The sequence below is a fragment of the Lolium perenne genome, chromosome 7, assembly GCF_019359855.2.
Source record: "Lolium perenne isolate Kyuss_39 chromosome 7, Kyuss_2.0, whole genome shotgun sequence".
NCBI lineage: Eukaryota > Viridiplantae > Streptophyta > Magnoliopsida > Poales > Poaceae > Lolium > Lolium perenne.
The window spans coordinates 72,031,256-72,102,295 of record NC_067250.2 but is presented as its reverse complement, the minus strand read 5'-3'; the positions used below and the strand labels follow the sequence as shown (position 1 = coordinate 72,102,295).

The following is a 71,040-nucleotide window of genomic DNA, read 5'->3' as shown; positions in this document are numbered from 1 at the left end:
TTTACCGGATTTACTTCTATGCCCCGGCTTGATACAAGGAAGCCAAGCAATTTGCCGGCTGGAACACCGAAAGTGCATTTTGCCGGATTGAGTTTCATCCGGAATCTTCTTAGGTTATCAAATGTTTACTGGAGATCGTCGATTAAGGTTTCTTTTTTCTTAGTCTTTATCACGACGTCGTCCACGTATACCTGCACGTTTTTACCGATTTGATCATACAAGCATTTTTGCATACAGCGCTGGTACGTTGCACCAGCGTTGCGCAAACCAAAAGGCATGGTGACATAGCAATAAGCCCCGTGCGGGGTGATAAACGCAGTCTTTATTTGGTCTTCCTTTTTCAAGGGGATTTGGTGGAAACCGGAATAAGCATCCAGGAAAGATAACAACTCGCATCCTGCGGTGGAATCAATCACTTGATCGATCCGGGGTAGCGGGAAAGGATCTTTTGGGCAAGCCTTGTTCAGGTTGGTGTAGTCGATGCACATGCGCCATACCTTTGGAGCTTTTGCTTCAAGGTTTTCTTCTTTCTTCTTTTCGACCATCACCGGATTGGCTAGCCATTCGGTGTGTAGTACCTCCACAATGAAACCGGCAACCAGCAACTTTGTTACCTCTTCTCCAATGATCTTTCTTCTGTCTTCTGCAAACCGGCGCAGCGGCTGCCTTACCGGATTGGCATCTTTCCGGACATTAAGACAGTGCTCAGCCAACTCCCTCGGAACACCCACCAAGTCATCAGTAGACCAGGCAAAGATATTCCGATTCTCACGGAGGAAGTTGGTGAGCGCGCTTTCCTATGCGTTACTGAGGCCGGCACCGATACGGACGGTGCGCTCTGGGTGGGCCGGATCCAGCACGATGTCCTTTGTTTCATTGGTTGGCTTAAATGCCGGTGTGCCCAAGCTTCCGCTCATTGCCGCTAAGCTCAACTGCGAAGACTGAGCCAACGCAACAGCAGTTTGCATTCTTCTTTTTTCCTCTGCAATTACCAGTGATTCGGCTAGATTTGACCCGGCGGAAGCAGTTTCCAGCGAGACTTTGTAATTCCCTACCACAGTTAAGGGTCCGCAAGGCCCCGGCATCTTCATCTTGAGATAGGCTGTGTGGGTTGAGGCCATAAAGGCCGCCAGTGCTGGTCTCCCCAGCAGTGCGTGATAGGGACTGTCCAGGTCCACTACCTCGAAGAGAAGATTTTCCACCCGGCAATTATCACGTCCACCAAAGGACACATCCACCCGGACTTTTCCCATGGGCGAGCAAGACAAACCCGGAACGATTCCATGGAAAGTCGTGTGCATTGGCTGTAACATGTTTTCAGTTATCCCAAGTGTGCGCATAGTGTGCCGGTACATGATGTTGATGCTGCTCCCATTGTCTATCAGCACCTTGCTGAATTTTACTCGAGTGCTTGGCCCATGCATGATGGGGTCAACCACGAGAGCATAACCACCCGGATTAGGCATTAGCTTTGGGTGATCCCTGAACGACCAGCTGATCTCTTGATCAGACCACAGCATGTATTTTGGGACAGCCGGCATTACAGCGTTTACCTCCATGGAGCGACGGTGCAAACTTTGCCGGTCTGTTGGCTCAGTTACGAACACGACGCAGCACATGTCTGGATCATGGTAAATGTTCCGGCCTAAAGGTGCCGGCGGGGGTGGTTGGCCGTTGCCATTTCCCACCTGGTGAACTTGTTGTGGCGGGGGTCGGTTTTGCGGGTTCACCGGTACGGCGTTTGGTCCGGTAAGCGGAGGTGGCGGTGGTAGCCTTCCGGCATCTTTTGCCGCGTTCTGGCCCATTAACCTTTTGGTCCAGGTACAGTCTTTTGTCAAGTGGTTAGCCGGTCTTCCGGGGTTTGGCGTATGCCACCGGCATGGTTGATCCATAGCGGATTCCATGGTGTATCTTTCCTCATTACTTTGCCAGGGCTTCTTTTCAACCCACTGTTTCTTTGGACCTGCCCACGGCTGCGATCCGGTTTTTTGCCTTTGGCTTCCGCTGGCGCCGGAATTTTCCTGCACCGCGGCTACTTGTTGCGGACCATACCTTCGATCCGGAAACTCTTCTCTTCGTTTGTTTTGTCGGTTATCCCGGTATTGTTCTTGTCTTTGCTGAGGATGATTTTGTTCCGGATCAGCTTGTACCGCCGGTTGCATTGGGTCTCCCAATGCGTAGCTATCGGCTACACGTATCATCTCTGCCAACGTTGTCGGCATGCTCCGCTGTAGCTTTTGCCACAACGGCGATCCTCTTCTGCACCCGCTACTGAACCAAGCTATGGCTTGTGCCTCTATCACCCCTTCACAAGAGTTTCTTGTGGTGTTCCACCGAGCCAGGTACTCCCGGTCTGTTTCGTTCGCTCGCTGCACGCACAAGGCGAGCTGTTGCGGCCTATTTGGCCTTCGATAGGTACTGCTAAAATTGCTCACGAAAGCTTCCTCAAAGTCCAGCCAGCCGTTTATGCTCCCGGCTGGCAGGTTGTTCAGCCAGATTCTTGCCGGTCCCACTAGGTAAGTGGGCACGATTCTTACCGCCCAACGACGATTTCCTCCTCCGGCTACAGTTCCTCCGCCACCAGCGATGTAGACCGCAGTGACGTAATCGGCTAACCAGTCTTCCGGCTTGGTGGTGCCATCGTATGTCTTGGTGTCACGGGGCAACTGGAAGTTGCGAACCGGTGGTCCTTCTTTCATGATCCTTGGACCGAAGCACTTCGGGCCCGGAGGTCCTTCTGCCTCGATCATTTCAGACAGATACACTCTATCCAGACGGTGCCTTGCATCCCGGTCTGGTAGGCATCTTTCGCCTAACCGGCCTCCCAACGGGTTCCGGTAGACCACAACTCTCTCATCTCCTGAGTCCACCTCTTCATATCTTTCCGGTGCCGCGGCTCTTGCCTGCCGGTACCTTGGTGGAGGCATTTCTTCTTCCCCGTACGCTGCTTTTGCAGCGCGGAAGTTTTGCCCACTTCCTTCTCTGCCGGCATACTCCTTTGCGGCATTGCCGTTTCCGGCGGGGGCATTTATTTCCCCTTGATTTTTTCTACCGGCCTCATACCGCCCGGCTTGTTGTTTCCCGGCGCCGGCTTGCTACTTTCCGGCAAGAACCGGGTCGTACACCGTCATTTGGTGCGCATTCGTTTTTTCTTTTCTTTCGTCCGGATGGGGGGACGATGCCTGCCCATGGGACTTGCTACCGGCATTTCTTGCGGAACGCAGGGATTTCGATGCCACAGCTTTGTTTAGCTTAGCCTGCTGCTCTGCATTTTGTACCTCAATCATATCAAGCAACTCTTTTACACGATCTTGCTGCTTCGCCAACGCGTCACCGGTAAGCGACTCGCATAGCTCTACCGCAGCCCTAGCAGCTTTCAAGGTTTTATCCGGGCTACTGTACTTCGGCCTTTCTACAATGCTAACAGATGCGGAGGCACTCTTGCCGGTAAGAACCTCTTTGCGCAAATCTTGCTCTAGATTGCGACCCTTTAGCCGGTTTTCCGGCTGCCTAGCCGGATGAGCGCTAACGGAAGCAAAGCCATGGGCAGCATTGTACTCACGTAGGGTTAGGTTCAGCTCGTGCTGCGCCCGGATGATGTCCTTGCCGTTCTCGAGCAGCCTCTGGCGCTGCGCCTCCAGCTCCGCCTGAGCCGCTGCCGGGTCGATGTTCTGCGCGATGGGCGTGGCGAGGACGCTCATCGCTGCTTGGAGCGGAGTTTTTGGTGGTGCTGCGGAGGTACCGGCATCCACCTGGTCGCGCTCGGTTGGCGGCTTGGCCGTGCGCGTAGACTTTGTTGTTGCAGCCGCATCAGCCGCAGCTCCTTTGCCGGTGTCACCCGTGCCGACGACCAGCACCTCGACGCTGCCGGCGGCGCGGCCGTTAGAGAGCGCAGACCTTGGAGGGTCCGGGGCCACCAGCACCGGCGAGAGGCGCTGGCGCTCAGGAACGGTGCCGTAGTAGATGCGGAAGCTCCCGAGCTCGACGGTGTGCTTCTTCTTGGGGTACTTTCCGCCGCTGGCGAAGTAGCCGGTGTTGTCGTTGAGGTAGTCCATGCCGAGGACGCGGTCGACGAGGGCGGTGACGACGCGCTCGCCGTCGACGGTGAGGAGGCCCGCCCGAATGTGTACTCCAGCCAGCGCAGCTGCTGGCCCCACGGTGGGCGCCAACTGTCGTCATGGTGAACGAGCAGATGCCATGGGATGGCTTGAGTTGGGGCCGAATGTGCGCTAGAGGATTCGGGGGAGGGTTTGCGATGAGATTGGATGAACTTCCGGATGCTTTCCTCAAGAACACAACCTAGGGTAGTGAAGCAAGAAGAAGAACACAAGGATGAACTCCGCTCCAGATCTTTCTCTTTATTACTCTTAGCGAATTATAGGTTTGTGTTTTTGCGTAAGATATCGCGTATATCCGTAACGGGGCTACCCCCTCTCCTTATATGATAGAGAGGTGGCTTGCGGAACAAGAAACCCTAATGGCTTGCTGATCAAGAAACCCTAATGGCATCTAGACAGCATCCAAAGGAATATTCTAGCATCTAATGGCATCTTACAGCATCTTTGACTAGACAAACTACTTTTACAACGTCTCTGTAGTCAAAAAGGGCGGCGCCGACTTCTTTAACGACAGAGGCTGACGCCCCTGATCGCTTTTGGCGTCATCCTCCACTTTACATGTCAGGGCTCTGTTTAAAGTCACTTTTGCTTCGCTCATCCTTCGTCTTCTTGCTCCAGAGGAAAACTTTGACCAGCCGTGCTGATACGCTCTCCCTCCGGTATCTTCTGTACCCGGTTCCGGTATACCCCTCTTGGGGATCCCGGCTTAGGTTCACTTGGCCGAACCTCCGGCTCCTTCCTCCGGTATCAATATTAAACCGGTATCTTGAGGGTCCAAACCATCCGGTTTGGCATGCCTTTGGCATACCGGGGATCATCCCCCCAACAATACACCCATGATTCGTACGAGGTGCACGAATATATGGTGGTCCTGCTTGATCGAAATAAAGCTAAAACGATCTACTACGATTTAGGGTTTTCACCGCATAATCGGAACATCCTACTCGTGATTGAGCCTCGCGGCCACGCACGGTGATCGTAAGCCGACCCTAGACAAGGCCTAAAAACCAACACGAGGTTGATCCTCGGAACATCCTGTCTAGGGCTAGCAAACTACACCCTACGCGCCACTGGATCCTTCAACCCGTTTGTAAGGCCTAACGATACAGATATTAAACTAATCCTTGCAGAACAAGGAGCAAATCATGACGGATCGGATCTACTGAATAACGATCAAGCGGGGTGCCGCCCCTACACCTGAGATAGGTGTAAGGGCAGCTAGACGTCTCAGGGTTGCACGACGATAGCATATGATATGAAGAACAATGCTAACCCTAAACACGTCTAAGATAACTACGTTGCTCGCCATCAAAAAGGCTTCAGCACGAGCAACGCATGGATAACGAATAAACCTATACTGCCTAGATCGCAAGAAGCGATCTAGGCAGCATGATGCTTACCCGGAAGAAACCCTCGAGTTGGGGGAGTTGGCGATGCGCCGAGATTGGTTTGTGTTGAACGATGGTTGTTGTTTATTTCGTAAACCCTAGATACATATTTATAGTCCGTAGACTCTCTATCGTGGGAATAGTCCCAACCAGGCACGGGCCCAACTCTAACTAACCGACACGTATCCTACCATGTTACAAATACAAGGGCAAACTTAAGCCCAAACTCGTGTTCAAGGCCGATTCACATATTTCTTCCATGTATATTCTTTAAGTCCATCTTGATCGCGGCCCTCCTTCTGACTCGGTCAAATTCTGGTGATAACAAAGTCTGCCAGGGATTTAAAATGCTGGTTGGAAAAGAAATGAAAATTCCCCTCTCTGCATTGTTTTAACAGTTGACAGTAAGGGAAAGAATGCTACTGCATTGTTTGAACCTGTATGAGTAACACCTGTATTTCTAATGCACCTAGTTCATCTACAGAGGCAAGATACTAAAGATGGGTTGATGCAGTAGCTGATTTAGTTGGCAGTATGCTGGTTTTTTAAATGCTAAAGATGTTAAAGATGCCAATTTAGTTCATTTAGTTCATTTTTCATTTTTAAATGCTAAAGATGGGTTGATGCTAAAGTGTCAGGAATTCAGTATGCATATCAAAAGATTTTGTGTCTCTGGTTAAATGCATGCTACTGAATTTGTTCTCTGGTTTGAAAATGAAATGCATGCTACTGGCATGGTGCTGCTGATGTTAAGTGCATGCTGATGTATATGGTGATGTGCATGCTGATGTATATGGTGTTCTGCATGCTGATGCAATGGTGCTGCTCTCCACACTAAATGATCAAGAATGAAATGGTGCTAAAGTATATGGTCTTCTTTTTGCATTTCTGTACATTTGCAGGGATTGAGTTGCTATTGAGTGCCGGAATGTCGATTCATTTCCGTTCCGGCAATTCTAGCACTCAGCATGACCAATTTTTAGCAAAGGTCATGCTGAATTTTTCCGTGAATTCTAACTCTTTTTCATCTTCTATTAGTGCAAGCCACCATGGCGTCTCAAGAACAGTTAGAGGAGCACTACAATAGGCACTTCTTTAGGACGGAGGAGGATGCCGAGGCTGCTGGTGTTGGCGGCGACAAGGACCATGAGATGGAGGATGCCGCTGGGGGTAGTGCCGACGAGCCAAGCGGCAACGAGGCAAGCGGCGCCGCCGGGGGTAGTACCTACGAGCCTAGCGGCGATGAGGCAACCGGCGCCGCCGGGGGTGGCGGCGAGACAAGCGGCGATGATCCTAGCGGCGCCGCCGGGAGTACTGCCACCGGGACAAGTGGTTCGAAGAGGCCGCGGAAGGCAAGGCGCCAAAACACGGTCGCCACCGGCAGAGACACAGTCAAAGAGGTGGACCCCGCCAGTGGTTTGCCGGTGGAGCCTAAGGATGTTGCCAAGGGGTACGGCAACCAACTGGCATGTATCCTCCGAGAGGTCATCAATATCAACAAGACGGATCTCCGAGCTGAGAACAAAGCGCATTTGCGAGCCAGCTCATTGCCAGGTTGCACTCACGATACAAGTTCCTAGGCGACTACGCCTCCACTGATGAAACCAAGAACATTGTGAACTCACAAGCCCTCCTGAAGTTCACCAAACACCTCAGCAGCTATAAGTACATGGTGCGGAAGCTGATTGCTCAGGGCAAAGGTTTCGAAGAGGTCCACTCTGCCTTTCCGCATGTCTCCCAGGCGGACTTTGATGCTTTTGTGGCCAATGAAGAGCTACAAGCGACCAAGAATCGCAAGTTGTGGGGGAAGGAAATGCGGGAGCTTAACATCGGCAACCACAACCTTGGGAGCCGTGGGTACGAGGGAAAGGAGCCCTATTGGGCGAAGGAGGACGAGGCGTATGTAAATGCCGGCATTGAGAACCCCTGGCTCAAGTACAAGGACCCGCTTGAAAGAAGATTCATCAGGTCCCGGTACCATAAGAAGAAACTAACTGGGGAACTTGTCACGGACCCCAAGGTCGTAACCGACATAATTTGGTTCACGAACGACCAGAAGGTCCTGTCATTGGAGAAAAAACTGGTAAGCAATTTACCGGTTTAATTAGATCAAGTATCGTTCATATAATAGTAGCAACATTTCTAAATGGTTCACGTTTCTTCCGCAGGAAGAAGAAAGACAAAGACTTTCTCAAGGTGACGAAGGCTCCTCGTCCCAGGCGTCGACGGGCAGGGTAGCATGGGACAAGCCTCTCGTACGGGCGCTAAACATCGTCAATGAGCATTCACCTACGAGAAGGCCGCATAGAGGCCGTGTGGCTGGCGCCGGTACAGGCTACAAGCATGATCACTATGGCTTGTCGTCTGCGGCCGATAAAAATGCGCGCAATGAGAGGAAGCAGCGGGAGGCGGAGGAAATGAGAGAGTCAATCCTAGCCCAAGTCCAAGCTGGTTTGGTACCGCAACTGGTACTGCAACTCAAAGCTACACTCGTACCTGAAGTCAAAGCTGAAGTCGCCACTTCAGTCCAAGCAGATTTCAACGCTCTACACGCGTGGTATGAGGGTGGCAAACAAGCCCCCCCCCCCCCCTGAAAATGCAAGTGGTTAACTTCCAATGGGATATTCCTACGTCTTCACAAGTTGTCCATGAGGATGCGCCGGCCTCGAAATATGTGTGCTCCAAGAAGCTGTTCGATTCTCAAGAAACGGCCGAGGAGGAAAATCCTGAGGAGGTCGCCACCGCCGCCGTCAAAAATATGCTGAGCCCAAACACATTCCGTGCTACGGCCACTACGGCGATGGAGGGTCCAGTAGTACAACCCAAGAAGAGGAAGAGGCCAAATAAGAAGGATGCCCAAGACAAGGCGGCGGCCAAATCCAAGGACAAGGTCCCACTCCTTGACAAGTTGCCAAACAATTGGCGACCTCTGCATCACTTGGGTGAACCGATGCTGCCGGAGCATGTCGTGAAGAAACTCACCCCGGATATGAGGAGCTTGCATGAGACTGTCGTGCATGTGGAGAACCTTCTTCTCAAATCAAAAGATCCTGGTTACCCTCTCTTCGTGGCGAAGGTGCCAACTGGCATGAACTTCGTCGAGAAGTACCCCGCGGACTTGTGCTTCATCCGGTTCAACGACATCTTCAGCATCTATCGCATGCAACCGCTCCACTTTAGTGTGGTTAGCCTAGTTGATCTTAGCTTGTCTACCCAGATTCTTAAGGAGGAGACGCCGACCATCGCGATAATGGACCCCTTCTATATGCGGGAGAGCATCATCTGCAACGCTGGGGATCGGGCGATTGCCACCCAGCAGGTCGAGGATTTCATGCTGGCGAACATTAAAAAGGGCGCCATTCTCATCCCTTACTTCCCCGAGTAAGTAATCACTCGCTAGTCCCCCATTACCATTCTATCCTATATCTCCATTTGCATTTCCAAAGGTTAATCTGTGTGTTTTCCGCAGAGACAAGTTCTGCACCCTCATCGTCGTGCACCTGCAACACTCGCATGCAGTCTATCTCGACTCGGGTAGGGACCACAAGAAAGACTACACCCACATCAAGGCCCTTCTCAATGATGCTCTCACCGGCTTCGCCAACAAGGCGGGCCCCCTCAAAGTAGAGAGGAAATCCCGAGGAGGCTTGGTCTTAACCCACACAACCAACTTCCCCTGCCTGAGGCAGTCGACGCCCGACAATGGGATGGACGCGTGGTACGCCATCCTTCAGATGCAGGAGTACATAAAGTACGCAGATGACATGTTGCTGCCAGAGAATCTCTGAAACAGGTTTGCAAACATGGCGGATGTCCCTGATAGAGAGATTAGAAAGAACTGGGGTCGCATCCAACAGTTCATTTGCACGATAATCCTGCAGGATGTCAACAATAGGTCTGGCGAGTTCTTCTACGGCTACGGTCTACCACCTAATGACGAGATAGAACTCCGCTTGGAGATGTCGCGTGATGAGAGGCCGTTCAACTCGCTTGAGGGCTGCCGTCCATTCCCCCCTAGGCGTACAACCTGATCCTACGACGGGAACACTTGCTAAAGCTTGAACGATATGTCCTTGAACTTCCGTATTGTAATAATTGCTATATATTCCCATAGAATCGACTAGTTGCTTTTATTTAGTTGTATGAATGTGCATGTGAACATGTGTCTATAGTTTTATTTACTTTGCTATATATTTCAAGATTATGGCGTACATAGCTTAATAATTATTTGCATTTACTCGACCACTACTTGCCTCGTATTTGGAGTTCGCCGATGATTAGAATGTTCGGTCACTCGTACACTCGGGGGTGGAGCCAGTGAGCCTTGGTGCAACGGCCACAAGTATCAATCTATTGTGCATCCTACCTAGCCTCACTGACTCCATCCCTGGATGTTAATATTTGTTTCGACCGACAAAGTATGAGGCACGCTATTTAATTCGTACTACTTGTCTTTTATTTGAGTTCGCACTTCTTAATTGCATTGGCCGATGATTAAAATGTTTGGTCACTTGTACACTCCGGGGTGGGGCCAGTGAGGCTTGGTGTGATGGCCACAAATATCAATCTATTGTGCATCCTACCTAGCCTCGCTGACCCCATCCCTGTATGTTATTATTTATTTCGACCAACAAAGTATGAGGCACATGCTATTTAGTTCATACTACTTTTGTCTCTTATTTGAGTTGGCACTTGTTCATTGCATTGGTACTAGCGTTTTACTTGTCTTGTGAATGGAGATGCCGACGACATATGTCGTGTACAAGGGAAGGGTTCCTGGAGTCTACGACGACTGGGAGGACTGTCGGAGACAGGTGCACCGTTTCAGCGGCAACAGCTACAAGGGATACCCCACTAGGGTGGAGGCAGAAGGAAGATACGCCCGTTATCTAGCGGGAGAGATGAGGGACATGAGGAGGAACCGGATGAAGACCATGGCCTTCGTGATGATGGTCATCATGACCATGTTGGTCATGTTCTATGTGATTGTAGTTTAGGTTAGGACCTACATTGTGAGGTGTATGACGATACTTGTGACGACTATGTACCGAGACTTCTAACTTTGTGAAACTTCGTCGTTCGGTGTTGCATATGCACATGTGTTGTATGAATCAACACATTCCGAAACGAGACTTGCGTATTTGTGTATTGATACCGAAATGAAACTTGGCTCTCTATGTGCTTCTCATATTGCATGTACTGCTGTCTAAATATGAACTGTTATATACTGCTATATAAATATGCAAATATGAATTGTAATATGCTGGAAAAAGCGCCAAAATTGAATTTTCGAATATTACTGCCGGCGCACCTCAATGCCCTTCTGCCGGCGCACATCGCACGCGCCAGTGCTGGCAGCCCTACTGCCGGCACAGTGGCACGTGCGCCGGTGGAACAAGCCCTTTGCCGGCGAAGCAATGCTAGTGCGCCGGCAGTAGATGAACTTCCGCCGGCGCACAGGTTGGTGCGCCGGAGTAGCCACTTAGCACCGGCCCGTTCGCACCGGCGGGCTTTGGTGCCCCGGCAGTAGACCAAACAGGTGCGCCGGCAATAGGCCTTTTCCTTGTAGTTAGAAGGGGAGAGAAGATATAGAAATCCTAGCGAAAATGTACTTTGCTAGAATTGCTATATTAGACTGGCAATGGACACATGGGACCCATATGTCAGCAGATTACACATTTTCTTTCCTTTTCCTCTTCCTCCACCATCGCACAACTGGCCATTGCCCAAGCCTGTCATCCACACACCGGCCACGCATACCCTGCCAACCGCCCATGCCACCACCCATCGCCAGCCCATGCCGCCGCCCACCACCAGCCCATGCCGACCGAATCGAATGGCGATGCGGGCAGGGCGACCTCAATTTGGACGGCCGCTGTGGGGCAACAGAGCACGGGCACGATGGGGAGGAGGCGTGGAGAAGCACGAGGGGGTCGAGGTCACGTTGTGCATAGCCAAACTGAAACCAAAAACCGAACCGAAAAAAACAGAACTGCAACCGTATTTCAGTTATACAGTTAGGTTTAAGTTAGCGGTATTGGTTTGGCGCCGGAGGTCGTGGTTCGGCGCCGACGCGACAGGGTCACGGACGGAATAGTCCCTCGCATGTGATTGGTCCTCTGCCACGTAGGTTTTCAAAATATAGCAAGTGCCTCTAGACTTTATATATACTAGGACAAATGCCCGTGCGTTGCCACGGGTTTTCCAATTTCATATAACATCTGCACTTTACAGTAACATAGTAGAAGAAAAAATGAGCATGCCAATAGGTGAAGACAGTATGATGGGATCGAATATGGTGCACCACATCTTCGCATGTTCTCTATAATTCTTCGGTGTCTTGCTAGCGTAGTATCCATATCCATGCTTGGTTGCTTAGCATCCTTTTTCATACATGGTGTAGATCCTAACCCCTAAAAAGAAGAAGAGGCAAACAAACGTTAACAGATATGCTATAACACAAGTTAATTGCAGCAGACATTTCTCATTTCATGGAAATTTAATGTCTCTTATATTGCATACCATGTGGGAAAGAGAGAGAAGTGCCCATGCATTGCTACGGACTATCAAATTTCTTTTGGAATGAAATATTTTATGGTGTTGAAAATATTCAAAATAAAACACGGCGTTACTACGAAAATTTATCATCCATCGGAGCCAGAAACATCAACACGGAAATTATGTGCATACAATAGCCTTGTTTATTCATACACGAGCAGATAACATAAAAAACATGAAGTCATGGAGATCCAACAAGTGACAGTGTTTTTCATAAGGACGAGGATGTTTGCACTATGATTATCATAAGATAAGATGCCGAGGATGCCTACTCTACAGACCCTCAAGCTCGCAGAAACTCAAGCACCTCCAAAGAAACAATGGTCAAGCATATTCACTGAGTTTGAAAGTTAGTACTCCCTCCGATCCATATTAATTGACTTCAATATGGATGTATCTAGAACTAAAATGTGTCTAGATACATCCACATTGAAGTCAATTAATATGAACCGGAGGGAGTAGTTAATACCAACCAAACTAAAACATAGTCTGAGACCTTTGCTGTAGAAATCGAGGAATTTGTTCAAGAAAATTTCATGGAAGAGGCAAGGGTTACAGACGGCAATGTCAGATAGGTAAAGAAAATTGGACATGGTGTGAAATAGTGAATACAAACTTTTATAGTGTCAAATGAGGACTTGGATTTTGAAGTCCGGTCAAATAAGGAATTCTTTCAAAAATTTCCCTTCATGTTAATAATTGACAAGCACTAACGTATTTTTAGTGTAATTGGAATAAACATATGCACACCAAATTCTGACATAAATTGAGTGTGAGAAAAGAACATATAAAGGAAAAAAGTCTAGTAACACTGAAAGGTGAATTAAGTAGAAACTTACTTTATAACACCCCTCAAGCCCATAACCCAATTTGTTGAGGGTTCTCCATGTTCTAACAGACTGATAGTCCCAGCCATTTTTTTCACAATCAAGCTGAACAAGAATTCAGAAAATGTTCATTGTTCAATGCTAAGAGAATATATCTTGAGCCATAATAATGAAACACATGACAATCTTAGCCAATATCACTCAACGAAGCTTTACCTGTGGGAGGTCGAACTCTACAACCTCAAATATGTGCTCCTTCAGTAGTTCCGATCTCTAACATTACGGAATGCAGAATGACACACTAATAACCTACGGAACAAAACACAAGCAGAATCTTGAATCACCTCCATATCCGTGGAGGTATCTGATCTATCTAATATGGATCAGTTTACTTTCCCGTAGCATTCATATCTTTAAGGCTTTAACTGTGTTCAAGATGAGGTCAGTCGAGCAGGATAATGGGCATGCCATAGTTTGAATTTGTGTAGTAAGTACTCAATAAATGAGCAAGCAGTAACAACTCGCGTCCTGAGGAAAAGGCAAACAGATGGGTTATTCTGTGGGGTAGGAACAAACCTGAGGAAAAGGAAAAAGATAAGAAATTAAAAACCGGCACCAGTTTACATATGCTGATAAATTAAAAATGAGCTATCATCTGCATAGTACTCTCATGGTAACGACACAAGCAGATGAGTAAGAGAAAACAAGTAACCTCAGGTAGCAATCCATAATTGAAATTGCATCTATCTATGTACATGTAATATGGTAGAACAAAATTCATATTGGAATTTTTTGTGACAAAGACAAGAAAACTTCAAAGGATTATGGGATGCGATGTGGACATCACAACAAATAAGAAAAAATTAAAAATCATCAATCTATTTTATATAAGAACATGAAGAAACAAGACTGGTACTGAAGACAATTCAAACGATATGAGCTCACCTAACCACCATAAAAGCTGGCAATGATTCCTCTTGTAAAGAACAGCTTGCATACCTCCATTCAAATAATCAGCATACAAAGCTGAGTTAGGAAACATGATAAAGCCATATAGCTTAGTGTCTAAACGGTGTAAAGGCTGAAGCTCAAGCACAATATGTAGCATCAGATTTTAGCATCACAATGTTATTGGGCAAAACAAATCTGTGAGCAAATCAAAATTACACGTGCTTTATTCTACAATAATATATAGACCATTAAAATCATATTAACAATACTTATAAACATATACTACTATATTTCGTCAGAGAGCTTATTTTCCACACAAACATAGCAATTAGTAATGTTATTAAGATGGTAAGGCAATAGATGCATTTATATTTAATTATACATGCACCTATTCTAACCAAAAGTGCTATGGATGCAGTCTAGATGCAAATAGGAGTCTGCAAAAGAGAGGACAATGTTATCTCTAATGCCTTCCAGGATTGCAATAATATTGCATTCCATTGAATTGGCTCAACATTTTGGGTACTTGAGAACTGCAAGCTACCAATTTTGTATTCCATCAAAGTAGCTCAAACATGACATTTGTCCTTTCCTATTCAAAAAGCATGTTTACACATCTACTTACCTTCAGCCTGTAGGGGTATTTTGTCAGAAAACTCGCAGGTGTTTATATGGAGGAGGCAACACTGTTCTAGGTCATTTAGTCTAGACACAAAAAGAAGCATCATCCTTGACTCTTGATGCCCTCAGCTTGTACAGATATAAGAAGGGAATTTAGATGTTGCATGCTTGGTCTACAGACTGAATTCACTCAACATTCTGTAACAAGAACGCCGAAAAAAAAACATGAGAATGTTATGCTATTTAAAAAAAATATTCTGTAGTAAGAAAGCTCATTTCACAACTTGGAAACGAGGAAGAATTTCAAAGTCTAATATCAATCTAAGTGTCAAAGGGTGCTTATTTTTTGGCTGATGTTTCTTGCAAGCATAGGTTATGGGTTGGTGTGGGATGTTAAGGATACATACCTGTGTAATCCAGGATCTCTACAAAGTCATGGTCCATGCACCAATTAACCGTGCTATCGTATACATGTAAGTGTTAGTTACGTGTATTTGCTTATATAAACCTTGTCAATCAATGAGAAGTATCAAGTTCAGTTTGCATTCCTCGGAAGGCCCAAAATATTTGCAGTTCAGTCTAATACCCATGCAGCCACACAATTCTTTGCGGTGCAATTAAAAGGAACAACACAGGATGCCAGAGTACATGTAATTATTTTCACTAACAACCCTTTTCATATCTCTTGAAAGCCTCGGCAGAATTGCCATCTTAAATACTTAAAACATGCATTTCACTCTTCTTTCTTCCTGCCAGCTGATTCATTTCTCTCGGCGTTGCTTTTGAAATCCCAAGATTCTTTCTCCTTAGAAAGAGAAACACCCACTTCAACACATGATGAACAGGAGCAACTGAAAATAATAAAAAAACAAACACTTACAGTGAACTGAATGTACGGATGACATAGCACTACCAGTCTTGAACTGAAGAATAGCTTGTTGTTTTATTACCTAAGAAGCAGCTCTCTGGGTTCATGTCCATATGCCAAAAATTAAAACTGACACAGTTCATGGGTCCTTACCGAATGTCTGATACGGCACGGGTGCAAGCCATCGATCATGTCAACGAGGTGACCTCTGACACGTACATGTCGCTGCTGTTGAACAGTTTATTAGCTGAGGGTCTGGAGGTCCACGTAGAATGTGGGAGCCGTAGAGCGTGAAGGGGTGGTTCATCGAGCCTGATGCAGGGTGCAGGGTACTGGTGGGCTGTAGCGATGGCGGCGTGTAGGGATCCGGCGGCGGCGGGCTCCGGTAGCAGCGGCCGTGCAGGGCTCCGACTACAGCGGCATGCAGGGATCCGGCGGCGGCCGTGCAGGGCTCTGGCTGCAGCGGCGTGCAGGGATCCGGCGGCGGCCGTGCAGGGCTCCGGCTGCAACGGCGTGCAGGAATCCGGCGGCGGCCGTGCAGGGCTCCGGCTGCAGCGGGTAGGGCCCATAAGGGGAGACCTCCAGTTGCAACGCCCCGACCTTCTGATAAAGATTCAAGAGGAACCGCATGACGGGGGTTGCGTTCCTCCCGCCGGAGGAGGTATGCGCCGCTGGCCGCTGCCCGCCGGAGATCTACCGATTGAGTGGCGGCGGAGAAACCCAGAGGCTGTTGGAGATATGCCCAAGAGGCAATAATAAAATGGTTATTATAATATATCTTTGTGTTTATGATAATGTTTACATACCATGCTATAATTGTATTAACCGAAACATTGATACATGTGTGTTATGTGAACAACAAGGAGTCCCTAGTAAGCCTCTTGTATAACTAGCTTGTTGATTAATAGATGATCATGGTTTCGTGATCATGAACATTGGATGTTATTAATAACAAGGTTATGTCATTATATGAATGATGTAATGGACACACCCAATTAAGCGTAGCATAAGATCTCGTCATTAAATTATTTGCTATAAGCTTTCGATACATAGTTACCTAGTCCTTATGACCATGAGATCATGTAAATCACTTATACCGGAAAGGTACTTTGATTACATCAAACGCCACTGCGTAAATGGGTGGCTATAAAGGTGGGATTAAGTATCCGGAAAGTATGAGTTGAGGCATATGGATCAACAGTGGGATTTTTCCATCCCGATGACGGATAGATATACTCTGGGCCCTCTCGGTGGAATGTCGTCTAATGTCTTGCAAGCATATGAATGAGTTCATAAGAGACCACATACCACGGTACGAGTAAAGAGTACTTGTCAGGAGACGAGGTTGAACAAGGTATAGAGTGATACCGAAGATCAAACCTCGGACAAGTAAAATATCGCGTGACAAAGGGAATTGGTATTGTATGTGAATGGTTCATTCGATCACTAAAGTCATCGTTGAATATGTGGGAGCCATTATGGATCTCCAGATCCCGCTATTGGTTATTGGTCGGAGTGAGTACTCAACCATGTCCGCATAGTTCACGAACCGTAGGGTGACACACTTAAAGTTGGATGTTGAAATGGTAGAACTTGAATATGGAATGGAGTTCGAATATTTGTTCGGAGTCCCGGATGAGATCCCGGACATCACGAGGAGTTCCGGAATGGTCCGGAGAATAAGATTCATATATAGGATGTCATTTTATGTGAATTAAATTGACGCGGAAGGTTCTATGGAAGGTTCTAGAAGGTTCTAGAAAAGTCCGGAAGAAACCACCAAGGAAGGTGGAGTCCACATGGGACTCCACCTCCATGGCCGGCCAACCCTAGTGGGGGAGGAGTCCCAAGTGGACTCCCCCTTAGGGGGCCGGCCACCCCCATATGGGAGGTGGAACTCCCACCTCTAGTGGGAGTCCTAGCTTGGCTAGGTTTCCCCACCATATGGAAGGTTTTTGGTTCGGGTCTTATTCGAAGACTTGGAGACCAACTCTTGGGGCTTCCACCTATATAATGAGGGGCTAAGGGGAGGGGGCCGGCCACCCCAAGACCACAAGCTGGCCGCCCCCTTAGAGTGGCCGGCCACCCCCTCCCAAACCCTAGCCGCCCCGCTCCTCCAATTCCCGCACGCTTAGCGAAGCTCCGCCGGATTTCTCCACCACCACCAACACCACGCCGTCGTGCTGTCGGATTCAAGAGGAGCTACTACTTCCGCTGCCCGCTGGAACGGGGAGGTGGACGTTGTCTTCATCAACAACCGAACGTGTGACCGAGTACGGAGGTGCTGCCCGTTCGTGGCGCCGGAACCGATCGTGATCAAGATCTTCTACGCGCTTTTGCAAGCGGCAAGTGAACGTCTACCGCAGCAACAAGAGCCTCATCTTGTAGGCTTTGGAATCTCTTCAAGGGTGAGACTCGATACCCCCTCGTTGCTACCGTCTTCTAGATTGCATCTTGGCTTGGATTGCGTGTTCGCGGTAGGAAATTTTTTGTTTTCTATGCAACGTTATCCTACAGTGGTATCAGAGCCGTATCTATGCATAGATGGTTGCACGAGTAGAACACAATGGTTTTGTGGGCGTTGATGCTCTTGTTATCTTTAGTTTGAGTACTTTGCATCTTTGTGGCATAGTGGGATGAAGCGGCTCGGACTAACTTTACATGACCGCGTTCATGAGACTTGTTCCTCGTTCGACATGCAACTTGTATTGCATAAGAGGCTTTGCGGGTGTCTGTCTCTCCTACTATAGTGAAGATTCAATTTACTCTTCTATTGACAACATTAGTATCAACGTTGTGGTCCATGTTCGTAGGTATATTAGATCTCTCTCGAAAACCCTAAACCACGTAAAATATGCAAACCAAATTAGAGACGTCTAACTTATTTTTGCAGGGTTTGGTGATGTGATATGGCCATAATTTGATGATGAATATGTATGAGATGATCATTATTGTATTGTGGCAACCGGCAGGAGCCTTATGGTTGTCTTTAATTTTCATGTTGAGTAGTATTTCAAAGTAGTTGTAATAGTTGCTACATGAGGTGAACAACCATGAAGCCGGCGCCATGAACCTTGACGCTACGCCGACGATGATGGAGATCATGCCCGTTGATGATGGAGATCATGTCCGTGCTTTAGAGATGAAGATCGAAGGCGCAAAGACAAAAAAGGGCCATATCATATCACATATGAACTGCATGTGATGTTAATCCTTTTATGCATCTTATTTTGCTTAGATCGCGACGGTAGCATTATAAGATGATCCCTCACATTAATATCAAGATAATAAAGTGTTCTCCCCTCGTATGCACCGTTGTAACAGTTCGTCGTTTCGAAGCATCTCGTGATGATCGGATGTGATAGATTCAACGATTCACATACAACGGGTGTAAGCCATGTTGCACACGCGGAATACTTGGGTTTGCTTGACGAGCCTAGCATGTACAGACATGGCCTCGGGATAACGGAAACCGAAAGGTTGAACACGAGTCATATGGATGATATGATCAACATGTTGATGTTCACCATTGAAGCTACATCATCTCACGTGATGATCGGTTTTTGGTGTAGTGAATTTGGATCGTGTACCACTTAACAACTATGAGGGATGTTGTATTAAGTGGGAGTTCATTAGTAATTAGATTAAAACATGAACTAATTATCATAAACATAGTCTGAGTAGTATTTTGAATTAATTTTGTAGTATTGGCATCCGTTTACTACTATGCACTAGTCTTATAATTGAGATAGAAATACTGTTAAAATCTGACAAGAAACTTTACGGATTGGTACCGTATTGTTAAAGAATCAAGAATTGTTTAAGTCCTATTGCAAACTTTTAGTAAACCTCACATTGTTGATTCAAAGAGCTATGGTTTTAATTAGTACCTAAAGTTATCTTGTCTCCGTGAAACTTGAAGTTCAAATCTGTTTGAAAAGTAAGGAGCTGAAAATTTAGTTTTCAGAAATAATCAAGGTATGAGATATATGTGATATCTAAGACCTTATTGCAAGATGATAGAATATAATTTGGTGAGACTACATGAACTCATAAGTTTTATGGGAATGTACGAAGGTTGAAGACGCAAGGCGTCACAATCCTCCAACTATTGGAGCACTAACGATATTCGCATATCCATGAGGTGACCATCCTTAATATGCACCGTTACTAAAACTCGTCGTTTCGAAGCATCATGTGATGATCGGGTGTGATAGATTCTACGTGTGCATACAACGGGTGCAAGCTAGATTTGCACATGCAAATACCAAGGTTAAAACTTTACGAGCCTAGCATGTACAGACATGGTCTCGGAAAGTCGTCATGATATGATGGATAAAATTATGAGTGAAATTGTTCATCATATTACAAAGTTACTAATAGTGAAATCTGGAACACTTGTCATATGATGATCAACTTCAAAGTAAGAACCTCAAGGTTATTGGTATTTGACCAACAAACCTAGAAGTTATTAATGTTGAAGTGTTTTTTTTGAATAATGAGGAAAGCTAAAAGAGAAACTGCAAAAGATATTTTGGCAAAAAGAAAAGAAAAGACTAGAAAGTCTAGCTCAGGTGTATATAAATGATATACATGTTATGGTTATATTCCTGGTTAAGTCACACAATGAAATTCTTGGGTATTAGTACCATATTGGTTGGTATGAAGTGTCATACAAAACAACGCAATACAAGAATACAATGGCCTAAGTGACTGAAAGGAATATGATAGGAATGCACGTCAGAAACAAAAATAAAGTGTTATTATGTTCGTCGTTGGCATTCTATCTAGCCCTTAGAATTTATAATAAAGAGCTTAATAAATTGTTATTTTGCTCTGGTCAATCTAAAACAATGAGTTGTTCAAATTATGACATTACTCCATGTACGATGGATAAGTTATTATAAATCTTAATGGTGAAACACACATACATAACACTGACGCTAAAATGCCATAAGGCAAATGATTTGAATTCCACTTATTTGTGGAACCGCCATTTAGGTCATGTTTGAAAGGAACGCATGAAGGAACTCCATGCAAATGGATTTTTGGAGTCATTTGATTTTTGAATCATTTGGCGCTTGCAAATCTTTTCTAAAGAGAATGATTAAAATACCGTTCATAGGCCAAGAGTTGAACGGGCAACAAACTTAGTGAAAAATACATGATGATGTATGTGGTTCACTAGGCATAGTTGTGTGCGGGAGATTCTTCTACTTCATGAAAACTTCAAACAATGAATTGAGTATATATATGTGGATATATTCGATAAGGAAGAAGTTTGAAACATTTGAATAGATTCAAATAAATTCAGCATGAAGTGGAAATCATCGTAATAGAAAAGTCAAATATCTATGATTGGATCATGGTGGAAATATTTGAATTACGAGTTTTAGCGAACATCAAAGAGAGTCATGAAATTGTTCTACAACTCACATTTCTTGAAGTATCATAATGATGATATAGTATCCGAGAGATGTATCCAAATCTTGTTGGATTAATGATGAGATAAAATATTATGATGCCATTATATTTTTGTGTGGATTATGCTTTAGTGACTACCGCTTTTACACTGAATAGAGCATCATCATGATCCATTGAAATGACACCATACGAGTTATGGCATGGGTATAAACCCTAATAGTCCTTTCTTTAAATTTTGGTCTAAGTATACAACCAAAATCGGATGAATGTCTTTGTTGGTTATCCCAGAGATTTAATTGGGAATTCTTCCCACGAGACAAAGACAAAAGTGTTTGTCAATGTTTCTTATTTCCGAGAAATTGTTTCTAGTGAAGTATTTGAGTGGGAGGACAATATAATTTTATAAGGTTTATGAACCTGAGCATAATGATCAGAGTAGCGCAGCATCGGAATTGGTTTCGGAAGCGGCCACAACGATCATGGCTCCCATGACTACAAAGTGTTTTAGCCATAGAGATCGAAGTACATATTGAACCTTGTAGGTATGGTTTACTTTGTGATCAAATAAATGATTTGTGGACAAAGGACTGATTTTGAACAATGATAAACCAACTACAAACAAAGAAGTTATGATGGGCCCTGACTCCGTTAAAATGGCCATGCGCCATGAAATCCATAATAGATGAATACTTTTTGAAAGTAAATGGACTTGGATGAAATATCCTTGAAGAAGCTCGACTTGTCGAAAAATTGTTTACGACAAAGTTCAAAGAGTTGACTACGATAAGATTAGATCTTCCGTAGAAATGCTTATAGTCTATATGGATTATTCTAGTAGGATGGCAAAATACATTACTTATCAGAAGTATGTATTAAAGGTGTATACAAGATACAACCAAGAGTTTTGCTAGTCCGTGGAATATTAGATAGATATACAAACTTCAATTTGATGAAGTGAGTATCGCGGAGTTTGAATCTTCACCAGATGAAATAGTCAAAGAGTTTTTGATTTCATCAGAGACGATGAAGAGGCTTGCATTTGCAAGAAATTAAGTGGGAGCGCTAAGACATATTTATAATACTTTATGTAGGTGACATATAGTTGGTTATAAATAATGTAATTATATACTTGATTAAAAAGGTTTCATTGAGAAATTAACTTCAATGAAAAGATATGGACTGAAACAAATTTAGTGTCAAGATCTATGAAGATAGATTGAAACACAAAATAAGTTTAAGTCAAAGTACATAGAATGGATATTGAAATAGTTCAATATAGAAATATTAAGAAGATGTTCTTGTCATGTGAAGTTTTAACAAGACTTGAGTGTATCTGACACTCAATGAGTAAAAACACATGAGTGATTATAGATCACAAATAATATGTACACAATCAGATATCCTATGCTCTAAGAGTGTTATGAGCATGATTCATGTGATGATCACTGAAAAACAGTAAGAATATTCTTGAGTACTTAAGAAGAACCAAGTATATATATATATAGTTTTATATGGAGAAATGACAAAACAAATCGCTGTAAGGTATTGCACCGATACTAATTTTGTCACATATGAAAATAAAATTTCAAATCTCAAATTAGACTAAGTGTTGTTTAAAAGGTAGCACAATGAGCTAGAAGTTGTCTATGCTAGATTTAGAAGAGTTCTAAATATTGTGACGGATTCTACAAAAGAAGGCAGAGTATGTCATTGTTTTGACAATGACAAAGGATGTTAAGTCAAGAAGTTCTTTGAGAACTTGGTGTAGTTCCGATAGTGTCAGAACTTTGAAGCTATATTGTGTGTGACAATATTAGTGACATATTTCAGACAGCGAAATTAAGGTTCCACCAGAAGACCAAACATATTTAATGCCGACTCATTTGGAAATGAGTGATGCGTTGAGACGCAAATGAATTACAAAATACATACGTTTCTGAACGTGTCAGATCCGTTGACTAAAACCTCTCCCATGAGCAAAACATGATAAAGCACCGGAAGGCCAAGGTGTTATATCTTTACAAATGTAAACTAGATTATTGACTCTAGTGCAAGTGGGAGACTGTTGGAGATATGCCCAAGAGGCAATAATAAAATGGTTATTATAATATATCTTTGTGTTTATGATAATGTTTACATACCATGCTATAATTGTATTAACCGAAACATTGATACATGTGTGTTATGTGAACAACAAGGAGTCCCTAGTAAGCCTCTTGTATAACTAGCTTGTTGATTAATAGATGATCATGGTTTCGTGATCATGAACATTGGATGTTATTAATAACAAGGTTATGTCATTATATGAATGATGTAATGGACACACCCAATTAAGCGTAGCATAAGATCTCGTCATTAAGTTATTTGCTATAAGCTTTCGATACATAGTTACCTAGTCCTTATGACCATGAGATCATGTAAATCACTTATACCGGAAAGGTACTTTGATTACATCAAACGCCACTGCGTAAATGGGTGGCTATAAAGGTGGGATTAAGTATCCGGAAAGTATGAGTTGAGGCATATGGATCAACAGTGGGATTTGTCCATCCCGATGACGGATAGATATACTCTGGGCCCTCTCGGTGGAATGTCGTCTAATGTCTTGCAAGCATATGAATGAGTTCATAAGAGACCACATACCACGGTACGAGTAAAGAGTACTTGTCAGGAGACGAGGTTGAACAAGGTATAGAGTGATACCGAAGATCAAACCTCGGACAAGTAAAATATCGCGTGACAAAGGGAATTGGTATTGTATGTGAATGGTTCATTCGATCACTAAAGTCATCGTTGAATATGTGGGAGCCATTATGGATCTCCAGATCCCGCTATTGGTTATTGGTCGGAGTGAGTACTCAACCATGTCCGCATAGTTCACGAACCGTAGGGTGACACACTTAAAGTTGGATGTTGAAATGGTAGAACTTGAATATGGAATGGAGTTCGAATATTTGTTCGGAGTCCCGGATGAGATCCCGGACATCACGAGGAGTTCCGGAATGGTCCGGAGAATAAGATTCATATATAGGATGTCATTTTATGTGAATTAAATTGACGGGGAAGGTTCTATGGAAGGTTCTAGAAGGTTCTAGAAAAGTCCGGAAGAAACCACCAAGGAAGGTGGAGTCCACATGGGACTCCACCTCCATGGCCGGCCAACCCTAGTGGGGGAGGAGTCCCAAGTGGACTCCCCCTTAGGGGGTCGGCCACCCCCCATATGGGAGGTGGAACTCCCACCTCTAGTGGGAGTCCTAGCTTGGCTAGGTTTCCCCACCATATGGAAGGTTTTTGGTTCGGGTCTTATTCGAAGACTTGGAGACCAACTCTTGGGGCTTCCACCTATATAATGAGGGGCCAAGGGGAGGGGGCCGGCCACCCCAAGACCAAAAGCTGGCCGCCCCCCTTAGAGTGGCCGGCCACCCCCTCCCAAACCCTAGCCGCCCCACTCCTCCAATTCCCGCACGCTTAGCGAAGCTCCGCCGGATTTCTCCACCACCACCAACACCACGCCGTCGTGCTGTCGGATTCAAGAGGAGCTACTACTTCCGCTGCCCGCTGGAACGGGGAGGTGGACGTCGTCTTCATCAACAACCGAACGTGTGACCGAGTACGGAGGTGCTGCCCGTTCGTGGCGCCGGAACCGATCGTGATCAAGATCTTCTACGCGCTTTTGCAAGCGGCAAGTGAACGTCTACCGCAGCAACAAAAGCCTCATCTTGTAGGCTTTGGAATCTCTTCAAGGGTGAGACTCGATACCCCCTCGTTGCTACCGTCTTCTAGATTGCATCTTGGCTTGGATTGCGTGTTCGCGGTAGGAAATTTTTTGTTTTCTATGCAACATTATCCTACAGAGGCGACCTATTTGGTATTCTCTATCTGCATACATTGTTCTCTCACTGGGTGAGGGTGAGGGAGGACGGTACATGAAATTGGGCCAGGCAACAAACGAAGCGGTGGAGGAAGAGGACGACGAAACTTGAAACGTATTGAGAGGTTGGCAGAATAAGGAACATGTTCCTCCTTGTTAAGTAGTGTAGATACAAAGTGGAGGTGCAAGGATAGCAAGCTTGCTATAATTTTGTGTGGGGAGATCAAACTTATATAAATACTGTTGGAGCAACATTTTTGAAGCAAATTGTTATATTTCTAGTTTTTACCAATCCTAGCCAATTGTACAAAGACCGGTGGATATGCTCTAATAGTGTAAAATCTCAATACAAACTAATTCATATTCTAGACTACACAGAAAGTGATAAATTCAAATAAATTTTATAGTGAATAGTATGCATTTCAAATTTTCAATACTATAAAAAAACTCAGATTTTTCAATTTCGTGTAGCCTAGAATACAAACAGTTTCTATTGAGATTTTACACCATTGTAGCATTCACCATTGCTTACCTCCAGAATTTTATTTCGATTTTTTTAAAACTTTAAAATACAAATTTTGAGTGTTCAAAAATAAAGAGCTACATGTAGCTCGGTCACGCTGAGCATGGAAAACTTCAAACTATAAAATTTTGTTGCTTGCCACAATTTATTTGGCATGCCCTAATCAGTCATAAAATTTTGTTGATTGCCACCATTTATTTGACATGCCCTAATCAGTCATAAAATTTTGTTTTTTTAGGGCAGTCATAAAATTTTGTTGATTGCCACCATTTATTTGACATGCCCTAATTGGGCGTTTCTGGGCCGAGCGAAGGGCCGAAGGCCCAGATCCCGATCAGATTCCTGTGCGCGTAAGAGGCACGCGTGTCGAGGAAGAGGAAGGTAATAAAGTCGGCCGTGTCTCTCCCCAAATCAACCCCATCTCCAAGCAAGCTTCCATCGCCGCTACTCCAATCTCCAATCCAATCCAAGCCCAGGGCACGCGCGCGAGGCGGGGGAGATGACGGTGACCAAGGTGGACGCGGCCCTCGACAACTTCGACGACCTCTTCGCCAGCCACTTCGCCGCCGCCGCCGACGGCGGCGGTAGCAGCAGCAGCAACGCCGTGAAGCTGCTGCTCTTCCTCGCCGACCGCGAGCCCTCTTCCAACCTCACCTGGTGCCCCGGTAACTACCCAAAACATCTCCCTCTCCCTCCGATCTGCTGCTGGCTGCGAGCTAACCCCGCCCAAATCGAACCGCGCGCGCAGACTGCAATGTGGCGGAGCCGGTGATCTACCCGAAGCTGGACGCGCTGGAGGGCAGGGACGTGGTGCTCCTCCGCGCCTTCGTCGGCGACAAGCCCACCTGGAGGGACCCGGCCCACCCCTGGAGGCTCGACCCGCGTTTCCGCCTCACCGGCGTGCCCACGCTGCTCCGCTGGGACGCCTCCAAGGGCGAGGCCACGGCCAGGCTCGGGGACGACGAGGCTGGGGTCGCCGACAAGATCGACGCCCTCCTCCTGCTCGATTGAAGTTCTGATATCTCTTCCTGCGCTATCATCGCTGGATGAACAAACTATGTGTGATCCCGAGCGTTCGTTAAACCTGAACATGCCCGCTGCTGAAATAAATAGAAACATGGAATTCGGCGATAATCAGTTCCAGTTGCTCTTCTTCTCGTATATGTTCCCTCTGCTATTTTTGAGTACAGAGTATTCAAGGAGATGGAAGTTTTTTTTTTCCAATTTTCACTGACCGCGGGTTACAAAAATCCAATGGGAGAAAACAGAAATTAAATTTGATAAATGGGCCACATCGTCTTCAAAACTCGTTGCAACATTGGACACACACAACACTCATCCCTTGAACCTACTTCTCTCCTCTAAGTATGCATCAGATACCTTCTGGTGGATAAGTGTGGTCATGTCCTGCTCGTCGACAACTCGGTGTCCCATGATGCCAATGTCATTGCCTTCGAGGTGTATCTGGGCACACGTTGCCCTCGGACATCGCCACCACCACTCACTCGGAGGTGTCTATAAGCACTTGTTGCACTTGGACGTCACTGCATCGCTACCGTAGGTATCTTGTTGCTCCCGGATGTCATTGCCATCGCTCCTGTGGGTGTCGTTGGAGACTTGTTACCACTGGATGACGCTATTATAGGTGTATTCGATCACTTGTTGCCCCGTAGGTGTCTCTAGTCTTTGGAGACTCAGTGCCCCTAGACGCCGCCCCCGTAGGTGTCTCCGGAGACTCATTGCTCCTGGACACCGACCCCATATGTATCTTTGGGCACTTGTTGTCCCCAGATGCAACCCCCATAATTATCTCTGAGCAACCATTAGCCTTGGACACCTTAGTTGCCCTTGTAGTTGTCTTGGGACACTCCTTGCACTCAGACATCACCATCGTCGCCCTCATAGGTGTCTCTAGGCACTCGTTGCCAATAGATGTCACCATCGTCGCCCTTGTAAGTATCTCCATCCCTAGGCACTCCCTGCCTCCGGGTGTTGCAATCATCGTGCCCGTAGGTGGGGTTGCTCAAACGCCGATCCTAGATGTCGTTGAGCGGGTCCATAGAGCCAATCTAGGAGTGGTTGCGCACATGTTGCCCTTGGATGTCGTGGAATAAGGGGATCTAGGTATGGCAGATACAGTTGAACACATAGTTTCCCTGGACGGCATCAAGAAAGGTGACCTAGCCTTTCTAGGGGTGGTTGTGCACACCTTGCCACCTGACATCGCCATTGTGGAGCAAGGAGATGAATCCCTTATAGGTGTCATCACACCGAGTGATTCCTGGCTAGTGTTGACCACATCGCAAAGCCGACCAGGTGTGCCCTCATTGTTGCCCTTGTCGATCCTAGTCACTGATACATTCTTCTTGTCATCATCGTCCTCGTCGCTTGATATTGCACGCCTGCATCCTATGTGTATCAGAAAGGGTTTGTTCAGAGCCACTCTATAGTGCCTAAACCGGGAGAATAAATATGCCACGCGAAGGGTATATGAAAGAGAAATCAATAGGATAAATGAGAGATCATGGTCATAATAATCATATTGAGCTGAATAATAATTCTTGGTCTAATTTATTCTTCTCATTTATGGTAGTAATGACCATAATTACGGTCTAAAAAAATTCAATTGCATGATCATAATTACCATAATTACCAAGGATTACCATGACTAAAATAGAATAATTTCTGGATCTGCAGCAACTAATTTCGATTTGCAATGTAAATAAAACTTAAGCCTCCACTTGTCTATTCTTAGCTATCTCAATCCTTTGTAATTGTTTAATATCCATAATCTGTACATTTACTGTCTTGGTTTGGTTCAATAGGTATGCCAATACATATCGTCTAGCTGTAGTCGAATGACACCAATATTTGTACTGTATTATGAAATCGTATCGTCACGTTTCCATATAAATGCAAGAGCTAGTTTGCCCGGCCTCATATCGAAATACAAGAAAGTCTAGCTAGCAACCGCGTCATAACATGCTGACTGGGTCCGTCCCTCTCCAGTGGCGGAGCGTGAACAAAACATAAGAGGGGGACAATTTCATAAAAAGCACAGTACACATATAAAAGATGAGTGAGTCATAGAAACATCTGGCAGTGTCATGATGATGTATTTATCTTGATCACGCAAATACAACTGATAAAAATGGTTCAATTATACATTGTTCGATTATACCTGTGCTCATCTTGGTTACTAGGATTTTTTATTTTTTTTTGCTTATTTTCATCTTGCCTCTTATTTTCTATGTCCATGTTCATCACTTCATGTTGCTTCTGATTTACATATTCCACTAGTGCAAGAGCATCAGGAGCAGGATGTACGTTTAGCAGCTTCTTCATCTTGTTTTGTTTTGAAGAAAGACTGCTCTTCTGCTGTTTCCCATACCGAAATTTGCACTAACCTCGGCAGGGTTTTCAATACACCTCAATCCTTAATGAAATAAATAGAAAAAAGATACCTAACCTGCACGGGGGGATTGTGGTAGGGCGCTGCAGCCTGAACTGAAGGACTGGGGCACTGGCCGGCCGGTGGCTTGCAACAACCGTGCAGATAGCCATGAAGGGGTGAAACAGCAGCAGCACTCCGTGTGGCCGCGTCGGCTCGCCGATCGCATTGAGGAGGCTGGCCGTGGCCCGCCGGCAGAGGGGCGAGCATGAACAAGTCATGCATGATTGCATGAATCAATCGAGGAAGACAGACCTATCGATCAGCGCATCAGGTCGATATGCACTCGCGGACGCGTCGCGGAAGACTGGACGATGTGGTATGTCTTTTCGTCTTCCTTCAATTGATCGTTCTGTGGTTTGCTGACTGCCGATGGGATGGCCCACGAGCGCTAAGTATACGAAGTAGAAACAAAGTTGCATTTTCGAAGGGGGGGTCGTGGCCCAGTTTCGCCTCCACGACACTCCGCCCGTGCCTCTCCCATTGGCCAATGCGGCAACTTCTCGGGTAGCTTACTTTGGGTTACTTCTTTTGGGCTTCTGGGGCGGCTTCGAGGTCCCAGACAGCTGAAGCCCAAAAGAAGTGTCCAGTTTCTTGAGGTATTTCAACCGCGAAGCCAGCCCGCAATGCAATTTGCAGAAACTGCTCGAGACCAGATTCCCGAGCTTCTGGCTCAGCAACCCGAAACGGTGCATAGAATTGCCCCTCTTTTCCATCCAAATTACAGCCAAATGCCACTCCGCTTCACATACCGGTTCGGCACGTAATAAAAAGAAAAGGAAAAAATGAGTCAGCCACAACTCCCATCGTGCATCCAAAAAAAAAAAGCCTCTCGCATCGTGCCTTTCTCCTATCGCACGAACGAAGCCGCCGCCGCCGCAGCTCCACCGCCGCCGTCCCCGCAGCTCCACCCCCGCAGCTCCGCCCCCGCCGCCCCTGCAGCTCCACCACCAGGGACTGGCCCCTTCCTCTCCACCCGCGGCAGGGCCGGCCGACGACGAGCTCTCCACCCGCGTCTCCACATGCGGCAAGGACGACACCCGCCTCTCCACCTGCATACCAGCGCCGACGGTGAGCTCTCTGCTTCGCCCCCGCCAGCTGACCGTCGACCTCATCCTCCCCCAACGGTGACCTCCCTAGCGACGCCGACCTGGTCACCTGGAGCTCGTACTGCCATACCTGATGCTCTGTTAGTGATTTGATTTTGGTGATATATATTGTTCTGTGAAGATATCTTCGTTTATGACTTGTATGTGTATCACAAGACAAGAATTAATGTTCTGCTAGCATTTGTTACATGAACCAAGTTTCTGATTTGTATTGTCATGAGCCAATTTTTTGATTTTTATAGTCATGAACCAATGTTGCTGATTTGTATGACCGTATGACACTTATTTAGGGCAATATCAAATTTTTGGGCTTTATAGACATTTGTTGGTGTAGGTTGGAATAAAATATTTGTTAAAGGTTGTAAATGTAAAATGTACAAATTATATAAGGAAGAGATGAGAGATGGATCGGGTAAGATCCAGAAAATTCCCCTTTTTACCTCACTCTCTGTTCTTCTACTCAATCCTCAAAATCTTGATGATTTCCATGTGAGAATCAATATGGTATCAGAGCGGGACGGTTCCTGTGTGTTCTCCTCACAGATTTGAGCAAAGATCAGTCGCTGACTAAGTGCTGTGTCGCCGGAGTGCAGAAGCTGTGGCCGTTGCTGGCCTGTGTAGTTGTGTGGCTGCTCCAATCCTTGACTTCATCCCCGCTGCAGTCCGCCGCTGTTGGAGCTGGACACTGAGTGTCTGAGTTGCAAAGTATCCAAGATTCAGCTGTTAGCTGTTCGCAAGAGGTCAAACCATCGCCAATTCGTCTTCCAGTTAGCTGACACGCATAGCTCTAATTCAGTTTCAAGTTTTTCTTCTTGGCTGCTATTATTCCCTTGCGTGAGGACTCCACCAGAAATAATAGAGGAGGTGTGAGCTAATTGGCATCGTGTAGTACTACAGCTGATTTGAGAAGCTGTGTTTGTTGTGCCGAGTTAAGTTGTTGAGTGTGCTGCTAGCATTTTCTGAGGTAAACCTGAATCCATTTAGTGACTGTACCTGAGGTGGTTTTGTATTGAAAATGGCTGAACAATCCAAAGACAAATCAGGGGATTGTAGCATGGAAAAGATGTATGAAATTTTCAGTAAGCTGTTGGAGCAGCAGCAGCGTAACACAGTCCCAGAAACAGTCATGTATGCCCTGGAACCAAATCCAGTAAGGTTGGCAGGCCCAGGTAACTATGTTAGTTGGGCACGCCATGCTCAACTTATACTGAGTTCACATGGCTATGCAGACTTGCTTGTTGCTGATGAAGAAAAGCAGAAGACCGGCGATACTCGCACAAAGCAGACCAATGATAGAGTTTTAGTATGGATGTTGGGAAGCATGGAGCCAATAGTACGACAACAGGTAGAAATAATGTCAACTGTTTCTGAGGTGTGGATGGCCTTGGAGAAGCAATTCGCTGGGAAATCAAACAAAATGCAGGCAACCCGCATCGTGGAGGAATTAACCCACCTAAAGCAGGGCACAAAATCTGTGACAGAATATGCTGGTGAGTTGAAACGGCTGTACAGGGACCTGCATTACTATCATCCGTTTGAACCAGTTGACAAGAAAGACCTAGCCATTCATCACAAATGGTTTGAGTCAATTGTGGCCAAGCTGTTTCTGGATGGCCTAAGCCAGGAGCTTAACTTGCGGCGACAACTCATATTTTCTGAACCGGAATGGCCTAGTCTCGATGATATCATTTCTAGTATACTTGAGGAAGAAACTCGGTTGGGTCAACCTAAGGAGGATGATCTGAAGTGTGGAGATGATCGTGCGGCTTTGTCTATGCAATACCGTCGTACTCCCAGGCCCCTTGGCAAGATAGACAAAAGCAAGCTCTTCTGTGATCACTGTAAAAGAAATGGACACACAAAGGATGTATGTTTTGAGCTGCATGGATACCCCTCTTGGTGGGAAAAAGGAAAAACTCGGCCAGGGGGAGTTCAAAGTGTGAATAGAAGGCAAGCTAACCACATTGCATCTCTACGGGAGCCACCAGTGGTAGATGTACGAGCTCTTGAGGAGTTCAACTCCAAGCTTAAACTCTCAGAAAGCTTAGCTTCCTCACAGGGCAACTCTAAGGTTGATTCCGGTCTCATTTCGACTTCTCATCAAGGTATGAAACTTCATCAAGCCAATATCACCGCCAAATCAAAACCTTGGATTATTGATACTGGAGCCACAAACCATATGACAGGGGCTTCAGATCTGTTTATCTCTTATACACCTTGTTCAGGTAAAGACAAAGTCCGTGTAGCAGATGGATCCATGGTACCTATTGCGGGACGTGGATCCATCCAGTGCACCAAGTCATTGTCTTTATCTCATGTTCTACATGTACCCAAGTTCCCGGTTAACCTATTATCTGTTAGTTCTCTCAATAAATCTCGCAACTGTAGGAGTTGGTTTGATCCTACTTCTTGTGCTTTTCAGGAGCTAGGGACTGGGAAAATCTTGGGGACTGGGACCGAGCATGAAGGACTTTATCATCTTGATGATGGAAGTGATGAAGTGGCTCTTGCATCATGTTTGCCTTCCTGTCAAGAGTTATTGCTGCAACACCGCAGGCTTGGACATCCTTCTTTTGCTATTTTATCCCGTGTTTATCCCTCTTTATTTAAGTTATGTCCTAAAGAGGATTTGGTATGTGATGCTTGTGAACTAGCTAAACATACTAGGGGATCCTATCCTAGTATTGGCCTTAGAAGTAAAAAACCATTTGAAAGAATTCACTCTGATGTTTGGGGACCCTGTGAGGTTCACTCAGTTTCTGGACATCGCTGGTTTGTGACCTTTATTGATTGCTTTAGTCGATACACTTGGCTTTATCTTTTGAAGCATAAGAGCGATGTGTTGTCTGTTTTCAAAGACTTGTGTGCCCTTATTAAAAATCAGCATGCAACTACTATTAAAATTTTACGAACAGACAACGGTACTGAATATGTTAATCACGAGTTTAAATCGTTTCTTGTTTCGAATGGTATTGAACATCAAACGTCATGTGTTAATACACCAGAGCAAAATGGCGTTGCTGAACGTAAAAACAGGCATTTGCTTGAAGTTGCACGTTCATTGATGTTTACAATGAATGTTCCCAAATTCCTTTGGGGTGAGGCAATTAAAACTGCAACTTACTTGATAAATCGCATGCCTCTCCGTGTTCTAGACTACAAAACTCCTGCTGAGTGTCTTTTGAATTCTAATGAATTTGTGGTTCCTCCGAAGATCTTTGGGAGTGTTTGTTTTGTGCATGATTATAGAAATTCGGTTGGAAAATTAGATCCTCGTGCTCTTAAATGCGTGTTTATGGGTTATTCTCCCTCAAAAAAGGGCTATAGGTGTTGGTGCCCTTCGGAGCATCGGTTTTTTGTGAGCATGGATGTAACTTTCCGTGAAAATGAACCGTATTATGGGTCAAATGTTGGGTCTGGTATTTCCTTGTCTCCACTTGATGAGCAGCAAGAAAGGGGGAGTGAAGGTCCTGTCCTTGTTCTTGCTCCCACTTCAGCTAATTCCCAATCTACTAATAACTCTCAAAATCAGGGGGAGGAAAATGTTGGTGTTAGTGATGATAACTCTTGTTGTGGAGATGAGGGTGATGCTACAGGACACTCGTCACTTCCATCTCATGGTGAGGAGTCTGAAATGCATGAGGACCCAGGTACCAGTACTATCCCTTCTAACTCTGTAGCTCCTACTAGCATTTCTTGGCACAATGAAAATCAACTTTCTACCTCTGTAGATAGTTTACCTATTGCCTTGCGAAAATCATCTAGAACTCGAAACACACCAGGTTATCTTAAAGACTACAAATATGATATAGCCAATTATATCTCCTATGAATATTGTAGTCCATCTCTCCAAAGTTTTATTGCTTCTCTGGATTCTATTTACATACCAAATGACTGGAAAGTAGCCTTAGAAGACCCAAAATGGAAGGAAGCGATGTTAGATGAGATGAGAGCATTGGAGAAAAATAAAACTTGGGAGCTCGTTGATCTACTGCCAGGTAAGCAACCGGTAGGATGCAAATGGGTGTTTACTATTAAACATACACCAGAGGGTAAGATAGACAGATACAAAGCACGCCTTGTAGCCAAAGGGTACACACAGACCTATGGTATAGACTATGAGGAAACCTTTGCACCTGTGGCAAAGATGAGCTCTGTGAGGACTCTCATATCTTGTGCAGTTAATTTTGATTGGAGCATCTACCAGATGGATGTGAAAAATGCATTTCTTCATGGTGACCTTCACGAAGAGGTCTATATGCAAATTCCACCTGGCTTTGAGTCCAACCATAATACAGGAAAAGTACTACGCCTACATCGTTCCTTGTATGGGTTGAAACAATCACCGAGGGCGTGGTTTGATCGTTTCAGACAAGCAATGTTGAAAAGAGGCTATCGACAGAGCAACACGGACCATACATTATTCTATAAACATGCTAATAAAAAGGTTGCAATTTTGATAGTCTACGTTGATGATATTGTGATTACAGGCAATGCTATAGAGGAAATTTCTGGCTTGAAGCATCATCTCGCGCAAGAGTTTGAAGTGAAGGATCTGGGACACTTGAGGTATTTCCTTGGCATAGAAGTCTCTCGTGGTCCAAAAGGTATATTTTTAACACAAAGGAAATATACCTTAGACTTGCTCAAGGAAACTGGCATGTATGGTTCAAAACCAGCAGCTACTCCTATTGAACAAAATCATAGATTAAGTAGTGATGCAGGGAATCCAGTTAATAGAGAATGCTACCAAAGACTTGTGGGGAAGTTAATTTATCTTTCCCACACTCGTCCTGATATTGCGTTTGCTGTGAGCGTTGTGAGTCAATTCATGCATAATCCGAGAACGGCTCATATGGATGCTGTTAATAGAATCCTACGGTACCTTAAAGGGTGCCCAGGGAAAGGTCTTCTTTATACAAAGCAAGGTAATTTACAAATTGAATGCTATACAGATGCGGATTGGGCTGGTTCTCTAGATGATCGGCGATCCACTTCTGGCTATTGTGCATTTGTTGGGGGAAACTTAGTCTCTTGGCGAAGTAAAAAGCAAAATGTGGTAGCTAGGTCAACTGCTGAGGCTGAGTTCAGATCCATGGCACATGGTCTATGCGAGCTATTATGGTTGCATATTCTGCTATCGGAATTGAGGTTGTGTCAGAGTAAGCCTTTGATGCTTTACTGTGATAACAAAGCAGCAATTGATATTGCAAATAATCCAGTACAACACGATCGTACTAAACATGTTGAAGTTGATCGTCATTTCATCAAGGAAAAATTAGATAGAGGAGTAGTTTGTATGCCATATGTGACTTCAGCAAATCAGATAGCGGATGTTCTAACAAAAGGTTTGCCTGATAAATTGTTCTCTGTCTTTTGTAACAAGATGGGTCTATTTGATGTGTTTGCCCCATCTTGAGGGGGAGTGTTGGTGTAGGTTGGAATAAAATATTTGTTAAAGGTTGTAAATGTAAAATGTACAAATTATATAAGGAAGAGATGAGAGATGGATCGGGTAAGATCCAGAAAATTCCCCTTTTTACCTCACTCTCTGTTCTTCTACTCAATCCTCAAAATCTTGATGATTTCCATGTGAGAATCAATAACATTTTACAACTTAACACACAAATAAGCTATAATTTTAGAAGCCCAAAAGAATAGAAGAAACTAGCTTCTTTGAGCTTCTACCCACCACAGTTTCTCCCCACCGAAACCCATAAGCCGGCTTATGCATAAGCAGAAGCCCAAAAGAAGTCACCCTTTGACGTGTTCACTGCTAGTAATTTTTGTATTATATGACTATATTCTTGTTATGTTTCTGATAGGAAGGTATATAATTATTTAATTGTTAGTATGTTTGCACCAGTTGTTTCATATTGATTTTACATGTACTCCTCTAATAGAGGGGAAGTTAAAGAAGTGAGACTAACTCACTTGGTTCTCATAGCCCTGGCCGCCCGGAGGATCCCACCACCCGTCCACCTAGGCATGACCACCAGTGGCGGAGCCACACTTGAGTTGTGTAGTCAAATGACTACACAGTTTTTCAACAATACAAGCTAAATATGTGCAAATAATAAGATTTGTTGTCCTGGCTCCGCCACTGATGACCACCACCTCTCCGCCCGCCGCACGCTGCTACGAGCCGAGCTCGAGCACCTTCGCCATGGCTCTTGAGGCCAACTCCATGCCCTAGCCTGTCGGCGCGTTCCGCACCCGCGCTGGCCTAGCGAACTCGGCCAGATTTCGCCCTGCCACACCCCCAGACGTGGCAAGGGAGGTGAAGGGGGAAGGGTGGAGGGAGGTGTGGTGGCCCGATCTAGGGTTCACCTCGGAGCGGACATGACAAACCGTTTTGGAGAGGAAGCATATCAACATGCCATTATACCATATATACAGCCATCAAATGCTAAAAATTATAAATCAATACTAAACACAATGTAAACTAACAGGCGATGGATAAAGATTAATTTCCAAATCTCATATCAAAACAAATAAATACATGCCGCCTAAACTTCCATCGGTATACATACAGAATTATAGATTAATACACAAGGATGGGAAAGCAAAATGATGAAATGAATGGATCAATCAACATGGTCAAACAATCCAGATTTTTTTAAACAAAATCAACGGGTACTTGCATGTATAAGAAAAATCCAGCGCGCATCAGATTAATGAAAATGGCAGCATGAACAGTAGTCCTCTGTCCTCCTCCACGCGTACGCACGTCTCTTTCTCCCCTTACTGCAGGTAGTAAGCGAAGAAGGAGACAAGGGAGGCGCCGAGCACTGCGCCGACTGCCGGGAATGCACCGGTCGCCGCGGCTGTGACACCTGCGGGGGAGGGTGCTGGGGCATCGGCGGCGAGGGCCACGGTGGTCGCCGACGCGGCGATGAGGACGGCGCAAGCGATCTTCTTCATCTCCATGATCTCTAAGCCGGAACGCGGAGATGAGAGGAAGAGGAAGGGCTTGTTGGCAACCAACCAGGGATTGATTGCTTATTTGTTGCTTGCGTGGGGAAGGATGGTATGGCGAAAGGGGTTGTCTTATACTAGCTGAGATTAGAAGGTAGCTAATCTTGGGGCTTGATCTGAGGTTGAAGATGGGCATACGTGCGTGCGACTGCGTGATGTGAGTGGGCGGGAAGTCTGTTGCAGATGAACGCTTCTCTTGGCTGACTTTGAACACATCCTAGACGTTTGATTGGCGACCTTATTTTTAGCTAGGGAGATTCTAGTAGAGCAATCTGCTTGTGGTTTGAGCGGTTCAGAAGCCAGCTATATTATTGTCGGCCCAAACTGCATTTTTCCTGAAGATTGTAGCAAAAGGCGACGACCAAAGGGCAAAACATGCATAAGAAAATTGGTTTAATAATAAAGATTATTTGTAATCTAAGGCAGTACAAAATGAAGCATTTACCTGGTTTATGGAAAGAACACTAATCTTGTTAGGTGATTTTGGTTTATAACAGCTTATAAGTTCATGACTAGTTATTCAACCATCATGAATTTGACAAAGAGAAATATAAGATTAGGAAGTATCTAATAGCTACTCCCTTTGTCCGGGAATAAGTCACACAACTTTATCTAGATACATAGACACATTTTGCCGTATCTAGAGAAATTTGTGTCACCTATTCCCAAATGGAGGTTGTAGAAACCTTTGTCCTATAGAAACATGGAAACCGTATATGGACCATTGAATAAAAAACCTTTATCAATGTTTTGGGTGAGTTTTGAAAATAAAAAATCCCAAATTTCAAAATATTTCTCAACAACATGAAGATGATGGTGAAAACAAATTATATCAGACAATATATTTTCGCTTTTAGCTTGGGTACACGATACAATGCATGTTTCAATGGAGGGGGGGTGATGCACATCGATTTTGACAGAGTACATGGTTCTAAATGCAAAAAAAGCATGAAGAGAATGGTGTGAAGACTTGATCCAACTATTTTTAAATCTAACGGAGATGAAACTATGAAAGTTACCATACATCACAAGAAATGATGTCACTTAAGGCTAAGGCATACTATGTGTGATATGTACCAAGAGAGTAAGGCCATGTTTGGTGCATGCATCAAGGCCAATCTAGCCCACCGACACATGTTTTTGTTGTTTATTGTTGTTTGGTGCATATATTGGCCCGACAGATGCAGCCGTCCGTGGCTCGTTTGGGATTGCCCTGCACAAGGCCTCAGGTGAGGCCCAACATGAATCTTAAAAGCGCCCTTAGCCATGCTTTGGGGAGTGACAAATCCTAGGCCAGACGATGTCATCGAATTTGAGTTGCAACCCACTTTATAACTATGATTAGCATGAATCACGACAACCCAATGGTTTGTGCATCGTTTTCCACGCGCTTGGCGATGCTCCTAGATTGTACCACACATAGGTCCTAGAAATATCTTAAAGCCATATGTATTTCCCTTTCTCCTTTCTTAAGCCAATTCACTCTAGCTCTCTTCCTCCTCTTTCTTTTCCAACCTTCTAGTCGTGCAGATCAAGTTCTTTTTCATTAAAGAAGCAAATAAATGACTTCAGGGCGGCGTGGTTGTGTGTTGATTTTATTTGAACACATACAACATTTATGTTAATCACAGACTTACTTATTTCAGGATTCCACAACTTACATCCTTTAACACCTGATTTGTAACCAAGAAAGAACGAAATCACTCAAGTCTTTCTACTACTACTGCTCCTTCTTACTTATTTCGTTTTTTCATGATCTAAAGAAGAAGATGTTTTCTTAGAGGGCGTGAATCCGGTAGCTTTCTCGCTATCTTCTTCGTCTGGAGTAGCCAGCCTAGTCTAGTAGGTTGTTTGAGTTTCAGGAAAGGCTGAGGTGCTTTCTAAAACTACCGGCGCCGCTATGTTCTCGGTCCAAGATCAAATCCCAATCCATGGTTGGGGAGCTCGGTATGCCAATGCTTGCCCTAGCTGTGTTAATGGATCAACCCAGCAATCATTACCAACTGCAGCCCCTGCTTTAGAAAAGGCCAGCGCTGGGCGTCGGTCGGCTGATATTTGCGCCAGGATCGGTTGCTCCGGCTTCCATTGGATCAGGATCGTGCGGTCCAACTCTTTCCTCACGTCGCTCTCCTTTTCTGCACCGCATCAGGCAAGATACGTCCCATCGTCTCTTTCGTGGTGCTGCTTGCATGCAGACCTGTTGGCCAAAAAAGGTGGAGTCCCATCACGTGGTACTGTGGTAGCTCTATGCACACTCTGACTTTTCTAACTTCGTGCATAAAGGTACAACTGCTATTGTTAAACACACAAGCTACACATAAAGGGGTGATATCCTATTTAGATTTGCACATATGGATTGGGAAATACAAAATTAACATAAAATTCTCGATAAATTGCGCAGTAAAAAATCATTAAACATTTTTTCTTACAAATTGATTTACAACAAAAATCACCAGTAATCTTCACAATTTTGTTTAGCAATTACAACAAAAAACCATTCTTACAATTTGTCACAAATTAAAAAACACAAATTATTTGATCAAAACTTATAAGTGATTACAACAATACAAAATCATGTGTTGCACCATTTTTAAGAGCATGTAGACATGATCAAAAAATCTGAGAAAAACACAACTTGTAGCAAACACACAGAAAACATTACAACATCCCATGTCCACTTTTACAAAAAAAATTATACGAGTTTGGTACATTTTAAAATACTTACATAACATCGGAAAAGCCGAGAAAAAAACTTGTAACAAACGCTGATATAACAATGCAACATCTCGTGTGTATTTTCACAACAAAACACATAAGGGTTTATTACAATCTTAACACACATATGCAATATCAGAAAATTTTACGGACATGCTTACATGTAATGTCTGGCATCCAATTTCCCAACAAAACTCATATGAGTTTGTTACATTATTAAATAACTTATACAACATCGATTAACCTGGAAAAACAAACTTTTAAGGTAAGCGCTTAGATAAACATTACAACATCTTCTATGTGCTTCTGTCACAAAACTCGTAGAGCATTTGTTACAAAAATAACTAACTAAAAAGTAACTGTGTGTAAATCAACACGACATGCATCGAGTATATTGGTTCTACCGTACTATTGCATGCATGCTAGTACTAGCACCAACAGAAAACCCATCCATTAATCAGTTGTCGGGTCCACTACGCGAAGGCCATAGCTACTAACCTAGTGTTGCTTGCATGCTAGTAGTAGCAGCGAAAGAACTCAGCCATAAACAGCTATCAGGTCCACCACGTGAATGCCGAGTCTTGCATGCGGGATCCTTCCGGCAAAAAGACACCCAAACCATACTATTAGCAACAAAAAGGAATACAGGGCCCACTGCGGAAACAGTGCGTAGGGAAGGAAGTGCGCGGGCTCTCAGCGACCGATCTTTTTTGCTCGATCGGTCGGCTGATTATGAGCATTTTCCTTTAGAAAAATCCTTTTTAGCTAGTTTCGGTTAAGAAATAAGTTAAGTAAGTCAAAAGCCCTTCTAAGCGAAGAATAACATAGAAAATGGTAATGTATAAGGGAAAGTGAGCTTATGAACATTCCACGTGCATTTCTAGAGTAAGATTCATGTGCAGCCTTTCTCTTTCGTTTATTCTCTCGAATAGAAGAAGATAAGATGCATACCCCCTCCTCATTAACTATGTTACTTATTTCTTCATAGCCTCTTGATGAAAAAAATGGTATTCTTTTAAGGAAAAGACCTTTATAATTAAGTATAGTTTTTCACTGTGACCATTCTAGATTTCTAGTGTAGTTGGACTCAAGTAGTCACATGTAGCAACCACCCCTGCGATGTCCTGATGGGCGGCTCAATCCACTTCCTTGCCTGCACCGTATGACTAGTTCCATAAGGTTGCAAGAGATATCCGTCATAAGCCCGCTAAGCTATTTTAGTTTAAACTTGCCTAAGGGTATGTACAATGGTAGATAAGGCATGTCCTCCCTTATCCCGCCACATCATCTAGAGAAAATAATAGGTATAAGTCCTACAATACGTTATCTCTTATAGCCATCCCTAGCAACTAATAATAATTAATTAAATTTGGTAGAAAATTGTGTTGCTAAGGAAAGACATATCGTACAATGGAGAAAATAGCCTTCCCTTATTTTCTAAAAGATGATCACTTAGACAAGGAAAGACAACCTTCTCTTCCTTTATTTTCTCTCCTTCAACTAAGTAAAAATACAACGTGGCACCTCTAAGAAAAGGCTGACGTCCACCTATTGTACGTGCCCTAAGAACATCTCCACTCGCCTCCCCAAAGGCCCCCAAGAGCCGATTTGGGGGCGCCGGCGCGAAAACAGGCACCCAACCGCGGCCCCCAAATTTTTTTTTCCGCTGGCGCGACCCAACTCTTCACCCGGTGCGCCCAGGCCAAACCCAATCTACAGGGGGGCTAGCGGGGGCGTCGATGGGGCGAGAAAACGCCGTGGGCCAGCCCTGTCGGTGAGCAGAGCCAAAAAAAAAACCCAAACATTTTCCTCGTTCTCGCTCCACGACCACTGTCGCCGCTACAAACACCTCTCGCCGCGACAGACCATTGCCGCCGGTATTACCCACCCCGTCGGCGCGTACGCTCCGCCGCAAACCCCCGCCACCTTGCCAGCCCTTCCCACCTTCGCCCTTCACACGCACCCGCCACCGCTGCTACCTCCATCCCCACTGCGTTCCCACCCTGCACACGAGGTGTTCGGCCATTTGCCAAGGCGATGGACTCGGACGACGAGGACGTCATGGCCGCACTCATGGACGAGGAGCTCGCTGTCGCGGCTGCGACCAGGGATGCCGCTGGAGACGACGAGCATCTGGTGATCCTCGTCTCCCTCTTGGCCATGATCGCCGAGGAGGACAAGCCAGTCATTGGTGGCTCCGGGCCGGGGCGCCGCAAGAGCAAGCCAAGGCAGAGGATGGAAGGCTAATGCATGCTCTACGCCGACTACTTCGCCAACGATCCATTGCACGGTGATACCGTATTTCGTCGTTGTTTCCGGATGAGTATGAAACTCTTCCTGAAGATAGTTGAGAATTTGAGGGAGATCGACTACTTCAAATTGAAGAGAGATGTTGTCGGCGAGCTTGGTTTCTCGACAATTCGAAAGTGCACAATGGCTCTTCGGATGCTTGCCTATGATTACAGGTGATACACATGATGACTATCTGCGCATGGCAGAGTCCACGGCCATTTATTGCATGTATAGATTCTGTAGGGCAATTGTGGCGGTGTTTGGAGAGACCTATCTGCGCACACCCAATGCGGCAGATACAACTTAGATATTGGCACAAAATGCAGAGAGGGGTTTTCCTGGGATGCTTGGCAGCATCGATTGTATGCAATGGGCATGAAAGAACTGTCCATTTGCACACCAGGGCATGTATAAGGGACACCAGGGTGCATACAGTGTGGTGCTTGAGGCAGTGGCTGACTAGGACCTATGAATTTGGCATACATTCTTCGGCATGGCAGGATCACACAATGATATCAATGTGCTGCAGTACTCTGATGTGTTCCAGAAGCTTGTCGAAGGCAATGCCCCTCCGGTGCAATTTGAGATCAATGACCACCAGTATGACAAGGACTACTATCTTGCAGATGACATCTATCCAAGATGGTCAACATTTGTGAAGACAATCTCGAACTGGAGGGAAGAAAACTTGATTTGCTCAAATGCAGGAGGCTGCCAGAAAGAATGTGGAGAGGACATTTGGTGTGCTGCAAGCTCGCTTTACCATTGTCTGATACCTGCTTTTACATGGTCCAAGGAATAGATGTAGGAGGTCATGACATGTTGTGTCATACTGCACAACATGATCATCGAGAGCGAGAGGGAATTTCCACTGTTTGACACTGAACCATATGAACGAATGAGTCCTCTTGAAGATGTTAATCACAACGTGCCTCCCGCATTTGTTGCTTTTCTCGCCAAACGTCAAGAAGTCTAAGACTAACACTCATCACCAACCGCAAGATGATTTGATGGAGCATTTGTTAACTCTCAAAGGCGGCGATTGGTTTGTTTATTTGTTTGCAATTGTGATTTAAACTTATAAATTTGTGTGATTTGATAAACCTTAATTATTTATGTGCTATGTTGAACTTGATGAATTATCTCCAACATTTGTTTAAGTTGTAATAAATTATCACAATTTATTTGGTGTTTCAATCTAAAATATATATGAAACTGTATTAACTGCGCCGTTTGGGATGCACGGCTAGGCGCCGACGTGTCCCCAATTCTCCGGCGCCCCTCTATAACAGCTACGCTGGAACGCCGTAAGGGGAGGGCGAGCAGAGATGCTCTAACTTGTTGAAAAAGGTCACAACTAATCAAACTGATTTTGCCTACAAAGCAGGGCAGATCAGGCTGAGGCGTTCACCTACCCTCGTCCTGGACGAGGGGTTCTACATTTGGGGTAATTGCTGCATCGGCACGGATTGCACAACCTTCAGTAGAGAAAACACATGAGTCAGAATTTCAGAAATACAATCAGAAACAGTTGCAAAATTGACGGGGCTATATCTCGCAAACAGCGAAACACAACCGATCATAGTTTGCAGGTAGCAAAAAGGGCATCTGAACCTCAGCATATTTGCTCATTCTACACCATGCAGTATCAAAGAGTGATCTTGTTTCTTTTCCCCTTACTGGTTTCCTCCTCCGTACAAGTTATATAACCAAACCAAACAGTCTCACAGTTAACCAGTTGTTGGTCTGGGTGCCTTCCTCAACAGGGAAAGCAATATTTGTAAAATGACAACATTATACACCCATCCTTTCGCACGATGGCCAGGGAATGTTTGTTGTTCTACCGAATCACCAGCGGCGAACCAGGAAGCAACACAAAGCACATACAGCAAAATCTGGTTCAACAGGTGCAAATTTTGATTTTTTTTTTTCCCGATTTTCAGCAATACTTCTTTTAGATTGTTCCACAGGTCAACATTGCTTCTATTATATAAGGCCATCCAGGTGTCCCGCGATGAGCTTCATAATTCCTGCACCCAGAACAGGGTTAACGTTAGCCAACGGATAGTTATATGAAAAGAGTTTATGCATGGCAGGAGAAGGATATTCGCAGATTTTAGAGCATATGGATTGCCTTTGTATGACTGACGACAAATCAACCACGAAAATTGGAGTTAATAAAGCAACACTTTTCGAAGATGCCTCAGTTTAAACCAATGCCTTCAGAAGACTGCACATGTTTGGTAGATAGCAAAATCCCAGAATGCCTGGATACAAATTTTTCAGTTCACCAAGTCAAATAATGGTATGAATAGCTTGGTAGAACAAAAAAAAGAGAAGAATAGGTGCAATGATGTTGATGAAACTGGCACGGGATCAGTGGAACAGCACCATGACCATATCTACCATTACAGCAAATAAAGGACACAAACTTTGCAGGGACCAACCAAAACTAGTAAAATTTAGCTGGTTGCCTACCCCTCAAAAGATCTTACATTTGATAATATATACAGCTGCTGGTCCCTATAGATGCAATCGACTGAGGAAGTCTGACAATCTGCAACATAAACAGGATATCAATAAAGGAGAAAAATGAAGTATAGTATTCAGATTGCATAACAAAAAACAGAACACATACCTAATGTTCTTAGCAATAAGTGTACTTCCATCATCACAATCAAGATGTCGCAGTGTAACTTCTTCCAAGCGGCCATCTCTGTAAGCATGCTGCAAAAAGTACAAGCCCTAGGAATAAGCAAAACATAGAAGGGGAATGAGGATTGAGGACAAAGACCAGTTAGTTAACAACTTAACATTGCAATCTACAACAATCATTTCCATAGCTTCTATAAGCATATGTAGAAAAATAATCAGCAGGAAATCAAATAGCATGTCCCTGACAACCCAAAAAAGTACAATGGTCGCATGCACACTTGAAAAGTAACATGAGCTCCCAGTCTTTGTATATGCGAACTTTATCCACCAAATAACGAGCAAGGGGCTAATAGGTAGTGGGACTTACGGAACATATAATTGATGATAAAGTAGACAGATTACAAAACACTCTTGAAATCAAAACAAAGTATTGGGCTATACAGAACATTATACTTTTGAAATATAAAAAAAGTATGTTGGGATGTTTCTACTTTCCAGTAGACCAACTGACAAAGGAGAACGTTACTAATAGCCACCAGTGTTCTGTTTAAACCAGTTAGTGCTAATAGCTAGATGAGGTGGAGCTGTCTGGCAGAATACTATATGGATAGGGGCAGGCGGATACAATGCATTCACACGTTCATAGAATGTGAGAAGTATGTATACCTTGTAGAAACAGCTAGTCCCAAAGGGGCAAGTACCCGTTCCAAAATCAAAGTACTTGCAATCTATAGACCTGCAATGGTACACTTCAAGGTTAGACAGTAGAATGCTAATCAAGTACTAAGGTGCATAACAGACTTATCTTACATCACTTCTCCTGAAACATATCAGCTCATTTTTTTTAAAAAAAAGGAGAATGAAATGTAATACATGAGGGCAATATAATAAGAATGCCATCTGTAGTATATGGCTAACTCATTTCTTCCAGTAATGACAAGTTTAATGCCTAAATAAAATACATCAACTGAAATATATGTGACATTCTAATTTTACTTCTAAAAGTTAGGGCACAGATCACACAAGAGGAGCATGCCACAAAAAGCTTAAAGGATGGGTAATGCCAATCTTACTTGAGCTTTGCTTTGTAGTTTTCAGTTATCTCCAGCTTTTCCTCCTTCGAAAAGTACCAAAGAACACTTGGAATGACATAGTAGGATAGTTTGCGACATATTGGGCAAGCCCTCAGTGCTGAGTTCACATCCATACCAGATGAAGGAGAGTTGCCACGCCAATTTCTAATGCATGAAATACAGAAGGGATGATCACATTCAGATAACAGCCCAAATTTCCTTTCAGCGGCAGTAGGCTTTGAGAGCACACGGTCCAAGCAGACACTGCATTCTATTTCTTGGCTACGTTTCAAAGCCTCAAGACGCTTGTGGTTCTTTTCACATAGCTTGATATGCTCCTGCCTCTCATCGGGACGATAGGGATGCAAGCACATTTTCCCACAGACTGCGCACATATCTCCATGCATGTTAGGGCACTCTTCCGCATATGGGCAGTTACCAGCAGCAGCAAAAGAACAAATTGGCATATCAACAAGTTTGATGGAAGTTTGGTTTTGCTCAGTTTGATTGAACGACCAGTCAATCCCGTCCTCTACAAGTTGGACCTCATTCTTCCATGCAGGCTTACTTCCAGAAAGTGGCAGCAAATCTGTAGATACCTGTTGTCTTTGGTTGCTTGAATTTGTTTGGTGTCCCAAGTGAAGAGGACGTCCAGGACTTAAGAGTTGTAGAGAAGTAGATGCAACACGTGTTGCGGTATTTGATGATGGTGGCAGAGGCACTAGGGAATTACGTGCTGCAGTACTTGATGATGGTAGTGGAGGCACTGGGTTCTTACGAGAAACTTTGACATGATCATATCTGCAACGGCTACCATAGGAGCATGAGCCTTTCTGGTAAAAGGTGCAAACCTGAGGAAACAAGCATCACGGTAAGGAACACTACAATATTATGCATTGTGATGTCTGGCAAGTAGATCCACATCCAATGTTTACTTACATTATTTGATTGGTCACTCCAGTCATGGGAGAACTCACAGTAGTCTCCTTTCAAGCAAGCTCCATGCATGAAGAACTTACAAAGAACCCTGAAAGAATATCAGTAGAAGCACAAAAAAGACATGTAAGTGAACTACCATATTTGTTAATTTCATCTCAGGCAGGACATATTCTGGAAGTAAAAAAATAATGAGATTTATGGAGCTATTTCCTGCCACAATATTGCTTCTCAAATAAACAAAATGCAAACAAACTCAAAAAAATGTAGGAACATTTTATGCTTAGATAGATAGTCGAGTTAAGAATTGGAAGTAATGCCTGCCATGACAGAGGTAAAAGTAAGGTACACCTTCCCCGCAAAAAAAAGGTACATATTTGTTTCCTTATGTGTTACACTTCATGTTTTTACCTTTTATGTTAACAGCAGTAACTTTATGCTATGCAGGACAATAGAGAAAGGTTAACCAGTTGAATGTTCACTACAAGTTAACACACAGGATAACTCCATGGAGAAATTCTGAGGCCCTAGCTATGTGAACACATAGTTATTGCTCTACCAAGTTTGTATGCCCGTCGCTTTCAGCACAGTTACAAAATGCACGTCACTACTATTAATAAAATTCATGATAGACGTTGTTTTGTCCACATGGAGGAATATCCCACTAGATATCCAACATCAACATCAGAACTCAGCTGCCATTATAACCTGAAAATTGTAACCTTGAGCCTCAAATTCAGAAAGAATGTTCCATGAAATCCTCAGAACCCACCCCCCATGAATAATCTGGTGGTTGTAGAACCGAAGAAGTAACCTGATTCTAGCCGTTTAAATTTAATCTACTCGGCATTAGAGTATGTATAAGCATTCAACAACATATTTTCTAAAAACCTACGTCATACAGCAGAACCGTGATGTCATCATTAGTACCAGTTGATAACAAACAAGATGCATCTGGCTGTAAATATACTTCCGTACAAGACCTTTGGACAAAAAAAAAACCCAACAAACGCTGGATATTCCAAAAGGAGACAAGAAAGAACGTTACGCATTAACATGGTAATGCAACGAAATCACATCATCCACATGAACACGTGGAACGAATAGAGGACATGAGCAAGTGGAAGGAATGGAAGGTTTCAGCGATCTGGTGCTCAAAGATGGACATCCTGTTCATCCCCACGGTATTCGAGTCCCAATTCTAAGCGTAATAGGCGCGCTCTCCTCAATCCTCAAAATCTCAAGCTCATGGCACCCTGAAACCCATCCAGTGCTCAACGGAGCCCCACGCAAATCTGTACCTAACCTGCGCTTGAAGTCGACAGGATGAATCGCGACGCTATTTTCTGTGGAGGCACAAATCATGCAGAATCCTGAATTCGTAATACTCATCAACACTATGAGTTGATGACAAAGAAGAGGCACTCAACAGGCTTTTTTCTCTAAATAATCTACTTCCCATTCACATTCAGCCTAACGAATCGGACAAAATGTCTGCAGGTTCATGCTCCGAACGGACCGAAATCTATGCGGTAGCTGGACTCCCCATCTCGTCCCACGAATTCAAGCTCCAATTCAAACAAGCGTAGTAGTAATCCTAGGACCCAGGCAAGGGCGCCCGCCCGATGGTACGACCGGCAAGCTCAACGGCCCGTGCCGGAACCCCACGATACATCCTAAAATCGCGCGAAGGAGGGGCCAATCCGCTACAATAGGTGGGCGAGGAGGGGGGCGATGATCAATCGCGGTGGTTACCTCTTGGTGGACATGGCCGGACCGGGTCGCCGGGGAGAGCCCGAATCCAGCGACGAAGAGATGGGGTTCGCCGCCGCGTCGTCGCCTAGGGCTTGCTCGTCGCCGCGCCGTCTCTCTCTCTCTCTCTCGGGCGGAGCGAATCGGGGATTGGATCATCCCTAAAAACGGGAGGCATGCGAAATGGCGGTGCTACCCCGGACACAGAGGGCAGAGGCCGGAACAGGGCCGGGGCATGGGCGTCATTTGGCCGACCGCGTCCGGAGACCGCGCACCGATGCTCCCCACGCACACATGCTGGGTCGGTCGGACCCTCGGATATGGCCCACCTCTTTTCGGCCCACAAACCCTACCATGCGTTCAATAAGGATGCAAGTTTTTTTCTCTCAAAAAAAAATAAGGATGCAAGTTTAGAGCAACTCCAACCTAGTCCCCCACAGAATGAAAAATAAAATCGATAAAGGGAAAATAAGGGTGAAAGTATACAAGGTCAAAAAAAATATGGAAGTACAAAACACAACAAAGTGATTCGGATTTTTGGATAATAAAAACTCAAAGCAACATCGAGCTCCTTTACGAAGGTACCATAGGAAAATCTTACATTTGGGTGGTACTTTTAATTTCTAGAGTTTTCATTATTATCTATCCGTACACCAAGGTGTGGTAGAGCTAGGACGATAAGAGCCATATTAAAATCTTAATCTTTAGAAATAGCTTTAGTTTCACAGGTATTTGTGAAGATGTCTAGTGTAACCGTGTTTAACCCAAAAGATTATGATGTGGTAGGCTTCTAATTAGTCATAACAGGTTCAATCAGAAAGGTGTACCCTCATCAACCTTTGAACTAAGTGCAACCATGAGGTCCACCTATTACTGGTCAAGGTCGTCCTTCTTCAAAATCCGATATTCAGAGTGAATATAGATAAACATTAGCCGCTGAAACTTTTTCGGTTGTACAATGTTATACAATATACAAGGTCGTTTGATATTGCTAGGAAAGAGGCACGTCTTACAGCCATGTATCTTCCCAAAAATGAGTAATCATTCTATTTCCTACGATGATGTTCTATCTACTAACGAAATCCTCTTTTAACTTGTTCGAATGCATATTGCCCCAGAGTGTATTTTTAAAATTATGACAACTACTGTGAACTAATTTTTCATTAAATCATATTTGGAAGGATTTTCCATAGGCAATGTTTGATGACCATATGTTGGTTTCAAGGTTGAAAGTACAAGAAACAAAGATGGATTTCTTGGTTGTGGCACTCAAAGGAAACTAGATGATACCCGCGCGTTGCTGCGGAATTTGAATATAGATTATATAAATTACTTTATAAATTAACTATGCAATTAGACAATATATTCATTAAAAACAGTTAGCAATCGTGTCAACTACAATTATATTCATAATACATTGATATGTCAATTAGAAAGTTTGTTTGATATACTGTCAAACGGTATAAATGATACAAGATGACTAACATGTGGCAAATTATAAATTCTCCCCCAGCTGCCATGGAGAGAAACGACCAAAATAGCATAGCCATATATATACTGTTTTAAGGAGATATTAGATAATGTAATGCAGCGGTTACTCTCCCATGGAGAACATGAATAGGCAGAAGGAAAACAATCGATGCCTTGATGCTGCTGGGTGAGTGGTGCATGAGCGGTACATAAAGAGATGAAGAAAAGGGCAATAAGAGGAGATGAAAGGCATTGTGGATAAGATGACGGTGCATGATTTTGTTAGAAGAAAATTAATGACTTGATCTGAAAAATTATGATGTGGTGCATGATGTGGGTGGCTTGCATGACATGGCATGTTAGAATTGCTTAAGAAGCTTGATGAGGTGGATAGCTTGCATGTTAAGAGAAATATTCTTAGTGGGTTGCTCCAATTTAGTTATTATAGATGTGCTCTAGCTTATGAGTTAAGACATGGAGTTTCAAGATCTTAAGATAACGATTAAAAGAGAATAATCCATGATATGCATGGCTCTAAATCGTGTTAACGATGAACACATGTGCGCGCTATGGTTGACCAAGGCTTGGAGCATTCAATCAAGTGTAGAGTTTCATTGCGTGTCTCGGGAGATTGTGTGGCATACATCATGCATAAGATCAAGTCATGAGCAAGGTGATGCTTATGGTGTGGTCCAAAGAATGTTCATGAGAGGCTTAATCCTATGATTTGCATGTCTTGAAGAAAAAGGTTGTGTGACCTTCATTTGTACCTCCAAGATATAATTGTAATAAAAAGAAAAGAGAAGGTACGAGGTTAATCAATACAAAGTGCAAATATTTTATTCAAGTTGATCAACACACAAAGTGTAAACGATGTACCTAGTGGGATCAAGTGATCTCGTGGTATGGTAAGAATTTGTGAACTCTACTTTGTGTACTAACCCATAATCTATGTGTATGGTGTTTATACTTAGGTATCTTTTCAGGGAAGATTGACATCAAGTGTTGACGATGATCATCAAGGTTGAGAAGTGTAATTTTAAGATGATAATCTCAAGAAATTCTAGTCTATGTGGTGGTAATGAATATTTGCAGACATTCCTAAGTGATACTTTTCCATATGATCATGGGGAGCAATTTGTGAGTCTTCACCAAAGGAGTGCAATCAATAAATGTGTTTTTACTTGAGACTCCTTTGGTCGACTCATGTATCAGGAGTTGGGAGTCTCCTGAGCGACAACGGGAAGAACAAAGCGATAAAAGATCGTTGTTCAATGGCTCATTTTCAAGTTAGGTGCCCAATCTAGTGCTGGTACCAATGCATCATCATCATCATCACCATCATCATCATTATCATCATCATTATCATCATCATCATCTAGCTCGAATGGAACACACGGAAAATGTATGTCATTGACATATTTTCCATTACCGGTCTCAGGTGGTTTTCGTGAGACCGTGTAATAAATTTGATATACAGTTGTAACATCATGGGGGAGGGCACTTAGTTGAGTAGCCCGACACATCATTTGTGGGGAGCTCACGGCTTACATTATTGATAACATCTTTAATAGTAGTTATTTTGCTTTTATCCGATTTATATCTTGTTGTTATATTCAAAAAAAAAACTCAAGTTCACTAAAAACATATTTATGAAAAACTTGTTGCATTTCTATGTAGATTTTGCCGATTCGTTTTCTTATTGAGAAGTTAAACCTTTTCTATTTAAGCTTTAACCCCTCCTCCCCCCCCCCCCCCCCCTCCTCACACCCCACCTTGTTGCCATTTCGTGTTTACCTTTATAAAGTTCTAGAGTATGTTTTTTTCGTTTATAGGTAGCTCACCATGCCTGCTGCTCTGTAAGTTCTAGAGTTTGTTGTTATCTTAAAAGTGAGCCCAAGTTCATCAAGACGAAGGCTGGATGCCAAAGATGTCATGTTTTCTTAAGAGAGTTTTTTCCGCTGAAAAGGGCCAATTGCCAATGCTTCCACGAGCTCCCGTCAAGCCTCCAAGGTTTTTGTTTGTGCCAATCCGTTGGAAATTTGACCAAAATCAAGGCTAGTCCAGCAATGGTTGAAACTGATTCGGCATGTCCGCCGGAAATTTGGCCAGAATCGGGGTTGGTTCTGCGGTGGTTGAAACTAATTGGTCCAATCCACCAGAAATTTGGCTAGAATCGGGGCTGGTCCGGTGGTGGTTGAAACTGAAACAGACTTGCCCCGTAAAAGTTCAATCCGGGTTCGATGCAACTTTTAGTCCTAAACCATACTCTCTCTGTTTATAATTACTTCGCGTTCTAGGTTTGCTCAAAGACATATTTTGTAAACTTGACCAAATACTTACCAATTTTTTTTTTACAAAATAACATTTGTTGTATGTAGCTAGTAACAAGAAACAAAATACTCACTGAAGTGAAGTGCCTGGTTGTCTTAGTATGATAAGTAAAGCATTTCATTATCCGGTTTTGATTTCTTTCTCTTTTGTGACGTTATTTATTTTTAATGTAGGCACCGAAGTTGACTTATTTATTTTTAATGTAGGCACCGAAGTTGACAACCTCCCTAACAAGACGTGTTGTCGTAGAGTATATTTTCAAGTTATATTTATTTGGTATCATGGATATTGATATTTTTCCTTATATTTTTAGTCAAACTTTACAAAAATATAACATTGACTAAACCTAGAAGGCGTATCTAAATATAACAGAGGGGTCTACTACATCATCGTATGACAGTCAAGAGCATCTCCAGTCGCGCCCCCCAAACCGTCTCCCAAAGCACGCCGGATTGAGCGTTTGGGGGACGTGTTTTGTTCGTGTCGCGTTTGGGGGACGTCGCTCCCCAGTCGCGTCCTCCAAACGCTGCCCCCCAAACATAAAAATAATTTAAATAGATAGAAGCAAACTCTTTACTAATATTCAAATCGGTTTAACATGAACAAATTACATATAAAACTTCGAAAAAACATAATTAAATTACATATAAATTATTTTAAACTACTTCGTCTTCTTCTTTGATGATGGCTCCTCGTCGTCGTCATCACGGTGGCGCTTCCTGCTCGTCGCCTCTTCCGAAGAGGCGGTGTCGGCCGACTTGTCAGAGGAACTAGTGTCCTCCTCGTCGTCGCCGGTGCTCGCCGGCTGCGCCTTGGCCTTCGCTTTCGCGTCCGCCTCCGCCTTCGCACGGGCCGCCGCCGCCGCCTCCTCTGACCCTTCCTCCTCCACGTCCTCCTCCACGCCGAGCCATTCCTCCTCGCTGTCAAGTGCCGGCAGGGAATCGTCGCCGCTGCTGGGCGTCCGGGTTCTGTCCCACCAATGGCGAAATCCAGCAGACTTGCCCTCGCTGGAGGTGTCGGATGGAAGCTGTGAGGTGTAGCTCATCGTCGCTGGAGGTGTCGGATGGAAGCTTGGATAAATGGCGGTAGGTTGAAGATCCGAAAGCGCCTACGTATATTGAGCGCGGATGAACGGCGGCGCAAAAGTCGAAGAGAGCGGCAGTTGCTCTTCCCAGGAGTCCGCGCTCCATTCCGGCGGTTGGCGCGTCGGTCGACGCGGTTGCCAATGCGATGGTTCCGCTTCCCGGCAACTGCACCGTCGCTACGTAGGTGGCGGTTGAGCTTCCGAACGCTGACGCGTCGGGCCTGCGTCGGTTCGCCTCGCTTTTCGTTGTGTCCAGCGTCCCCGGTGCGTCCCCTGTGGGACGGGGACGGGCTCGGAGCGCCAGACACCGTATCGGGGCGCGCCGGACAAAATTCGGATTTGGAGGACACGGCTGTAACAGTTTTTTGGTCTGGTGCGCCCCAAATTGCTTTGGGGACGCTTTGGGGAACGCGACTGGAGATGCTTTAAGCTCGCCCAACGGTATGTAGCCAATGTGTTGTACATAGAGCAATACGCTTTTACAATTTGCGAAACCCATGAAGCACTGAGCAGCTAGATTCCAGTGCCTCATCATCCTACAAATCTAACATCAGCCTATACTTTTTTTTGAGGGAAATCAGCCTATACATTGTTACCACCACACTACTCAGCCGTCGTCAATACTACAGCTGCAATGCCAATTGCAGGATATATATATACAGCAATACACACACTGGAGCCCCTGATCGGTAAACCTTCTACGAAGCGGACCCCTTGGACTGCTGCTGGATCTCCAGCGCCTGCTCCGCCACCATGATACATGAATCCATCTCTAGACCCGCCGCCACAGCCTCGCTGCCCTCACTGCTGAGTGGAGGCGCTCTCGGCAGGGACGACAACATGTCGGGGGAGCACTGGATGTCAGGCTGGATCCCGATGTGGTCGATCTCGTGCAGCGCTGGAGAGAGGTACTTGGCGACGGTGATGAACAGGGCCGAGCCGTCATCCAGCTCTGTTACACTCTGCAACCAAGGGATGTGTATGTCTGTCAGATGAAGGGGTTAGGTTATACACGTTTCTGAACTGGATCTCTCGATGTACTGATAGAAAGAAGCATTTTACAGTAACATGAGTGCCTAGAGGAATCGACGGCCTTGCCTGTATTCTTCCTTTCCCGAAGGTTTTGTGGCCTACCAGGATCGCACGGCCGTTGTCATGCAGTGCACCAGCCAAGATTTCGCTTGCACTTGCACTTTCTTCGTTCACCTACATGTTGAAACCCATGAATACTGCAGTCATGTAAATAAAATGTAAGTATTTAATTTGATTTTATTACTGCAATGTGTCTGTTTCTTCCTACCACATAAATGTTTCTGTGCTAATAATCAAGTTTTAGATATTGGCCTGGTACTTTTCTGCTTTTAAAATAAACCTTCCTGTGATTTTTTTTTAGCATATCCTTCTTACAAGAACTAAAACGACATGAACAAAAACTGAATGGGAACTCACAAGCACCACGAGAGGATCGTGTGTTAAGGATTGTCCCTGGACCATATTTATCGCCCGCACATTCCCCTCACGGTCAACGGTGTTCACAAGAGTCTCATCTCCATCTAACCATATTTGAGCCACATCAAGACCAGCTTTTACCAAACCACCCTGTTACACACAGTAGCATTAATGCACTAACCTTTTTTATCGAAATTGCAAATCATATACACGCGTTGTGATAAGAAGAGACTGACCGGATTATTTCTCAGATCTAAAATATATGATTGAACACCTTCATCCTCCATCTTTTTGACGGCACTTTCCATTTCAGCAGCTGCAGTCTGGTTTGAAACACAAACAGAATATGACATGAAGTAGATGTAGCTCAAATATTAGCAAAAAATACTTTCATCCCTCTGCCGGCGGTGGCCAGGCCTCGGACCCTTGGGGAATTCCTCACGGCGGCGAAGTCACGCTCGGATGCTCTACTACAGACCCCGGCTGTTCGACGCAGACTCGTCGAGCTCAACTTCCAGCCTCGTCGGAGCTCGAGGATCGCTGGACAACCGGGGGGTCTCAGCGCCGAGATGAAGGCCGTGCGCAACCTGATGCGCAAGCTCGGTCTTCTCCAGGGAGATGAGGCACCGTCAGAGGCTGCCCTTGAGGCTTACCATAAGATGTATGAGCTTCCCCTGACGGACGACATGATTGAGGCGATCGCCGAGTTCTACGGGTGGTCACTTTCGACGATCAGAGGCTGCTCTCCACCACTGCTGGGGATGTCGGGCGGTCGCCTCATTGAGGCCTGACCCCTGGTGGTGGTCCTCGGGTGCTTTGCGATGTTCCAATGTTGTACGAACCTAAAGTTTTCGTGGCCAACGTGCGAGGCCTCAATGACCGCGCGCGGCGTTCGGGTATTAGGAGTGTAGTGAACACTACGGGTGCATCCATTGTATGTCTCCAGGAGACAAAGCTATCTGTTGTAACTCAGGCTATCGTAATAGAAGCGCTTGGCGCAGAGTTTGACGCTTACTTCTGCTTGCCTGCGGTTGGCACTCGGGGGGGTATCATTGTGGCTTGGGTCAGCCGGGTAGTGCAGCTCGACAGCGCGCACTACGGTGCTAACAGTGTCACGGCCAAGGTCTCCCCTGTGGGTGGTGGCGCTGAGTGGTGGCTGACTTGTGTTTATGGCCCACAGGCTGAGGCGGACAAGGTCGCCTTCTTGGAGGAGCTCCGCGATGTCCGCAGGGGTCACCCTGGTCCTTGGGCCCTCTGCGGGGACTTCAACTTGATCTACCGGGATGAGGACAAGAACAACGGTAACCTCAACCGTAGGATGATGGGCAGATTCCGGCGCTTTCTGAATGACTGCGAGCTAAAGGAGATCTACCTACATGGACGACGGTACACTTGGTCTAACGAGCGGGAAACCCCCACTCTGGTACGGCTGGATCGGGTGTTCGTTTCGGTTGCCTGGGAGGAGTTACATAGCAGTTGCATGCTGCGCTGCTTGGCAACGGTGGTGGCTGACCACTGCCCACTCCTCCTGGATTGCACCACCAAATCAGCTGGGAGAAGGAGGTTCCAGTTCGAACGCTTCTGGCTAAGGTTGGAAGGTTTTGAGGACGCTGTGCGGAGCGCCTGGGATGTTGTGGAGGGTGACCCAGATCCCTTCCGGCGGCTCACTGCAAAGCTGAAGCGCACGGCGCGCAGCTTGCTGAGCTGGAGCGACAAGAAGGTCGGATCTATCAAACTGCAGCTGATGATAGCGCGGGAGGTCGTGTTTAGGCTGGATGTGGCCATGGAGTCTAGACAGCTATCGCCGGATGAGCGCCGACTCAGGGCGCACCTCAAACACGCTTACCTGGGCCTGGCTTCGCTTGAACGCACTATGGCAAGGCAGCGGGCCAAGATCGCGTGGCTGAAAGAGGGTGACGCCAACACGGCCTTCTTCCATCAACACGCGGCGTACCATCGCCAGAAGAACGTGATCCACAGTCTACAGGTGGGTGGCGCGGTCATTTCTGACCAGGCAGCCATGGCTGAAGCTGCTTTTACGCACTTTGAGGGCCTGCTCGGCACCTCGGTGGAGAGACAGCACTCACTGGACTTGGACTTCCTGGATATCCACCCTGAGGATCTCGCAGAGCTGGAGGCGGTGTTCACGGAGGATGAGATCTGGGAGGTGATTCGGCGACTGCCAGCGGGCAAGGCGCCGGGGCCCGACGGGTTCACGGCTGAATTCCTTCAGAGGTGCTGGGGAGTGATTAAGGGTGACTTCATGGCAGCCTTCGACAAGCTGTTCACTTTATGCGGGCGCGGGTTTCAAGGTCTCAACCAGGCCTTGCTGACCCTGCTGCCCAAGCGCCCAGACGCGGCTGCGCTCGGCGACTACCGCCCAATCAGCTTGATCCATATTTTTGCCAAGCTTGTCGCGAAGGTGCTCGCCACTCGTCTAGCCCCTAGGATGGAGTCGCTGGTAGATCGTAACCAATGCGCGTTCATTCGCAAGCGTTGCATCCACGACAACTTCATGTTGGTCCAGCAGACTGCTCGATTCTTACACCGGGAGAAGGAGCCGCGGGTGATGCTCAAGTTGGACATTGCTCGCGCCTTCGACTCCGTTTCTTGGGGTTTCATGTTGGAAATCCTTCGCAAGCTAGGGTTTGGGCCTAGGTTCCGCGAACTAGTGTCCATCCTCCTATCCACGGCGAGTACCCGGGTGATGCTCAATGGCGAGCCAGGCCCCCCGATTTGGCACCGGAGGGGCCTGAGACAGGGAGACCCCCTGTCGCCAGCGCTGTTCGTTCTGATGATGAACACCCTCAACAGGCTGTTGGCTAAGGCGATCGAGCTTGGGGTGCTGCGGCGCTTAGCACGACGGGAGTTAGCGACGTCTGTGTCGCTCTATGCGGATGATGTGGTGATCTTCTGTCACGCCGATGAGACGGAACTACGCGCGGTGCGTGGGATCCTGGAGCTCTTTGGCCATGTATCGGGGTTGCGCACCAACTTCGCCAAGTGCTCGGTCTCCCCAATCGCTTGTACGGAGGATGAGGCTGCGGGCGCTGCTGAACTCATGGAGTGCCAGCTAGCGCCGTTTCCGGTGAAATACCTTGGCATCCCGCTGTCTATTAGGAGGCTGACGGCTGAAGCATTCCAGCCCCTCTTAGACCGCCTAGCCGACAAGTTACCTACCTGGAGGGCATCGATGATGCCTCGGGCAGGACGCTTGGCGCTAATCCGTGCGGTCCTCGCAGCGATTCCGTTGCACCAGCTGATGGTGCTGTGTCTTGATAAGAAAGCACTCAAGCAGGTCAACAAAATCTTGCGAGGATTCCTATGGGTTGGTAGGGCTGACGCCAATGGCGGACATTGCCACGTCAACTGGGCGAGGGTGTGTAGGCCGTTGCGGCTGGGGGGGCTGGGTATCCCAGATCTCGCACGCACGGCCATCAGCCTCAGGGTGCGCTGGATCTGGAGGATGCACACCGACCCCCTGCGACCTTGGCGCGATTTGGACATGCATTTCTCCAAGACGGAACTGGATGTCTTTGCGGCCTCTACCTACATGGTAGTAGGCAACGGGGAATCCACCCTCTTCTGGGAAGACAGATGGCTGGACGGCAAGTCCATCAAGGAGATGGCGCCGGAGGTATATGCTTTGGTTCCAAAGCGCCGGAGAAAGGCGCGCACGGTCCGTGAAGCGCTGGTTAACCGCAGTTGGATCCCCGATATTGTAGGTGCACCGACCGCCCTAGCACTGTGGCAATACGTCCAGCTATGGGGTAGACTCAGGGACATCCAACTATTGGGGGACGCAGACAGGTTGGTTTGGCGTTGGACGACGGATGGACAGTATTCAGCTGGATCCTGTTATGACACCCTTTTCCAGGGGGCAATCATCTCAGGGTCCTGGAAGCTCAACTGGAAATCCTGGGCGCCACCAAGGGTGAAATTCTTTATCTGGTTGGCCTGCCTCGACAGGTGTTGGAAGGGTGAGAGACTGGCACGGCGGGGGCTGCCGCACGCGCCGAGATGCCCGTTGTGTGATCAGTCTACCGAGACCATGAGGCATCTACTTACAGGATGTTCCTTCTCTAGGACGGTGTGGTTTGAAGTCCTGTCGTGGATCCGATCCACCTCAGGCCCACCCACGGCTGAGGGTGACTTCGCGGAGTGGTGGTCGCTAGTGGTGCGGACCGCCCCTCGCCAGCTGCGCAAGGGCACGTCGTCGGTTATCATGCTCACGGCATGGTGGATTTGGAAACACCGGAACGCGGCGGTCTATGACAATGCGCGACCTTCGGTGGCATCCGTGTTCAACGACATCGCTGCCGACGCAAGGCTTTGGGCGGACGCGGGAGCCCGGGGTGTGCGCCAGTTACTCCCCTAGTCTAGGTTTTTTTTCCTTTTTCTTGGGTCGAGTTGTACGGCGTGGTGTGTCCGTCCCTCGGACTTGTACATAAACCCTTCTTTATCTATCAATGCATCGAAACGCAAGGCTTTTGCGTTTTTGCGAAAAAAAATTAGGTTCATAGGGGCAATGGTCAGAGTTTTTGCAATATTATAGAACATAGGTAATATATTTTGGAGTTGGAGAAGATATCAGTGCTGGACTAGTTTAGTGGGTTTGGGGTGGGCAGAATAATAGAAGAAGAAAAGCATAACATGAGCATGTACATTGGCAATGAACAGCCTATCACTTGGAATTGTTCAGTATGACTGACTGCTGGAATCCTCAAAACACTAGGCATGTCTTTAGTAATATCTTGTCATATACAAAGCAATGAAAGAGCTTGTTATTTATTTTTGGTACTAGGAAGAGCTATTACAGATTTTCCTATCGATAACAAGATTCAGGAACCAAATAAAACGAACATTGGTATTACCTGAGAAAAGGCAGCTAACCTAACATACCCAGTCTTGCCCTCAAGGCCACCACCCATCCTATGAGAGATGATTGCAGTTGATAGAGGTGAAAGATTGATAACCTCACGAGATAGCTGGACCTTTTGGGGAAAACATGGTTTTATTAGAAAAATGCAATATCATATACTTAAAGAGGGATACAAAACTCATCTCGAATTTAATTGAACAATGCAACACTTTCCGAATTGCATAAATGGAAAATGTTAGTTATAAATGTTTGAATGAATTTGGAAATACTTTTCTTCTTGAGGAGGATATGAGAATTTAAATACTACTGTACTACCTCTATTCCAAAGCTTAAGGCTTATGTTATTTTTAGAAAGTCAAACTATGTCATAGTTTGGCCAAGTTTTTACCAAAAATCTTTAACATGCAAAATACAAAATCAATATTATTAGATGGATAATGAAATATATTTTCATATAGTATTTACAAAATATCATATTTGTTGATAGTTTTTTTAAAAGTTTGGTCAAACTTTACTTGGCTCGACTTTTTAGAAAAAATATAAGCCTTAAGCTTTGGAACGGAGGTAGTATGTGTTAGTTACTACCTCTCTCTTTGGAGGTTTCTATCACACATTGAAAAGAAGTTAGGCATATACCTCTTTTGGCTTTATCCTCCCACTGCTTTCATTTCCAGTACCCTGGAGATATGATGATGATATATTATTTAGAAATAAATGCAGGAAGAAGAAGAAAATTATTTCTGCACGTAAGTTGAAGAAACTATATAACTGAAAATTTGGGATGTGATTATTATGCAACTAAGTGTTCAGTAAAGGATTCAGGCATGTTGCTTTTCCAATACAGATTAGAACCACCTTAGACGAACAGAAGAAAAAAGACACATTAAAAAACACACTTCTCAAGTTAGGAATTTGGGCGTACATCCAATAGTTTCACTTGCACTATCGTTCCAGCACGACCTCGAAGTCTCTGAGCCACAGCTTCGCCGTCCAGCCCCAAAACACTATTCCCTGCAAAACCAGCCAAGATTAATAGCATATCAAACAACGAAAAGAAGGAAAGCTCGCGAATTCATAAACAAAGAATTCTAGGCTGTGTAATCCAATTTAAGACATACATGTCACTGGTGTGTGATGGGCATACAGTCCATTCAGCAACACCGGAAGCATGACTCAGACTAAACTGAGTTTAGAAAAGAAGCTTTTCAAGAAGTGCAAATGTAAGGCCTTGTTTTTTTTCACGAAAACAGAGTATTTGAACAGGAAGTGAAATACCGTCGATCTCAACTAGCTCGTCGCCTTCACGTATGCCTGCCCGATCCGCCGGGCCTCCCTGAACGCAGTTCATGACAAGCTGCAGCAAGTTTCATATGTAGATGAGATTGTAACACTCTTCTAGTCTTCCGGTTGCCTCTCACATGAAAACAACAAAGTGAACTTACCAAGCGACCGGAGCCTGGTTCCGTGTTTATGAAAATGCCGACCCCTTGAAGGTTCCCGTCGCTGCCGATCCTGAAGCTCTGGTACTCCTGCATCTCACCAACCATGCATTACTAGCCTGGCTTGTTGCATTTCATTCAGCGTGTGTGAGAACAAGCCTGAACCCGGACAGTGCAACTCTTTGTTGACACATAGTATATATACCTTGGGGCTGATGATCTTTGTGAAAGGGTCGCCGAGCGTGGAGACCATCCCGCTGATCTTGCCGTAGGCAGCGTCGGCCGACTTCAGAGGGAACATCTCCACCATCGTCTGCTGAAGCTTCTGGTCCCAGTCTGCATCCACACCAAAGCAGTATCACAGACTATTACTGTATTGCACTATATATTGCTAGCATAGCTACAACTATATGCATTCAGAAAAGCAGCAAGATCAAGAATAGGTGGTGTGTGCAATCAGGTTCAGGTATACCTTGGTGGTTGAAGGTGGGGTCGACGAAGGTCTCCCGGATGAGGCCCCACGCCTCCACCAGCGTCCTCTGCACCCTATTCACCTCCCGGGCCTTGGAGACCGGGAAAGCGACGGTGAGCGACTCGGCCCGAGCTGGCGGCGGGGCGACGACGTCCCCAGCGAACCCGGTCAGCGACACCACGGCGGCCGCCGCAAGCCCCGCCGCCGCCTTCCCCAGCGCCCTGACTCCGTCGTGCTCCCGCGGCGCGGAAGCCCTGACTGCCTGGGGAGGCCGCTCCTTCCTCTCGGACCGCACCCGGAGCCTGCTGGCCCTCCCGGCGCCAAGAACTGCCCCCGTTGGGGTTCTGGGTAGCATACGCCGCGGGGTGCGGGTGGCGCCTAGGGAGCACTCTACCATTTCCATGGACGCGAGCGAAGCAATCACGCAATGTGGCAGTAGTGAGTCGTTGCGAGTTATAACCCCGCCGGCCGCCGGAGTCCACTGGACGGAGTGAGGAGGCGGAAGAATCTTCTGGCCGAGTTTGGTGGACAGGAGGAGATCCGTGGTCTGGGGATCTCCGAGCCGGGACACGTGGCTAATTTGGGACAGCACACGTGTGTCCCGTCGGGTTTGTGTGGCTATGCGCGCAACAAATATGCAGCCGCATAATAACGGAAAAAAGGATTTTTTTGCGGATATAATATAGATGAAGACGCTTACAAATACGTACATACACTCACCTCTATGAACGCACGCACACCCTATCTCTATGAGCACTTCCAATAGACTGAGTCCAAAAAATTGATGCGACAAGTTTCGGGAATGACGAAGTTACCGTGGATGCCTCACTGTCGACGGGAACACCTCATCTCCCACTAAAGAATATTTTATCTTTTAATAATGTTAAATCTGAAATTTAAACTCTGATGGACTGCCACTACCATCTAACCATCCAATCATAAGTTGATTCTCAAGGAAAATTTCTGCCTAGGACCACTAGCTTGCTTGATTTCAGCTCTTTAGATTGACATAATATAATTATGTCTAATGATTTTGCAATATCTTAAAAATAAATAGAATATTTTTTACCTGGAATGATGTGAGCCTATATTATCCTTTTTCTATGTGCACCAAAATCTGAAAGGTTAATTATGTGAGCAATTTTAGATATTAATGGTACCTGGACTACCCCTCTAAATAGGTACTATGTCTCACGGCTAAAATTTGACTACAAACATTTTTATTATCTTGGTTTTAATTGGAGTAATATTTAGTACTGTTTTGTTTTGATGTCCCTCTGTGTCTTACTAGTTAAAAATTGTGTTCAAATATGGGAAATTTTCTTGTAAATTTTAGCTCAAAACTAGCTCGAGATTGACTCAAGATCGGTACAAGCTGAGTATGAGACAACTTTACGGCTTAACCTTTTGCTCGAATCAATCAGAGCTTTCCCAAAATTTAAGACAAGCTAAGATGAGCCTAGTGTAAATCACTTGAACTCAACTCGTTTGCAGCCTAATCGGGCTCAACATTTGTGAAACATATGACAGAGTTTGTGTATTCCTCTATCAGTTTAACATGTAGACAATACTCTAAATAGTTGAGCTGTCTAATAGTGGTTAAAACACCAGTGCTAAACAATGAGAAGCCTCCCCAGCTTTTAGAATTAGTGTTAGGTTTTTCTAATAATCATACCATGTCTTCGACGTACCATGCACTATTCCTTCTACAATGCACCATGTCTTGGAGAGACGAAATCCTGCAACTAGAATAAAAATCATGTGAAGGCCAGTATTAAGCCATTTTCTTATCCAACTCAAAATTAAAAACATACAAGGGAGCACCCTTCCTTTGAATCTAGATCTACCACTGTTCTTGTAAAATATATACACACTACGACAAATAATGAAAGTATGGATGAAGATCCAATTCCCCTTTATTTGACATTTTTTAGCTTGTTCATGTTGCAAAAGAAGGTCAAGCTTCTCAAATGCCTCATTCTTCAAACTATGCATGCAAAGTTAATCCCACAATACCCAGTTTTCTAAACTTAACTTGTTAACTCATAGATTCAATAGGCGATAAAAGCTAAAGAACATTTATGTTGCAGAAAATTACTATGAACTACAACAACGACATTTTAACAACGTCTAGTCAAATATGGTTACTTTAGAAATCTAGCAACTTAAGTATTCCTTTTGTGTGTTTGATGAACTGAAATAGCTAATTGTCCATGTTACACATGCAGAGCAATTCATTATAGAAAGGGGGATGCCGAGCAAATGGTCCTCCTATTTAAACAACTACACACATCTAGAAGGATGCCTAAACGTTTGTTGATAGGTGAACCAGCAGAAAGACCAAAGAAAGAAAAAAATCATAAATGGTGATAGAAGATGTTCAAAACATCTTCTATCACCATTTATTTGAACATCTTCTAACCAGCAGAAAGACCAAAGAAAGAACATTCTAGATCATAGGAAGAACTAACAAATCAAATAGTCAAGATGCAATTGATCATGCACTACCCACTACTGACTACTGTCCCTCACTGGTGCTTCTTTTGGCATCTAGATTTAGATGGCACCATGGAGAAGTTGAGAACTCTAACATCACATATCACTAACAATATCGTCATTTTCTGATAAATATACCGATACCACTATCTCCCTTTTGTGCTTTGTTGTTGCTCCTTATGTTGTGCAAGTGCATGGCACTGATTTAACCTAGACCAATCTAGTTTGGTTTGTATGTGCCCTTACCGAGAAACCTCAAGCTCAAAATTAAATGATTGAAAGCTTATTTAGTCTGGTTTGTGTGAGCCCTTACCCCGAGAAATCTCAAGCTCAAAATTAAATAGTATGAAGTAGAAAATTCATTGAAAATTACATAGTGAGAAGCAAAACTATTAGAAATGCATTGAACATTATAATATCAAGACCAAACAACATAAGAAACAAAGCCAGAGATATCTCAGACACAGTTCAATGCTTCATAAAACATATCACCACAAAATTAAAATAGTAGCGCACACATTCTTATGTAGACAATGACCCAATGAACCATATTTTACCACAAATGTCTAATAATTCCTCAACTCCATAGCTGAAAATAGAACAATGGATAATTATGAATGTAAAGTTGAGACATGCAATAAATAATTACGGTGAATAAGCAGAAGCTTACCTTGTCACATAAGAAGTATAAAATAATAAAACAACATGTGATAAAATCATCCACATAGATTGACATTCATGCCATTATAGCTGCGTCTTTCAAATATACTATTGAATTATCAGATATTGAGAAAATCCACCCAGGAGTAAGAGCAAACTCACCACGAAATGGCCGATCACATTATGGCTCTATCGGCCAACAACTTATCTCCCCATTGTGTAACTAATTTCTGAGATAGAAAAGTTTAAAGTGGCAGTGGAAAACAACTTGATGAAAAACCATATATGAAGGAAGTCCACTTTTGGTCCTTGAATTCTAGTGGAAGTTCCCTTTTGGTCATGGAAATTCTGTTTGGTTTAAAACGAACTTTAAACTCTAAGAATGGTTCACTTTTAGTCCTTATCCCAATTAAGCTAGACAATTATCTACCACGGGTGCCAGAAAACTCAAGGCAATGCTGCATGGGTAGAGAGGCATGACGATGTTGATAGGAAAAACAAGAAGGCCTTCGTGGTACAACGCTTCAAGTGAATCGAGAGAGAGAGAGAGAGAGAGAGAGAGAGAGAGAGAGAGAGAGAGAGAGAGAGAGAGAGAGAGAGGGAGAGAGAGGGAGAGAGAGAGCAAGCAAGAGACTGGTTCAGGGACACAAGAGTTTCAATTGTTTCATTAAGTTGTTGGGTTCGACAGCTCAACTAGCTTGAGCTTGGTCTAGTTCAAAAACAATTCGGTTGGTTGATTGTTTCTTCTTTCCATGTTAGCAATTATATCAATTGAACCGAAAAAGGATGAAAGTGAACTATTTCGAGAGTTCGATGTCCATTCTAAACTAATAATAAATTTTAGAACAAAAAGTCAAATTTCTCAAAAGTTCAAGAACGAGAAGTGGACTTTCTTCACCATATATTAGTCAACGAAAACACAAATTAGATATAGGAATAAGAACATGAAGGCCCCATAGAAACTAATCATTTGCAGTTCCAGCTTTCCCATAAACCTACATGCACAATAGCTCCTCACACGAAAACACATTCTCTAGCGCAAATAAATTCATTTAAATAGCTATAATCGGTGCAAAACACATTAGCATAATTTCGGTGAAAAATGATAACCTGTCGATTACTTGCCATGGTACATCAAAGAGAATCCATCTAGGCACGTATATCCCATTACACTTGCATATGGTAAATCTTTGGTTCTAAATAATCAGAGTAGGACAAAAACATATAAATAAATAAATTCTCAAGTTTATGACTGGATACTAAAAGCATGATGCTATCGATGGCACTGGTGAACTTATAGAGCAAATACGTAAATGTTATCGGCAAATTTATGGGCAAGTTGTCAAACTTATTCACCAAAAATACGCTCATCCTTTGGACAACATAGTAGTTAACTATTCTAGCCAACAAAATGATGCACACATTATAGGCTTGTACCATATGCTTCTTCTGTCATCCAGATTTTAGATGAAACCACTGAGAAGTAGAGACCTCAAACAAAACATATCATCAAGAGAACTGTGATTTTTGGTAAACTAGTTGAATGCCCGTGCGTTGCTACGGCCCCTAAGTTAAGTTTTGTGAGCGTTACCACGACACAAACCTGAAAATTCGTAAGGCTTGATCACAATTTGATTTGCACTTTAACAAAATGGCATGTACACACCAAAAAAGGAAAAACTTTCTGATGTGTACACCCGCATGCTCTTCTCTTTTGAGTCAAAATGACTACCCTAGTGCTTAATCGGACCTATATTTTTACTATGCATGAGAATCCATTCTCTTTCATTGTAACAAAGTTTCTAAATATTATGTTAGCATTGTAAATAGCACCACAGCTAGGAGTGGCCTGGCTCCCTTCCCCGCTATGGCATTCTGTTACATGGGTTGATTTCCGTTGAATGCATGAAAATAATTCAGACACCAAGATATGCTAGGTCAAAATAAATGGAAACAATGTTGTTACAATGCTGAAGAAAACAAACCACATGTATCATTGCTGTTGTAAACGTAGTATTTCTTGGTCCGGAAATTTGTGAAGAAGTTCAGGATGCAACTCTTGGCACATCACTACATCAGCGCTAATATTCTGGTGATCACTTGCCATTGAGATCCAGATTGACACTGCTGGCTTCAAGCGTTAAAACTGAACCCAAAAACCTCGAAAAATGTCGTTAGGAAAATAAAGTAGGTAGCATGACTGAAATCTAAATTACGCACATGCTTCCCTAGAATAGCCAACAAGGGAGTAACCGAGTAAGAAACTTGATCTGCTTGTCCAAATAGGATTTTGCTGAGCCAACTTCACCAGCGGATGCATTGCCATCTATATCAGAAAACAAAACTTTCTTGGATTTTTTCAGGTTCTATATTTGTGACTTGCACAATGCAGTAGCCTTTGCACGATATGACTTCACATCTCCAATCTTGTATGGAGACTCGAAATCCAAAAATATATGCATTCTAGGACAGAACTAAGGGAACTAAAATAAGGACGAATGACCAAAATATACAACATACCAACATTTTCTAAATGAATTCATCTCCGATGATAAAAGTTCACCCACACGCATACAGTAGCATTTCATTTATGCAAGTGAAGATACATTTGCAAGATTTCCATAAGATCACATTAATAAAGCATTCATGGATAATAATGCAATAAAAATAAAACCTTTAGTCGCCTAAATTTTCACCTGATTCATTTTCCGGAAAATGAGATAGAATTCAAGAAGTAATAGCTATTGAAAAGTAACTCCAAATCACATCTGAAAAAACATAGCTTTACAAGTCATACTTATCTCTGTAAAACTAACACATCAACTGAAGTTTAGATTGCAAAAAAAAATCTCGAGTCTGTTATGCAATCATCATGCCTCAATTTATTTTTGTTGCGGCTGTTCACATACTTCATAAAGGATTCAAGGCAATAACAGCATACAACATGCGATGCTCAATCTATAAATTTAGAGGTTAGCCTATTTTATTATGGGAACATTTAGTAGTACAAATATAAAACCATCTTAACTGAAAGCATACTGGCAACCATCAGAACAAAAACTATGAGATCAAATCAAAGTGATTACCTTGACAGTCCCAACTGATAGGATGCACAGAAATCCCTTAGCATCCTTTTATTGATGGATTCCCCTCTTTTTTTTGGAGGCACATCATCAACAGCTTCGGTCTGCTACTGACACACATATGTGGAAAGACTGATGCATATGATATGCTTGCACCTGCTCACTCTCTTTGGCCTCAAGGTGTCACGCAAGAAGAAAAAAGTAAGATAGATGGCAGTAGAAAAAAAGAGTGAATCACCTGACCAGTAACCTGCCATGCAAACCAATAATATAAAATTGATAACATTCAGCAATAGCCGACGACATAGGATGTGCATTCATGTAACCTGCTGTAACCATTATATCTTCTTAGGAGGAGTGTACTCTTGAACCTTCAACCCTTTCAATGAAATGAAACGCAATTTTTTTGCGTTTTCTCAAGAAAAAACATCCATCGACGGTGTGGGATGTTTCTTTTGTTTACATGGTAAAACCGACATTCTACGTTGCAGCAACATTTAGCAACGGTGGAAAGGTGGCCGGTTGGATAATCTCTATCAACTCTTCCCTCACCGTTGTGCATCACCTCTTTATATAATAAAAATGAGAAAAAAAATGGTTACATCAATAAAAGATTCAATAAAAAGGATAATATATAAAGGGTTCTAGCATTGATGGTGGGCACATAACCAGACACTCGAAGCCCATACCCGAGAAATTAACCTGATACCCGAACCCGTATAGCAAATTACAATGATGTGCTTCAAAATTTTAATTTCACGAAGCCCATAGGAAAAACCTTATTTCACTTAAATATCCATCAAAATAAATACCAGTTGCTAGCATGATCTTGTCCCTGATTATTTTTCATTGATCCCTAATATTTGCCAGGATACTTGATTAGTCATGGTATTGCCAGCCCTTTTGAATATCATTCACAGCTTCCGTATGGCCTTGCATCTACCATAAGAAAAAATCGGTTATGAAAGTTGCAAACGGAAATTCCATGGTCCAGTGGCTGGTCAGACAAAATGTTTCTATGCGTCTAAGCAATCATAAGAAGAACCAATCTCCATGTTATCATTTATAATTACATCAGAAATGTGTCGCATGTAGGCCAATTCAGTTCACATGGGTACCCACCAAAGTTTTCAAGGAGATCCTAAACTATTGTATGACACAAGTAGGCAAACAAGCAATGGCCTTGACCTTTGGTAAGCATACATATGACAAGGATAAGTATTTGCAAAAGCCAGAAGGGTGTGGTATGGCACTGACCTATTGATCAAAGTAGAAAAAAAGAGCAGTTCTGTAGGTAAGATGGCAGTGTACTAAGCCCTTTTCTTGCATCTTAACAGTTAGATCAATTGAATAATCATCTCCCAGAAGTTTTAGAAAATGTATTGGTCAGTACAGTACCAAGAACCATGGACACTATCCTTTATTAAGCTAGAGCACCAGTAAAAAGCTATGGCTATAATTTACATATGCATAGCCACTATGATCCAGCTATGAGACAGTTAACATTAAAGGAATAAAATCTGAATAGACAAAAAAATAACATAGCGATGCATCAACCTTATTCCATTTCCTTGCCCGCTCATACCAACCAATAAGTACATAGTGAGATGGGGAATCACGTAACATATTATTCTTTGTAAAGCGTACTTGTTTGTTCGACAACCAGATGACATGGCAGCACATATCCGCAAGATTTCATTCCAGTGCATGTCCTATAGTCAAAATGGATTAGTCCAGCTTATCAAATAAATAAATAAATAAATAAATAAATAACCAAGAATATGCAACATAGTATTTCCTATGTTTCGCCGCATGACTTCGCTGGGTGTCAGTCCGGAAGCTAGCATAACGGATATGAGCGCTGGAAGGTGACCAACTTGGCCTCTCCAAATATGTATTGAGACTACTCTCACTGCTGACAAAATTGAACATACACATCATTTCGCTACTATTTCTAGTACCTAATCGAGGAAATAAAAATTCAGTAGAATAGTTAAATGACATTTGAAATACATAACCGACAATGTGTATTGAACTCACCAATATCTGCAAATTTATATTATGTGTTGCTCCTGTTCATCTGAAGTTCCTTGTATCCCGGTTGCTAGTGTATCTTGAACTACATCTGGACAAAATTGAGCTCCGCATCTTGAGCCAGAGAGCAAACTGACCAGCATGTACCAGGTGGCCCAACCAGTTTAACTGAAAAATTGGTTAGACCGTGTTTCCCTGTATCCCCGCCACTCCTCCCCAAGATCGGATCATCTCTTCCCAAATTTTGCATGTTTAAAGTCCCCCTAAGTAAATAACAATACAATTAAGCACTACTACCTCTTATCATTAAAAAGAAATGAAGTGGTGGCATCAGCACATGCAAAGCATCCAAGGCATCTTAATGTCCTCCGACAGCCAATTTTAGATTTTTAGGAGGGGCACATGGTTTCCTGTATTATCTTAGAGAGGTGGAGGGCTCTGCAAAACGAAAATACATAGATCAAATGAAATCAACATTAGAATATTTGGATGCATGCTTCAACAAAATATCTGAATCTTGTTTCCTCTACACCAAAATTTTCATGAATCACATACCAGATATCACAGTTGGTTCATATTTCATCTATTTCCCCTTTTATGATTACACAAACTGAACAACAATATACTTTTTTTTTAAAAAGACGTGATTGCCAAGCAAGAGATTGATGGTTCACCCACCCAAAAAATTCACCATCGCAATCAACTTTAGAAACCAAATCAAGAAACAAGGAATCATGTCCCTCCTCTACATTCTGATGCCACCACTTTGTGAGCAATCGTCTCTGCTAGGTCCTGCAGGTCACTTCTCTGGCCATGATCATGGTCACTATTCTGATCGTACTGCTGCAATTAATGAGATGAAGGTGAATCCCTTTCAAGAGAAGAATTGTATTGTGAAGTAGTACATAGTAGAGGCCACATCCGAACCATCAGGCATCAGCTCAGGCCACCGCCACCCCCATGAGCCCAGGGAACCGCCCCCTTTCTGAGTAGTCTGCCCCACGTGCTCAGATCCTTTCTCCAGGCGGCCGCCCCACGGTCGTCCTCAGATCACCAGCGCCGCAGCAGCCACCGACGCGCGCTGTTGCAAGGGACACAGGGGAGAAACGAGATATGAGGAGGTACCAGGGAATCCTTGATTGCAAGTTAGAGAGGGGGAACGAGGAAGACGGGGACGAGATGGCAGGATACATGGCGCCCGCGTTTTCTCTCGTCGGACTCGCTCGAGAAGCCACCCCCGCCCTCGTGCCAGCCTCTCCGCACCTACTCCATCCGCTCAAACGCGCACCGACGACACAACCGTCACGCCACCGTCGCTAGCACCACGACCGCGATGCGCGATGGCCACCAACACAGCTACAGGAGACGACATGACAAGCGCGCTCGCAGTCCACTCCTCTTGCGGCGCGGCCAACACGTGAGCGGCTGGGGCGGGGGAGAAAAGTGAGGGCGGCGGCGGGACTCTATGATAGGGTTCTTTTTTTAGATGTATGGTAGGGTTCGATATGAGGGGGAGGTTGGGCCTTT

General features: G+C 44.6%; 4 protein-coding genes and 1 long non-coding RNA gene across 9 annotated transcripts; 2 read left to right on the top strand and 3 right to left on the bottom strand.

Moving 5' to 3' along the window:
- The first annotated feature begins 25,535 nt into the window (after positions 1-25,535).
- LOC127317109 (thioredoxin-like protein Clot) lies at positions 25,536-26,292 on the top strand. Its single transcript, XM_051347633.2, has 2 exons — positions 25,536-25,814; positions 25,898-26,292. Exons 1-2 carry the CDS (start codon positions 25,649-25,651, stop codon positions 26,158-26,160), a joined length of 429 nt encoding a protein of 142 aa, XP_051203593.1. The 5' UTR covers positions 25,536-25,648; the 3' UTR covers positions 26,161-26,292.
- Positions 26,293-30,067: 3,775 nt separating this feature from the next.
- Positions 30,068-32,566, top strand: LOC139833045 (uncharacterized). Its single transcript, XM_071823153.1, has 2 exons — positions 30,068-31,814; positions 32,132-32,566. Exons 1-2 carry the CDS (start codon positions 30,725-30,727, stop codon positions 32,173-32,175), a joined length of 1,134 nt encoding a protein of 377 aa, XP_071679254.1. The 5' UTR covers positions 30,068-30,724; the 3' UTR covers positions 32,176-32,566.
- Positions 32,567-43,340: 10,774 nt separating this feature from the next.
- On the bottom strand, positions 43,341-48,266 carry LOC127317110 (E3 ubiquitin-protein ligase makorin). 3 transcript variants are annotated; one of them, XR_011747889.1, is made up of 8 exons: positions 48,114-48,266; positions 46,362-46,449; positions 45,423-46,273; positions 45,016-45,085; positions 44,333-44,421; positions 44,173-44,251; positions 43,829-43,961; positions 43,341-43,724 (listed from the first exon to the last, which is right to left on the bottom strand). XR_011747889.1 is itself a non-coding variant. In XM_051347634.1 (7 exons), exons 1-6 carry the CDS (start codon positions 48,125-48,127, stop codon positions 44,218-44,220), a joined length of 1,146 nt encoding a protein of 381 aa, XP_051203594.1. In that variant the 5' UTR covers positions 48,128-48,266; the 3' UTR covers positions 43,341-43,724; positions 44,190-44,217. The 3 variants fall into 3 exon arrangements, 1 of the variants encoding a protein (XP_051203594.1); XR_007860913.1 differs by having other exon boundaries at positions 44,190-44,251; positions 48,114-48,265; XM_051347634.1 differs by lacking the exon at positions 43,829-43,961 and having other exon boundaries at positions 44,190-44,251.
- A 5,153-nt stretch (positions 48,267-53,419) lies between these two features.
- LOC127317111 (carboxyl-terminal-processing peptidase 3, chloroplastic) lies at positions 53,420-61,732 on the bottom strand. Its single transcript, XM_051347636.2, has 11 exons — positions 61,241-61,732; positions 60,974-61,104; positions 60,772-60,858; positions 60,605-60,683; positions 60,252-60,340; positions 59,966-60,007; positions 59,322-59,441; positions 54,684-54,770; positions 54,448-54,597; positions 54,097-54,204; positions 53,420-53,960 (listed from the first exon to the last, which is right to left on the bottom strand). Exons 1-11 carry the CDS (start codon positions 61,641-61,643, stop codon positions 53,697-53,699), a joined length of 1,560 nt encoding a protein of 519 aa, XP_051203596.1. The 5' UTR covers positions 61,644-61,732; the 3' UTR covers positions 53,420-53,696.
- Positions 61,733-66,262: 4,530 nt separating this feature from the next.
- LOC127317113 (uncharacterized) lies at positions 66,263-70,989 on the bottom strand. 3 transcript variants are annotated; one of them, XR_011748573.1, is made up of 3 exons: positions 70,192-70,989; positions 69,520-69,951; positions 66,263-69,394 (listed from the first exon to the last, which is right to left on the bottom strand). It is a non-coding gene; the product is annotated as an uncharacterized lncRNA (long non-coding RNA). The 3 variants fall into 3 exon arrangements; XR_011748574.1 differs by having other exon boundaries at positions 66,263-69,191; XR_007860915.2 differs by having other exon boundaries at positions 66,263-69,951; positions 70,192-70,356; positions 70,441-70,989.
- Positions 70,990-71,040: the final 51 nt, after the last annotated feature.

What these genes read in the sequence shown, in the direction of transcription:
- LOC127317109 (XM_051347633.2), top strand. Translation starts at nt 25,649, where the DNA reads ATGACGGTGACCAAGGTGGACGCGGCCCTCGACAACTTCGACGACCTC. An exon ending in CAACCTCACCTGGTGCCCCG is followed by an intron (nt 25,815 to 25,897) that starts GTAACTACCCAA and finishes CCGCGCGCGCAG; the next exon opens with ACTGCAATGTGGCGGAGCCG.
- LOC139833045 (XM_071823153.1), top strand. Translation starts at nt 30,725, where the DNA reads ATGGCTGAACAATCCAAAGACAAATCAGGGGATTGTAGCATGGAAAAG. An exon ending in CATTTCGACTTCTCATCAAG is followed by an intron (nt 31,815 to 32,131) that starts GTATGAAACTTC and finishes TGTGCTTTTCAG; the next exon opens with GAGCTAGGGACTGGGAAAAT.
- LOC127317110 (XM_051347634.1), bottom strand. An exon ending in GGAGTGACCAATCAAATAAT is followed by an intron (nt 46,274 to 46,361) that starts GTAAGTAAACAT and finishes TTGTTTCCTCAG; the next exon opens with GTTTGCACCTTTTACCAGAA. An exon ending in AACTACAAAGCAAAGCTCAA is followed by an intron (nt 45,086 to 45,422) that starts GTAAGATTGGCA and finishes GTACCATTGCAG; the next exon opens with GTCTATAGATTGCAAGTACT.
- LOC127317111 (XM_051347636.2), bottom strand. Translation starts at nt 61,643, where the DNA reads ATGGAAATGGTAGAGTGCTCCCTAGGCGCCACCCGCACCCCGCGGCGT. An exon ending in AACCAGGCTCCGGTCGCTTG is followed by an intron (nt 60,684 to 60,771) that starts GTAAGTTCACTT and finishes AACTTGCTGCAG; the next exon opens with CTTGTCATGAACTGCGTTCA. An exon ending in TCGGGAAAGGAAGAATACAG is followed by an intron (nt 53,961 to 54,096) that starts GCAAGGCCGTCG and finishes CCTTGGTTGCAG; the next exon opens with AGTGTAACAGAGCTGGATGA.